At 50.4% G+C, this 60,948-nt stretch overlaps 1 protein-coding gene and 2 non-coding genes across 3 annotated transcripts; 2 read left to right on the top strand and 1 right to left on the bottom strand.

Moving 5' to 3' along the window:
• The first annotated feature begins 20,088 nt into the window (after positions 1–20,088).
• Positions 20,089–47,712, top strand: LOC129501355 (D-3-phosphoglycerate dehydrogenase-like). The gene is made up of 12 exons (XM_055312425.1): positions 20,089–20,426; positions 25,135–25,286; positions 27,029–27,094; positions 30,877–30,931; positions 31,032–31,130; positions 38,993–39,125; positions 39,592–39,740; positions 41,209–41,361; positions 44,212–44,344; positions 45,271–45,401; positions 46,281–46,518; positions 47,411–47,712. The coding sequence occupies exons 1-12, from the start codon at positions 20,289–20,291 to the stop codon at positions 47,563–47,565; spliced, it is 1,602 nt and encodes a 533-aa protein (XP_055168400.1). The 5' UTR covers positions 20,089–20,288; the 3' UTR covers positions 47,566–47,712.
• Positions 47,713–51,861: 4,149 nt separating this feature from the next.
• LOC129501581 (U1 spliceosomal RNA) lies at positions 51,862–52,025 on the top strand. The gene has a single exon (XR_008662770.1). It is a non-coding gene; the product is annotated as a U1 spliceosomal RNA (small nuclear RNA).
• A 4,495-nt stretch (positions 52,026–56,520) lies between these two features.
• On the bottom strand, positions 56,521–56,684 carry LOC129501579 (U1 spliceosomal RNA). Its single transcript, XR_008662768.1, has one exon. It is a non-coding gene; the product is annotated as a U1 spliceosomal RNA (small nuclear RNA).
• Between the last annotated feature and the right edge of the window lie 4,264 nt (positions 56,685–60,948).

Below are 60,948 nucleotides of genomic sequence, written 5' to 3' on the forward strand. Positions count from 1 at the left end.
GGACGGGGCTCTCCTGTCCTGGGGACACTCGCCCCGGCCTCAGCCCGGCTCCTCGCGGGGCCCCTCCCCCTCGGAGGCCTTTTGTTTCTTTATTTCTTTTTCTATCCTACCTTGATAGAAGCGCGAACTCTTCTCACTGTATCATTCCAGCTGTTCTCTCTTTAAATCTCAGGCCGAATTTGTAGATTTTCAGGATGATTTGAAGGTTATCTAGGTAATTTGGTGGGGACAGGTGCCTTGGGGACCCTACTCTTCCGCTGTCTTGCCCCTCCTACCTCCAAAAGGAGATTTGAATAAATAAAAACATGTTATCATTTGGTTAGGGAGATTCCTCATGGTAAAGATTCCAGTTTCCCCACGTAGATGCCATAAATTTAATGTGACCCCAATAAAAAAATGTCACCAGGATTTTGTTAATAGACAATCTGATTCTAAAATTATAAGGACAGCCCGGGTGGCTCAGCGGTTTAGCGCCACCTTCAGCCCAGGGCATGATCCTGGAGACCCGGGATCGAGTCCCACGTTGGGCTCCCTGTATGGAGCCTGCTTCTCCCTCTGCCTGTCTCTGACAACACACCCACCTCGTGTCTCTCATGAATAAATAAATAAAATCTTTTTTTAAAAAAATTATATGAAAAAAAATATAAACCTAGCCTGGAAAACCCTGAAATCAAGGATCCTTAATAATTAAAACAGTGTGGGATTGATAAATTAACAGATTAATGCTTTAAAAAAAAAAGTCCAGGGATCCCTGGGTGCCACAGCGGTTTGGCGCCTGCCTTTGGCCCAGGGCGCGATCCTGGAGCCCCGGATCGAATCCCACGTCGGGCTCCCGGTGCATGGAGCCTGCTTCTCCCTATGCCTGTGTCTCTGCCTCTCTCTCTCTCTGTGTGTGTGACTATCATAAATAAATAAAAATTAAAAAAAAGTCCAGAAAAACACCCAAATACACAAGGGTATTTAGAATTTGATAAAGTTGCCGTCTCCAATTATTGTAAAAAAAGATCAAATATTGGGACGCCTGGGGCGTGGGGCATGATCCCAGAGTTCCGGGATCCAGTCCCACATTGGGATCCCTGCATGGAGCCTGCTTCTCCCTCTGCCTGTGTCTCTGCCTCTCTCTCTCTCTCTCTCTCTCTCTCTCTGTCTCCCATGAATAAATAAATAAAATCTTTTAAAAAAAGATGAAATATCCCATAAATTTTGTTGGGACAAATCAGTAGCCATAGGGAAAAAATGCACAGTATTCTAGTACCTGAAGAAAATATGGGAGAATTCCTTAATGATATTAAAGTCTAGAAGGTATTGCTGACTAGGATTCAAAATGCAGAAGCCATTTAGAGAGGTTAATAAATCCAATCTGATTAAAAACAAAAAGCTCCAGGGGTGCGTGGGTGGCTCAGTAGGTTGAGCATCTGACTCTTGGTTTCAGCACAGGTCGTGAACTCGGGGTTATGAGATTGAGACCCACTTTGGTCCCTGCACTCAGAGCAGTCTGCTTGAGATTCTCTCACTCCTTCTGCCCCTCCCCATGCTCTCTCACTCTCTCTCAAAATAAATAAATAAATCTTTACAAAAAAAAAACCTCTGCATGAAAAATTCATAAAGAAAATCAAAGACAAAAACCAATATACTGAAAATATTTTGTATCATAGTTAATCTCTGTAAAATATTATGAACACTGTAATAGGAAAAAAGAATATAGATACAAATAGAGAAACCATTGAAAGAGGAAAACCAAAGGACTCATAGGTGAGAATATGTTCATCCACACTGAGAAGCCAGTATGGTCACATGCTATGTTTCAGCAATATCGATCAAAACCAGAAATGCACATAATTCTCTAATCCAGCAATTTCTTTTCTGAAAATTTATCTACACATATACACATGGAAGAAACCCAAATTTTCTATTACTAGGACATTGGTTCAATATACTAAACTAAAAAGGAATTCTGCTGGGTGAAAAAGATTAAGAAAGTTCTATAAGTTGATATGGAAGCATCACGAGTTAAGCACAAAAAAAATTAAGTGCAAGAGTAAGAAATAGGAGTGGGGTAAATAGGGATCCCTGGGTGGCACAGCGGTTTGGCGCCTGCCTTTGGCCCAGGGCGCGATCCTGGAGACCCGGGATCGAATCCCACATCGGGCTCCCGGTGCATGGAGCCTGCTTCTCCCTCTGCCTGTGTCTCTGCCTCTCTCTCTCTCTCTGTGACTATCATAAATAAATTTTAAAAAAAGGAGTGGGGTAAATAAAAATATCTTTGTATTTGGTTTCTATATGTATATATAAAGAAATCCTGCAACGATGAGTAACTGAACTAATAATATACAATAGGTTAATTAATTGAATTTGAATTTGAAAAACTTATAAAGAAAAGAAATTCTAAAAGACACATAAAAAGAAAACTCTAGAAGATACAGAAGAAACTAAAATAAAATAAAGTGGAAGTTCCTTGTTGGTGGGAGGGGAGAACTAGGTATGGGGAAGGAGAACAGAAACAGACTTTTCACCTTATGCTTTTGCTGCATGTATATTTGTGTGTGTGTCTATATATAAAATCTGGGCCTGTGCATATATTACCTAACTACAAACTAAATTGAAAACAGGATGGTAGAAAACAAAACCACTGTGTAATCCTACTTTCACAGAACATCTGGTAATTAGGGACTGCTAGAAAAATGAACACTGAGGCCTCTCCTCCCATCAGCATGGGACCAGCAGTAATAGACCGACCTACCAAGTGAGATCGAGCTCAACCTCAGCCTGAAGCAAAGCAGTAGAGATAGGCAGAACAGCGAGCCGCTGCCCTGGAACTGCAGGTGCCCCCAGGTTGCAAAGCTTCGGAGTACTGAAATAAAAAAATGTTTAAATCTCTTCTATCCTAAAAACTGGATTATAACTTAAGAAAATGCCCTAGATGGAGACGGGTAGGGCTGACTGCATACCTCGAGTGCCTGGTGGACAGGAGCACTTGAAATGGTTCACGAGGTCGACACAGGTGCCTCCGTTCTGGCATGGCTGGTTCTGACACTCATCTACTTCATACTCGCAATTGACGCCCTGATATCCTGGGACACACTGATAGGAGCAAGCAAAAAGGAAGAAACACTGGACCATTGCTAGAAACAGACCACCAGAGCAAATGAGGTCTGGAAGGTTGCCATGTACCTTTGCCCACTCCCTGCCCCCACCCAGCTCTTGGATGCTTGGAGCACCCAGCTCTGGCACCTCTTCCATGCTTCTCTGGCACAGTCACACGCTCCACCAATCATCCTGCGCAGGGCCAACTTGCAGCTTACTGTCATTTACATCTTCCGGCTGAAAAGCCACTTTATAGTGAAGGCAAGGACTCAGTATTCTGAGGGATATTTCAGGGTTGACCCCTGTGCAAAACTTTCATCGCTCCTCAATGCAGGTTTTCCCATCTTTAAAATATGCATTCCTTGGTGTGTGATGAGGACCCTGTGACAGTCCAATCAAAGTGTGGACAGTAGTCAACACACTGCATTTATTGATCTCTAGATTCAGGAAACCACACATACGTAGGAGAAACTGGTTGAGAAAGGGATGGGGGCGGAGTGTTAGTTAACGTGGTAGCTATAGGGTTTTGAGGGATTTCAGGGCTGGTCAGGGAAAAAGACCTTGACCATGAAGTGGCTTTATTGGGCAATGCTTTGACAAGTTTGCATGTGAGGCCATCCCTTGCAGCATGAGATTGTCCAGAGTGGAGAGGAGGGGAAGGAGAGGAGCGCAAGTGAATTCCAAGGAAAGGGAGTAACAGAGAGGGGACTAACATGGTTGGTGATGTCACTCAGCAGCCAGGCCAGTCTCTGGGTCAGAGACCTTTGAAGGGCAGCACTGGCTTGGGGTCCTTAAGTCCTGCAGCTTACCTACGGTTTGCAGATACTGGGTGCAGTTTTGCAGGGTATGCAACGCAAAAAAGGCTCTAAATGGCTAAAAATTGGCTTCTAGGGCTATTTTTAAAACAACTGGATCTGTGAAAATTTGAGTTTGGCACCGATGGTGTTTGAACTAACAGGTCCCAGCCCGCATGAAGGAATAACTGCGGGCTAATATAAAGAGGCCAACTCTGGCTCATTTATGAGAAGTACGACTTCTCTGTGTTCCTGTGTGGCCTGAATTGGTGTCAAATTCAAGTTTCCAATGTTTTGTTGACATCTTGCTCTGACCATTATCAGCCCGGCCATTAGAGCAATATGTTCCTTAAAAGATACACACTTCCTCAAATATATACACATCATACTTGGTGTGATGCTACATGGAACAGGCTAGACAACTTCAGGACACACTTCAAAGTGGCTTCTCCTATATCAGCTGCTATTCAGGGATGTCCCAGGGGCCACTGAGCTGCTGGCCTGTGAAATGCACTCTGGCAGTGAATGTTGGCTTCAGTGAGATGGTTCTAGACCTCTATAGAAATACCTTACTGGAGCCCTGTGAACTTATTACACAAGGGGACTGAAACGAATGGTGGTGGTAAATAGTGTAATGGTGACGGTAAAGAAAAAAAAAAGGTGACTCATAAAAAGTCACAAGCAGCTAAATCAATACACTAGTGCTCACGACAGTTCTGCCATCTTCGGGAGGTCTCTGACCTCTGGGGGCTTATCTTACCTCACATCTGTGCCCGCCAATGAAGTCCCTGCAGGTGGCCCCATGCTGGCAGGGGTTGGATGAGCACTCATCGAGCTGCTCCTCACAGTAGCTCCCAGTGTTGCCCAGGGGGTACTGGCAGTGATGCGAGGTGCCAGCATTGATGCAGATGCCGGAGTGCTGGCACAGGTGGTCAGTGGACACCCCTAGGAAGCCGAGTACAGAAAGAAACATCACAGAAGAGCACACAGCATGTCAGGTTCAGACCAACTAAGTGTGTTCTCATCTACTTCACAACCCTTAGAACCAGATTTATATTGAAAATAAACCCAGCCCTGGGGCACTTGGGTGACTCAGTCAGTTAAGCGTCCAACTCTTGATTCCAGCTCAGATGGTGATCTCAGGGTTGTCGGATGGAGCCCCCTGTTGGGCTCCACACTGAGTGTGGAGTCTACTTTAAGATTCTTTCTCCCTCTCCTCCTATATCCTCCCCTTCCCTCGCTTTCTCTCTCTAAAATAAATAAATCTTAAAAAATAAATAAATAAATAAGTCCTGAAGGTGAAATATGTCTTAATTTCCTCTTACATGCATTTCTTTTTGGAATCTCTAAGCCTGTGCCTCTGCCCTTTCACCTTCCATCTCAGACCGTTTCTGTAGAGCCTCGCTCACCCACCACTGTCCACTCTTCCCATGGTAACCATACCTGCCCTAAAATGCTGCTAGTTGGCTGATACTTGGGGGAGTGACCCCAGAGTCTGAGGGGGCAGAGCTCACCTCTGTGGAAGGTTGCCACCTCACAGGACACATTGGGCAGGTCACAGTAAGCACCAGCCCATCCTGATGGACACAGGCACCGGGACTCTGCTTTTTCCTGAATGCAAGTACCTTTGTTTTTACATGTAGATTGACTGAGCCTTCCCTCAAGAAAAAACTCATGGAATATTATTTCCCAATGCTTACATGTAGGTCCTTAGGAATACATAGGACCCTGGTTAAGAAGTCCTACTATATGAATGAGGGGTAAGGCAACTGCACAGAGCCTCTAGATCTAATTTAATTTGAAACTAGCCTGTTGACCACTAACTCTCCCAAAGTACATCACACCTTCCAGCAAACCTGAACCAAGATTCCAAGACACACCTTTTATAATGTCCTAAGGACTCATGGCCCAGTACCATACAGAGCTTCCCTGGCCATTACAAGTTATTAAGATCATATCTGACCACTCAGAACTCTTACTTCTAACTTTTGCTTGGGTCCTATCTCCTCCATTTATCTGTATTTCTCTTCCTTCAGATGGATTAGGGTTGGTTTAGGGTCAGAACTAGGGATCTGTTAGTATCAATGATGGGTCCACCACAGGAAGGCTAATACCCCTAATCTGGCCATTCTACCACATTGGGATAGGCTTCAGTAATAGGTAACATGAGGATGTCCTGAGAGTTGTACCAGGAAAGTAACCAGGCAGGTGGGTGGCGCAGCATCTCAAAAAAGCCTGACAGGATATCAGATGACAGCAGTAACCTAACCTGGGAACCGAGGGTAAGGCCAGGACTATAATCTCTAGGATTGAAAGAAGCAAGACAGAAGCTAGCATTCTGAGCTGGGAGTCAAGGCAGGAAATTAGACTCAGGGGAACAACACAGATACCCAGTCACCAGTATTACAGTAGAAAGTGGTGATTTTGAAATAAGCACATACTCCACAAACAAAAGTATGAGTTCCCAGCAGGAGTAGCAGGACGTTGACTTGATTCAAGTCAGTGAACTTTGAGTCTCTCGTTCCTTACATTCTTCCTAGGTATCAGTTGATCTCTAAGTCAGGGATGGAGCTGAATCTGCAAGTGGGCACCAAAAGGATTTACTAGAGGATCTCAGAGGTCTTGAGGGGATAGAGAGCCAGGGAAACACCAAAGGAATGTCACTGGCATGCCCATCCTCAGTAGTATTTTATATAATAATCAGGGTGGGAAGTCAGTACTGAAAATATCCCAATCCAGAAGTATTTATGCTGGGATATTTGTTTGGTTTTATGTATTTTTTGTTTTTCATAAAACAAGTAGAAAGAGAGAGATATTCTAGTCATCAGTGTAAACTTTGGGGGTGTAATCCTTGACTTCAAATCTCAACTCTGCCCCAGGTTAGCTGCAAGACATAGGCATGTGTTAGAATCTCTATAATCCTCATAGGGAGGTTAATATAATCTCTATGGTAGGATAGAAGATAACATTAGTACTCACCTCATAGCATTGTTATGATTAACGAATGAATGTGCTTATAACAATGTCTGGTGCATAATAAATACCGTATATGCTGAAATATATTGAAATTGAAAACAATTATGACTCAGGCCACATCAAAGTGAATCCTGTGTCTCAAATGAAATCTCTTGGACAAGGAGGTGCTCAAGAAATGGTCCACAATGGTGACAGTACTAGGGTGGCATGAGGTGGTAGCCCAGAACTTCAGGGACCTACTGAGATTTGGCCCTAATATATTTAGGTCTTGGTTTCTGGGATATGAAGTATCTGCCTAAGAATGAAGACTAAGAGTGAATACATCAGAGGGGAGAAGCAACTGGGAAAATTTTCAAGGTAATGGAATAAAATGGTTATTTGTCTCACACAGTACAATCACCTTGGACATGTCCAATTTTAAGGAGGTAAAAAAAGAATCATCTGGTTTATCCAAATACTGTTTAAACCCAGTTTATTTGAGTTTTTCGATCTCAAGAACGATGTCCAATTCCTGTTTGTATCCCCTTGTTCAGCAATGTTGGGGAGGGTTCTGCCCCACTTATTCACTAGAGGACCCGGGTGATGGGACTTTACTATTGTCAACACATGGCTTCCAAAGCCTCTCTGATCTTACCAGCAAATGAGTAGGAGACAGAGGTTCATGTGAAGGTATCATAAAGTAGAATTCATAAAATTTTAATGATTCAGCTTGCTGAGTTTTCGGTAATTGTATACCGTTGCATAACCACTGTGACAATCAAAATATAGACATTTCCAACATCCTAGAAAGTTCCTGGTGCCCCTTTATATCTGGTCCCTTCTCTTGACCCTTAGCCCCAGGCAAATTTCTGTCAATAAAGATAAATTGTGCCTGTTCTTCAATTCCACATAAGTGGAATAAAATCTGTATTATTTGGTGGCATGCTTCCTTTGCTCAGCATAATTCATTTTGATGACTGTATTGGCAGTTCACTTCTTTCTATTTCTGAGCAGTGTCTCATTGTATGGATATCCCATGATTTGCTAATCCATTCTTCAGTTGATGGACATTTGAATGAGTTCCACTTTTTACTTATTACAAAGATTACTGCTATGATTTGCATATGTCTTTATGTGTACATATATGTTCATTTCTCTTGTGTAAAATACCCCAGAGTGGGACCATTGGGTCATATAGTAAGTGGATGTTTGTAAGACATTGCTGTAGTGTTTAATAAAATGGAGGTGCTATCTTGAATTCCCACCAGTAATGTTTGAGACTTCAAGTTTTCCACGTCCTTACCAATACTTAGAACTTTTAGTGTTTTTAATTTTAGCCATCCTAGTGGGTAGAATCTTGGTTTTAGTTTCATGGTCCTAACAACTAGTGGTTGAGCATCTTTTCACATGCTTTTTGACTATTTGTATGTTTGTTTGTTTTTGTGTGTGTGTGAGTTATCACTTCCAATCTTCTGCCCATTTAAAAAATCAGGTTGTCTCCTTGCTACTGAGTTGTAGGAGTTCCTTATATATTCTGGATACAAGCATAGAGTGTACTCCTCATTATCAAGTACTTTCCAATATCTTTAGAAAGCTGCTAAATATTCAGACTTGATAGTTGTTTAGGAGGAACGGGGAGGAGGAGGCTCTGTAGCAACTTCTTCTCTCATTACAAGAAGTAGACACTATGAAGGAGATTTAAAGGACCAGGACTGGAATGGGATCTCATTGATTCTGTTTGCATTATTTTGCTGGAATTCAGTCACGCAATAACACCTAACTCCAAGCCTGGAAAATGTGTTCCCTCTGTGTACTTATAGGATGGTGAGTCCTAGAGAAGAACAGGTTGGATGATCCACTAGCAGGACCTGCTGCAGGGGACTGAGTAAGAACATATTGTAGCAAGAACATATTGTAGCAAGAGTTCTAGCCTAGGAGCATGGTAAGATTATTTCTATATCCTTTCCACAATAAATCATCATGTCATACACTAGTAACCTATGGTATACTAAACACTAGGATATAATAACTGAGACTTTTTATTTTTAGTATTAACCAAGTTCCAGACATGTATAAGTTCTATAAATGTTTCTTGATTGGTGAATGGACCTAACTTCCTAGTGTAACCTGAGGAAGACTATCCAGATGTTTCACTGCAACTAATGTATGATGGTGGTATCTAATGATGCCTCCCAACCTTGCCAACCCAAGCAGAAGCAGAGTTGTGAGTAATGAGACTGATTGTCAAGCATTCAAGTTGCCCCTAGAGAAAGAATCACTGGAGAAACAAAGCATTATTAATATCCCCCAAACTTCAACAAGCCAGTTTTTCCACTCTCTGAAATTAATTATTCTTAGATTTCCATTGACCTTCAGGGTGAGATTTTAGTTTACAAGCTGTCCCTTTGGTCTGTGCTATGTATCTATATCAAACTCATGACTATATCTGATCTTTCAAAGTATTTCCTGCCTTGCTACATGTTTTTGCCAGATTTGCTTATAATAGCTATTTAATTTTTCAAATGGATTGGAAATGCTGCCTGTTATCATCTCTCTGAAGTATCTAGACACAAAATAAGTATAATAATAATAACTACTGCCTGATGGCCACTGTTGGAACTCTCTTGTTCCGAAGCTAGCCAAACTGAAATAGTCCAGAGACATTCAGTAACAATAGCCAATAAGAGAAGTAAAAGAACCCGACAATACAAAGGGGATCTAAGATTCCACAATATTTCATACTTGAATGCTGTTAACACATCCACAAGTAGAGTCCCTCTTACATATTCCAGATAATCAACTGTCTATCCCTTCAGTACTTATCTATCTCTTTTTGGATAATATGCACACTCCTTGATTGTAGGGCTATTCCTGACCTGGCCAGTGCCCATCCTCCTGCCTCATTACACATCAAGTCCCCCTCATATCCTACTCTCTGATATTACTGATCAGTTTGCACTTTCCAGAACATGCCATAGTTCCTCACACACTGGTACTCTTATCTATCCTATTCTCTCTGCATCAAGTGAGATAGATATACTTACTAGACTGCTGCTGTGGGCTTTCAATATTCAGCTCAGTGTCCCCGGCATTGGGACTTCCTCAGCCTGGCCCCACAACCCTGCCAGCTGACCTGGTTTCCACTAGTGCATCTGAGACCACATTCACCAGAGCATTTCCCAGACTTTTCTGTGTCACTGATTTACCTGAATGTGTGACCCACTAACTATCAGCGGCTCAAAGCCACAGATTCTTTCTTATATGCATAGTTCCTGGCATATTTTAATTGAGCCATAAATGTAAATAAACAAATACATAAATGAATGAATGAATGAATGAATATTTACCCTAGATGCTTCAACTCTATTTTGTTTGACTTGTAGTTGAGGTGAGTCTTATAAGTTAATACAAATAGGCAAAGCACAAAGAGACACTGAGGTAAAGTAACAAGCAATCAATAAAATGCCTACAAGAAAAACAGTCTCAATGAAAATGGTTTCAGAATAAGAGAATATAATCAATCATCTTTGAACATATTTGCCTTTTTTTTTTTTTTAAATTTTTTTTTTTTTATTTATTTATGATAGTCACACACACAGAGAGAGAGAGGCAGAGACACAAGCAGAGGGAGAAGCAGGCTACATGCACCAGGAGCCTGACGTGGGATTCGATCCCGGGTCTCCAGGATCGGGCCCTGGGCCAAAGGCAGGCGCCAAACCGCTGCGCCACCCAGGGATCCCCATATTTGCCTTTTTTTATCAGGTACGTACTCTTCAAACATACCAAGAAGAGTCGTGCCTCTTTTTTCTCATCATGGAAAAGTAGTAACAAGTAACTTGTTTAGGATGTTTGCTTTTAAACCATGTTCACATTATTTTTTTCAGGACATGTTCACAATGATTCTGATTTCAGATGAAGACAATGAGCTACATAGAGAAGTGACTTATCACAAATCCAGTAGCCACTATATAGACAAACTGAATGTTTATGAACTCTAATTATCAGATTGCTGATTTACATCTTCTCTGCCTATCTAATGTCCTAGAAGTCTCTGTCTGTCTCCTGGAAGAATACAGAAACACAAATACTTATGTGCATATATTATACATCATCTAATAACTTGGTACATAGATGGTTGGACCAAATTTCTAATGAGGATATAATCATGGGCTTGACTCTAGAATTTACCAGTTATCTTTTTTTTTCTCTCTCAGTCTTTTGCCAATTTCTAAGTTAAAAACTCCTCTGAAGGGCAGCCCAGGTGGTTCAGTGGTTTAGCGCCACCTTCTGCCCAGGTGTGATCCTGGAGACCCAGGATCCAGTCCCACATTGGGCTCCCTACATGGAGGCTGCTTCTCCCTCTGCCTGTGTCTCTGCCTCTTTCTCTCTCTCTCTCTCTCTCTCTCTCTCTCTCTGTGTGTGTGTGTGTCTCATGAATAAATAAAATTTTTTTTAAAACTCCTCTGAGACATAAAAGGTTTTTCCATAACCTCCTTTTCCAAATCAATCTCCTTTCTTTTCCAACAGAAAGCGTCTGCTACAGGCAAGCCAAACTCCTCCTTTCCCCATCTTCATCTCCACCAATCTCTAATGCACATTACTGCTTCCATACTTGTGCTTAGGAACCTCCAGAAAGGCCCATTCTACTTCAGTGCTTATCCTGTCCCATCCTATCCTATCCTATCCTATCCTATCCTATCCTATCCTATCCTATCCTATCCAGTTTTAAAGACCCAGTCCACCATTCCATGAAGGTGGCTTCCAGAAAAGCCAGCCCCCAGTGATCTAGCCCACGTCTGAGCAAACCATCAAACATATGGTCCATTCCATTTTCTTGGTACTTAATGATGATAATAACATAATGCTTTATTAGTTTTCATATCTTAACATTTATTACAGCTCATAATGAAGCCTTCAGTAAATGTTTGTCATATGAAAGAATAGTATAATGATTTTATTTAAATTTTCTAATGTCAGACTCTGTTTGAAATATCACTGAGAACTGTTTGAGGACCATCACAGGTCCTGAGCCCAGAGCCTACAATACCTAATGGATCAGCAGCCTGGGCTGCTCAGTGGTTTAGCACTGCCTTCAGCCCAGGGCCTGATCCTGGAGACCAGGGATGAAGTCCCATGTCGGGCTCCCGGCATGGAGCCTGCTTCTCCCTCTGCCTGTGTCTCTGCCTCTCTCTCTCTCTCTCTCTCTCTCTGTGTCTCTCATGAATAAATAAACAAAAATCTTAGAAAAAAATACCTAATGGATGAAGAGGCCTTGCTCCTGATTTAAAAGTGTCCCTCTGATACTAGTGTTTTATTTTTTTTTAAAGATGTTATTTATTTATTAATGAGAGACACAGAGAGAGAGGCGGAGACCCAGGCAGAGGGAGAAACAGGCTCCATGCAGGGAAGCCCAACATGGGACTCGATTCCGGGTCTCCAGGATCACACCCTGGGCTGAAGGTGGCGCTAAACCGCTGAGCCACCCGGGCCGCCCTGATACTAATATTTTGATGGTGGAGTTCCAATCTCATGGAAGATGCAGAACTTCCCCTGCTCTTCTGTAAATTTATTCTTTTTTCCCTATGTCAAATTCCCTACACAGAATGCAAATTTCTTTGGGAACAGAGTGTGTATTTTATTTACTCCTGCATTTCTTCCGATTACCAATCTCACATAACACGTTGTACAGAATTAAGTGTGTAAACAGTGTTTGTCCATTCATAAATGGCATGCTGCTTGCTATGTACAGCTTCATGCAGTGGGTAAATTAACCGTGGTGTCAAAAGACTTGCACCAAGTCCCTGGTCTGCCACTCTCTAATTTTGAGCAAGTTATGTAACATTATTGTATTTACCCACATAATTAGCATTGCCAGGGCTCTCCATGCCTTTGTATAGATCCAGACAGTATCATCTTCCTTCTGCCTGAAGGACTTCCTTTAATATTTCTTACAGTGAAAGTCTGCTGATGATCAATTCTTTCTGTTTTTATATGTCAAAAAAACATGTCTTCATTTCTGAAAACTGTGTTTGCTGGCTAAAGAATTTTTTTCTCTTTTCAGGGTTTAAAGACATTGTTAAGCTTTCTTATTGCTTGCATTGATAAGAAATCTGCCATCATTCACACCTTTGTTCCTCTATATGTAATGTCTGTCTTTTCTTCTGGCTGCTTTTAGGATTTGCCCTTTTTTCAACTTGCCTACATGATCATTTCTGTAATATTTTTTCATGTATCTTGTGCTTGAGATTCATTGAGCCTCTGGATTTGTTGGTTCATAGTTTGCTCCAAGTTTGGAAAAAATTTGGTAATTGTTACTTCAAATGTTTTTCCTCTCCCTCATGCCCTCCCTTGCCAATGTGCAAAAAGGAAGAAGATTCCATTACATGTATATCAGGCCACGTGAATTTTCGAACAACTCACTGAAGCCCTGCTAATTTCTTTTCCCAGTCATACTATTCTATGCATTTCATTTTGGATAGTTTATATCAATGTCTTCAAATTCCCCAATCTTGGGGTGCCTGGGTGGCTTACTTGGTTAAGCTTCAGACTTGATTTTGGCTCAGGTCATGATCTCAGGATTGTGAGATCAAACCCCAGCTAGGGTTCTCCACTCAGCCAGGAGTCAGATTCTTCCTTCTTCCTCTCCCTCTGCCTGTCCCCAGCTTACACAGGTGTGCTCACTTTTTCTTCCTTTCTCTCTCTCTCTAATAAATAAATAAATCTTCAAATTCACCAGTCTATTCTTCTATAAAGCCTAGTCTACTCTTGAGTCCATCCTGTGACTTTCCATCTCACACGTTGTAATTAACATCTTTAGAAAATTGATTTGAGTCTTTTTACATCTTCCATGTCTGTATCTGACCTGGTCACTTTTCCATTAGGTCTTTTGAGTATATGGAATACAGTTCTCAGACTTGTTTTAATGTCCCTGCCTATAATATTTTTCATCTGTGTCAAGTTCTAGGTTGATTTTCATTAATTGATTTTGCCTTCATTATGAGTCATTGGTTTCTGTTTTTTTGCATGCCTGGTAATTTTTTATTGAATTCTATACATTGCAAGTCTTCCTTTTTACACATTGGCAATTACTGTTTTTCTACCCAAATTCTCAAGTTGATCAGGGATGTGGTTAAATTAACTAGGAACAGTTCAATCTTTTTGGGTATGTCTTTTAAGCTTTGTTAGGCTATATCAAAGCAATACTTAGTCTAGAGGTCATGTTTACCTACTATTGAAGCAAGAGCCAGTCTCTTGTGAATTATGAGGGTTTCTGGTCTGGCTGGAGAGAATAGCAGCTGTGTGTGGCCTGTGTGAGCTCTAGAGATTATTCTTTCTAGAGATTATTTCCTGGATTCCAGTAGTTTTTTTACATGCACAAAGTGGTCAGCCTCAGCTTCAATTGCAAAAGACCTTTTCTTCCATATTTCCAGAATTATCAGTTTTAAGCTGGATCCTTCCCACTATTCTCTGTGATGTATCTCCATCTTCTTATCTCAGGGATACCACTGAGCATCACCTAGTTTCCCCATTTTGACCATGGCCTGGAAACTCTCCAGATAGTAAGCAGAGGCAATCATAGGACTTATGTGCTTCTTAGTTCTCAGAGATGACTGTCTTTTGTTCTAACACCCAGTGTCTTGAAAACTAGTGTTTCATATATTTGTCTTTTGTTTTAGTTGTTTCAGGTAGGGGATAAACATGGACCCTATTACTCTATGTTGGCCACAAGCAGAAGTCCTGTGCAGCTTCTTTGAGAGCCTCAATTGCTCACCTTTGAAATGGTGTTGATAATATAAGTTTGTTCTACCTTACTGAGTCATCACTATTTTATGAACTACACAATTCCTACGTAAGATATATGACCTTATTTGGAGAGATGAAATGTGCATACAGGTAACTGTGAGAGAGATAATATTAAGATTGTATCAGTTATTTGCACATTAGTGAGAATGGTAATCCAAGATTTAACTCAAACAGATTCAGAATTGACAGTAGCATTAAAGACAGCAACCCGTTTGCCCCAGGCTTTCTCACTCTGTATAATACAAGAGATTAGGGGTCCTATATAGAAGAGTAAGTCTAGATGAGAATAAATTAATCAAGGAATTATTCCAGATTATCCTAAAATACAACAATAAATGTTTCGATCAGAAGTTAAAGAACTGGACCTGGAGCCTGGGTAGAAAACAATACTGACTCTTCGAAGTCTCGGAGAAAGAGTACCTCTCACCTGGATATGATATATTCATATTCATATATGTCAGAAGGTGACCTTAGAGGAGAAAAGAGTAATTCCAGGTCATGGATGGAAAGTTTGCTATCTGGAAGAGTAATGAAATCGAAGAACCTATTAAAAATAGAGATTAATTTCTGCAGTACAGCCAATGCAAACTGAATAAATGGAAACTTTGAATTTGTAACTCATCTCTCCCATATATATATGTATTCTGAAATCACTTAGGCACTGTGCTGTAGAAGTATGGACCCCTTGGGCTTGATAGATGTTGAGGAAGCCTAACCTTGGAGCCCATGTTTTCAGGGTGTAATGCTAAGGTTTTGTAGAGTGCTACAGACTGAATGTTTATGTCTTCCTAAAATTCCATATATTGAAGCTCTAACCCAAAAGGGATGGTATTTGCAATGGGGCCTTTGAAGAGGGTAATTAGATTTTAAAGAGGTCATGGGGATAGAGCCTCCATATAGGGATTGGTATTCTTACACGGGGATAAAGTTATCAGAGTGCTGTCTTTCTGCCATATGAGGACCAGCAAGGAAGAAGCCATCTGTAAACCAGGAATAGGGCTCTTACCAACAATTCAGCCATAATGACACCACAATCTTGGACTTTTACCTTCTAGAACTGTGAGAAACAAATGTTGTTTCAACTATCTAGTCTGTAGTATTTTGTTGGAGCAGCCTGAGTTGACTAAGGCATATATAGGAAAGTGGCTCTGCCCTCCACAGGTGTCTGATTCATTTTGGTGATGACAGGACACGAAACGGAAGAAACTTTCAGCCAGGTATCTATGTAGAGATATCCATTTTGTCTTCAATGTCACTTCCTGTGTACATGGTAAACATTAAGGGAGTCACCGTGCCAGGATCCTCTCCCCACCCAATTCTGCCCAAGGCCCTAGTGGCATTGAGGGATCAAACTACACCTTCTCTAGGCATTGGTCACAATGCTTGAGTCTTCAAAGGTGTGTCAGAAGACTGTACCTCAAGCCACAGAAGATTCTTTTATTTAGACGTAGTGTCTATGTTCTTACACTACATTAACATTGAGAGGCTGAGTTCCCTGGTTCTTGCCCCTTGCCTCCCTTCTACTACTCTGCCGGCACTCACCATGATGACACCAGAATCTCTGCCAGCGATGCAGCCAAAGGCCCAGGAGGCACTAGAGTGATGGCCAGCAGGCCCTGCTCTCCCATAGCTCACAATCCAGCTCTTGAACTAGCTGGGGGTTGGGCCACACCTTGTCCTTCATTTTCTCTTTCATCTCTGGCCTCAGAAGTCACACTTGTCAATCACATTCAGAGTCACACCCAATTCACTCCACTGCTCAAAACCTACTAACTTGCCCTTTCAGAGTAATAAATCAAGGTCAGTTCAATAGCCTACAAGGCCATATTCCTTCAGGCCCTTCTTACTTCTCTAATTTTATCTCCTGCTGGTCTTCCTTACTGCACATAATGTATGGTACTCAGGCATCCTTTATCAACTAACCATCCAGGAAATAGATGCTTGAGGAGTTGGGAGGAGGAGAGAGATTCCTCAGGTCCTGCCCATCCTGTCTCATTTGAGCCTTGACTAGGACTACCCAAGAATCGTCTTTGTTTGTTTTAAGGTGAAATTCCCTGGATAATAAGAGGCAAAGTAAGGAAGGGTCCATTTAATGTTCCTTCTACCCTCTCTGTCTTCTAAAATTTATTTTTGTTTCACTGCTACTTAATCTCTCTGTCTAGGTGAAATTTTGTTGTTTTCACTTCACATGATTTCCAAGTTTATTAGTTTTCTATTGCAGCGTAACAAGTCATCACAAAATCGGTAGCCTAAAACAATGCACATTTATTCTCTTGGAGTTGCTGAGTTCCAAAGACAGAAATCAGTTTCATAGGCCTAAAGCCAAGGTGTCAGCATCGCTGCTCCTCCCAGAAGCTGTAGGGCTGAACCTGTGTCCTTGTCTTTTCCAGTTTCTAGACACCACCTGTATATCGGGCTTGTGGCTCTTCCTCCACTTTCAAAGCACATCATTCCAATTTCCGATTCCATCACCACATGGCCTTCTCTCTCTCCTCTGACTCCCCCTGCATCCCTCCCTGAGGACGTTTTTGATTATTTCACACCACCCAGACAATCCAGGACCATCTCCCCCCCAAAAACTCTGTAGCATAATCACATCCCCAAAGTCCTTTCTGCCATGTAAGTTAGGTTGTGGGTATTACTGTGTGGACATCTCTGGGGAGTCATAATTCTGCTTATCAGACCAAGATTTATATTTCTCAGTAAATACCAATATCTTGGGCAATTTCTTAGGCAACATAGAATCCTGATTTCTGCCTGTGATCGATAATTATAAAATTTGAAGGGCACCTTGAAGAGGCCACTTTTAGGCAACAGGTTTGAGCAATGGAAACCTGAGCAAGGCAGAAGAACCCACAGCAACCACAAGATGAACGCAAATGGGCTCATTAAGCAACCCACCTCAAAACGGCCATAGACCCTAACTGACCTTTTACAATCAGGCAGAATTCCTAAGATTACTCAAAAAAAAAAAAAGTTTTTGGGAGGAATTCCATATGTCCCCATACTCCCTCTATCTGCCCTATAACTGTGTCCCCTCACTATTAACTGGTTGCAGTCTCTCCTTTGCTATCCTGTCCATTGCTTCCTTATGGTATAATCAATAAGCTTCTATCACTTTTATTTTGCTTTGGTGAATTCTTTCAACACTGGCACTGCCAGTCCCCACCCAACTGAGATGTCCCACATTTGATGAACCCCCCTATCTGATCAGAGTACCCCACAGGGCTGGCTGCTCAGTTGGCAAAGAATGTGATTCTTCATTTCGGAGTCATGAGTTCAAGCCTCATACTGGGGTAGAGTTTTCTTAAAAAAAAAAAAGCTATAACATGAAAGCCTGTTGCACTGTTCCTTAATTTTACATTTTAACAATTTTTTAATTTGAGAGACAGAGAGAGAGCAAGCATGGAGGGGAGCAGAGATAGAGGGAGAGAGAATCTTAAGCAGATTCCACATTGACTGCAGAGGCCCACACAGGCTGGATCTCACAACCCTGAGATCATGACCTAAGCCAAAACTCAAGAATCAGAGACTTAACCAACTTTGCCACCCAGGTGCCTCTATATTATTGTTTCTTTTTTTTTTTTAATTTTATTTATTCATAGAGACAGAGAGAGAGAGAGAGAGGCAGAGACACAGGGAGAGGAAGAAGCAGGCACCACACAGAGAGCCTGACGTGGGACTCGATCCCGGGTCTCCAAGATCACGCCCCAGGCTGCAGGCGGCGCTAAAGCGCTGCGCCACCGGGGCAACCCTGTATTTTTGTTTCTAAGTTGAGTATACTATTTTAGAGAAAGGAAGACTTTTGATTTTATTTTGAAAAATGCAAGGACAACACAATTAGAAGTTTGACTAGAGACTAAAGGAAATGCTTTAATCATATCTTTACAACCTATTGTCATCTAACTTTTGGCAAGTCATTACACTTCTCTAAATTGTAAAGGTGGGCTAAATATTGTCTCAGATTTACCATAAAACACAAATAATAGTGGCACCTATATCATAGAATTGTGACGATTTCCTGAGTTACACTTTAAATTAATCAATAAATACTTATATTATCATTATGACTATTTTACACTTTGTTACCATTCCTAATCCGTGTAAATATGGGCTTCTAGCAAGAGGTTCATGGGATCACAGGAGGCACATGAGTAGGCTGTAAATGGTGTACAAATTCCCAAAACTGTATGAACAATTAGAAGGTGAGTGGAAAGAAGTTTTGAGACATTGTAGTTAAAAGTAAGGAGTCGAAGGCAAAAGAAACGAAAGCAAAAATGAACTATTGGGACTTCATCAATATAAGAAGCTTTTGCACAGTAAAGGATACAGTCAACAAAACTAAAAGACACCCTACAGAATGGGAGAAGATATTTGCAAATGACGTATCAGATAAAGGGCTAGCATCCAAGATCTATAAAGAACTTATTAAACTCAACAGCAAAGAAACAAACAATCCAAACATGAAATGGACAAAATACATGAAGAGAAATCTCACAGAGGAAGACATAGACATGGCCAACAAGCACATAAGAAAATGCTCTGCATCACTTGCCATCAGGGAAATACAAATCAAAACCACAATGAGATACCACCTCACACCAGTGAGATTGGGGAAAATTAACAAGGCAGGAAACAACAAATGTTGGAGAGCACGATCCTGGAGACTCGGGATCTAATCCCACGTCAGGCTCCTGGTGCATGGAGCCTGCTTCTCCCTCTGCCTATGTCTCTGCCTCTCTGTGTGTGTGTGACTATCATAAATAAATAAAAATTTAAAAAAAAGAAGATGTGGTTTATGTATACAATGTAATATTCCTCAGCCATTAGAAACGACAAATACCCACCGTTTGCTTCGACGTGGATGGAACTGGAGGGTATTATGCTGAGTGAAGTAAGTCAATCGGAGAAGGACAAACAGTGTATGTTCTCATTCATTTGGGGAATATAAATAATAGTGAAGGGAATATAAGGGAAGGGAGAGGAAATGTGTGGGAAATATAAGAAAGGGAGACAGAACATAGAGACTCCTAACTCTGGGAAACGAACTGGGGGGGTGGAAGGGGGGTAGGGCAGGGGGTGGGGGTGACTGGGTGACGGGCACTGAGGGGGACACTTGACGGGATGAGCACTGGGTGTTATTCTGTATGTTGGCAAATTGAACACCAATAAAAAATAAATTTATAAAAAAAAAAGAAAAGATTCTGCATGGCATTAAAAAAAAAAGAAGTTCTTGTTGAGGAATTCTTGAAGATGTTCTTATGAAAGAAGGGAACGTGCAGCATTGCTCTCGGGGCGAGAACAGACACTTCTTTTGAGATATGGATCGGCCAGTCCGCGCACCTTGGGCTTCTATACGCTCCCCAGGTGTAGGGAGGGCTTTGGCTGAGACTGAGAACTTCTTCGCTGGAGAATAATGAAGTGGGCGGGGAACCGAAGGCTCCGGCGGGAGGACGAGGCGGAGTCACCGAGAGTTTGAGTATTTTGGTCCAATCAGAAGGACGCTGGAGGCGGTAGGAGCAGAAAGGGGAGAGAGGAGCGGAGCGGGAGGCCGGGACCCTGCCGGGTTACAGCTGCCCGCCTACCTGAGCCGCGGCTTCTCCCTTCGGTGCTTCTGCCCCGCCAGGGCCTACTCCGAGGCTGACTCCAGCGATGGCCTTCGCAAATCTGCGGAAAGTGCTCATCAGTGACAGCCTGGACCCTTGCTGCCGGCAGATCCTGCAAGATGGAGGGCTGCAGGTGGTGGAGAAGCAGAACCTGAGCAAAGAGGAGCTGATAGCCGAGCTGCAGGTAAGGCGAGCGGGAGGGAGACGAGAGCCCCCGAGCTCGGCGGCATCCCCTGCAGAAACCGGCCGGCCGGCCGCGGCGGGGCCAGCGCGCCCCACCCCCACGCCCCGGCCCCGGCCCCGGCCCCAGGCAGTCCCGGGCCTCCCGCGTTTGGGGGCCGCGGCGGCGGAGGGAGGAACGCAGGGCGGCGAGCGGCGGGATGCAAACTTTGCGCGCCGTTTCCAACCGCGAGTTTCAAGCCGGCTCCCGTGCGGCGAGCACCGCGAAGTGCAGGCGGCTCCACCGCGCCCGCGGGCTGCACGCGGGATGCCCGCGCGGCTCCCCAGCGCCTTGGCGGCAGCGGCCCCGGCAGCGCTGCGCCGCCTCTCAGCCCCGCGGGGCAAGGGGAGCGGTGAGGCTTCCGCGCAGGGAGCCCGGGGACCCGCCATCCTCCGGACTACGTCTCCACTGCTCGGCCTGCGGCTCCCCCGTTCCTCGGGGGGCGCTGGCGGGGCCCCAGCCTGTCTCGTGGCAGCTGGAGAGGCTGCAGCGCCCGCGAGGCGACCGGGCCGGGGCTGCAAACCCCGAGCCCGCCTCTCGTCTGATGCAAGACTGCGGCGAGTTCTCCCCGCCCCCGGGCCTCCGGGGAGCTCTCGGAGGGAAGGGGGCGGGCGGGGGGCGCCCCAGGTCCTGGGACCGCCCATGCGGCCGCCGCCACCCCCACTGGGATCCCGGCTTACTTACCTCTTGCCGGCCCGCCTCCGCGTGGGCCTCGACCGCGGTCAGGAATGACCAGCTGGGTTAGAACCCGATCCCAAAAGCCCCCGGGAAGTTTCTGTGTCTTAGCAAACCTCTCTCGGGCCAGCTCGTTGTGCTGCAGAGTTGGCGCAATCTACTTCGGATCTGTCCCTACTTTGTTTGTAAGGGTCCTGCGAGGCTGGTGCCTCGTGCAGCCTTAGGACATTTCTTGCGTGACCTCTTCGCTCTGGCTCCTGCACCCAGCACCCCACCTTCCGGCTCCCACGACCCCCCGCGGCCCCAGCGCACATGCACCTGTTCCATTTTCTCCCTGGAGGGCCCCTTGAATGGAAAACCACAGAGGCGGCTGCAGTTGCTTTAGCTGTGCTGGAACCACACGGTGCTGGAAACCCACCGCGTTCCCTTGTCTGCCCTGGCACCTGCTGCTGTGTTTCTCCGTGAGGCTACCCTCCTACCACCGCCACCGCACCCACGCCCGGTGTTGTATCTGGTTACTTGGAGAGTAAGCCCTGTACTGTCCTGTACTCGGAGAAGCGGCTGACCCGGCCCTGCCTTCAAGAGGCTTGTGGACCAGTCAGGGAGCCTGGCCAGCGCTCCAGGGTTGACCAGATGACACAGTACACAGACAAAGCCCCAAGTGAGACCCCCAGCAGCCTAGCCTCCCCCTTCTCCGCCGCTGCAAAAGTGGAACAACACGGGTGCTTAGCCTGAATGGGGTGGGGGACAGGGGCTTGGGGTCTGATCCTGGAACACGGTAGGACTGGATGGGAGGCAGGCACCTCACACTTGTCACCTCCTCTTTTGTACGGGTGCTATCAGTGGCTTGGCTCAGGGCAATGGCCAGAAGGCAGTGCAGTGGCTTCTAGACCAGCTTCTGACCCTCCCTCCGCCAGAGCAACAGGGTGGGATGAGTGGCCTCACTTGGGGCTTTGCAGCTTTCTTGTGGAAATTAGAAATCCTCATTTCTAGGATTTCAAGAGAGGGATGGGGGGGGGGTGTAAAGGCAGAATTGAGAGGAACTGGAGGCCTCTCCTCTAGTGGAGGGGTTCCGGGAAGTTGGGAAGTTGGCTGGGTGGATTGCTGGGATCTGGAGCGGCAATTTGGAGGATATATTAAAGGCACTGATATCTCCTGGCAGGAGAGGAGGGTGTTTGTTGTCTACTGGCTGGCGGCCTCGTTGGACAGTTTGGGAACCCCCAGCCTTCCTGTCTGTCTTTGTAAAATGTTCACGTCAGAATACCAGTTACTCAACCTGGAGAGGCCTCGTGTCCACACTATGTCTTCTTATTCTGGGTGGGGAGGTGTCTGAGTTGGTGGCCCCTGCCCTCTCCCATTAAGTCTTTCATATTGACAGAAGTTGGAGCTCATTGCCTGCCCAGGCCCGGCCTCTCTTCCCAGTCCTTGGTATTCTGGGCAGGCACAGTTTGCTCTCACTGACTCCATGGTCAGGAAGTACAGTTACCCCTGAGAATGGTGCTTTTCAGACTCCACGCAAGTCACAGTACAGTATTGGGGAGCAAAGTGGGTTTAATGGGTCATGATTAGCATTTTAAAAACCAGAATAAGAAATACCAGGAAGCAAAGCAGATAGTTACACAATCAGTAGTGTGTCGGGAAATTGGTTTCAATTATATGGGCAGTTGTGCTGTCTGTGTAGTTTGTGAGTATAAAATCACAACTTACACGTATGTTTCGTTTTTTCTAAAAAAAAAAAAAGATTTTATTTCTTTATTCATGAGAGACACAGGGAGAGGCAGAGACATAGGCAGAGGGAGAAGACATAGGCAGAACTCCATCCGAGGATCCTGTGATCATGACCTGAGTGAAAGGCAGACACTCAACCACTGAGTCTCCCAGGTGTCCCCATATATTTCTTCCCATAAGTCTTATTCAAAAAAGTTCAGAAAACCCTGGCTTAGAATAGTAAAGCTTCATGTTCAGAACTCACAAACTCTTAGACCGGGAACTCCTCTTCCGTCAGCAGATCTGACATCTTAAATAAACCTAATACGCAGGAAACTTTAAATCTTACCATGTATCCGTGGTTTTTAAACTTTGACCACGACCGACGAGAAGAAATTCATTATACATCATAACTCAGTATATACATACTTATGTGTACAATACACAGTAAAGTTTCATGAAAAAATATTCTTGCTATATGTGATACGTACATTTTTCTTTGTTTTATTGAATAGCAAAAAAAATAGCCAATAAGCCACATGCTAATAATGCACTTAACTTACTGAGCACATTTATTATTTTTGGCTCAGAATTTTAAAAAGGATAAAGAATGGGAAACTTTTCCATGCAAGAGTCCATCTTTTGAAAGTAAGTTCCGGTGCACCTGGGTGGCTCATTCAATTGAGGGTCTGACTCTTGATTTTAGGTCAGGTCCTGATCTCAGGGTTCTGGGACTGAGGGCCCAGTCAGCCTCTGTGCTCAGCAGGGAGTCAGCTTGAGGATTCTCTCTCCCTATGCCTTTCCTCCCACTTGAGTGCACTCTCTCTCTCTCTCTCTCTCTCAAAAATAAATAAATCAATATTTGAAAAAAGTTAGCAAGTTCTCATCCTTTTGCACTAGGATTTAATTTGCAAAAGTTAAATAGACATTTCCTAAATCAGGTTCTCACATATTGTGCCAACCGACAGCTCCCTGCATTCTCTAGCTGAGCAGCAATGACCTGGAGAATTGGACTTTCCTTATGATTTATGTCAGAGGCACCAGCCATGCTAGAATTACCCTCAAGGCCAAGCCTGTCCTCCTTGGGAAAGGAGGCATGTTTGAACTTGAGAAACGTGAATGGCTTTCCACTGCTGAGTTAGCATAGTTTGCTTAGAACAGCCATAAATCCAGCAGAACAGTGGCCTTTTTCCAGCTGTAAGGCAGCTGCAGAGAGCAGTAGACAGCAGAATGGGGGCAGTTTTGAGATTTGCCAAAATGGACTGCAGAGCCCTGGAGAAAAGAAAGTTGTAGTCACAGCACACTGCACTGTGGAAGGGGGAGGATTTGCAAAGGCCTCCAGTTTGCGTAACAGAGAGTAGAGGAACAGGCATCTTGGAGTGGAGTCTTGGAAGGATGACCTTTGACCGGAGTAGGGGATGGTACCCAGGAGTGCAGGGGTCTTGAGGGGTCACAGAGATAGGCCGCCAGTAGAGTCGCCATCAATAGGTGCTGCTTGAATATCTCGATCGGTGATGCAATTGAATGAAGTGGGGGTAGTGGAGGGTGTTAAGCGACCTTGAAGGCTGGTGGGCCCTGGCCATGTAGGATGTGGGACCAGGGTCTGTCGAAGGGGAGTCTCCAAAGGCAGATGCCCTACCTGGGTCAGGTGAGCTCTGAATGAACATCTGTACTGGTCTGACTGGAGACTCTTCAGACTTCCTGGCTTCAAAGAAAGCTGGTCTGAGGGACACCACCCTTGTGGGAAAAGTGTGGAGAGACTACAGGGTAACAATCCTGAGGGAGATCCCTCCATGGCGAAGGCTGTGCCTGTGGAAGTCTGGTAGTGCCGTTTCTGTGCTTGTCCTGGGGCCTGCAAGCACGAGGTGGGTGGACTGCTGGAGAGCATGCAGCCACCGCTGTGGGAGGCAGATTCCTAAGGTTTGGGGAGGGTGCTGGTGGCCTTGGAGAAAGCACTTGAGGAGGCCAGATTCTTGGGGCCCAGTGGAGGAGGTGATGGCCTCTGAGGAGGGCCAGAGAGCATGTCTGTCGCTCTCTCTATCACTTCTCACTTCCTCCTCACACACTCAAGGCAGCCAAACCTCAGAATCCTAGCTCATGGGGGATGCAGCTTGGATTTGACCCCAGGCCTGCCTGATGGCAGACCCTTTAGGATGCATATGCTGTCTGCTTCTTTTCTCTGCACGCATACGTCCGAAGTCGGCCAGCATGCAGGAACTCCCACCCTGGCAGAATGGGTGCAAGGCGGTCTTGAAGACCGGCTGTGGACCTAGAGTGTCTTCTGCCCCAGGACTGTGAAGGCCTCATCATCCGCTCGGCCACCAAAGTGACTGCTGACGTCATCAACGCAGCAAAGAAGCTCCAGGTGGTGGGCAGGGCTGGCACAGGCGTGGACAATGTGGACCTGGAGGCTGCAACCAGGAAGGGCATTCTGGTCATGAAGTAAGTCGCGAAGCCCCCGGGGGTGGGTGTAGAGGCTCACCACGAGTGGGGAGGGGGACACTTGGGTTAGTGAAGACCGGGTCAGAGTAAGAAGGGCTCCCACGAGGATGCCTGGTCCAGGCAGAGTCCAGACAGTCGGGTCTTGCTCACAGCGTCCTGGTTCCCCAGGATTTGGAGGAGGAGGCGGTCCTTGTGATCTCAAATCACTGGACAAACCCACCCCACAGACATCTGCGCTGCAGCCTGGTTGGGGAATTAGAAGAATGTTTGTTAGTGAATCCACCTGCATCCCCTGTTCCAGGGATACCCCTCCCCCTCCGCTGCTGTGTCTGGAGCAGGGTTTTCCTTAGCTCTGCTTTGCTTTCTGCCCTGTGCAGATGCACAGCCTTTGCTAGTTGAGCGGCTCTACATCCTTTCCTTTCCTCATTGCCCTCGTCCTTCAGCAGCCAGGGTCGCAGTTTCTCTTTCACACTCCAGGGCCAAGAAGGGAAGGGTGAGGGCTGTTTTTGCAGAAACTCAGAACAGAGGTTGTGACTGCATGCCAGGGCTGGGCCACACATTCCTGGCTCCCGGCTGGCCCTTAGATGATGCGGCCAGGTCATTGTTGCCCACTTCTTCGTCCTCAAGCCTTCTCCCTTCTCTCAGGAAATTCAGTGTCCCCCAAAATTTCCCCTCCTTTCTCTCCTCTTATAGAGCATGGGTGAACTGACTGTTCATCTGACTGAGGTCAACATCCAACCGAAGAAATGTTAAATGGTAACCCGTCCTACATTCTTCCCCTGGACACAGAGGCAGAGCCCTCAGCCCTGCACCCCTTCCTACATCCTAGTACAGCCTGTTCGCAGGGTTAGGCAAGAAGCTCGGTAGAAAGACAAACTCTGAGAATCCTTTACTCTTGACTTTTTTGGGGGGGATAAGATCTCTTGCCTTTTCCTCCTTGTAACTTTCATTTCCAGAAATGAAAAGATCCGAAAAAGGAAAAAAAAGGTAAACGTGTGTTAATAAACAGTTCAAAAACAAAAAAAAAAAAAAAAAAGGAGTGAGAGAGCTTTTGAAAAAACAAAAATTGATTCATGGGTTTCAGCTCTATTCTCCTTTCTGTGAAATGGGCAGAGTCAGCATGGGCCTAGTCAACATGGCCCTGTGCATTAAGGTGTGAGGAAGCGTTCTCACTTTGGAACTTGTTGAGAGATAGGAGAAGTCAAACAGGTGAAGATAAAAATCCTAGCTTTGTCACTGATAGAGGCTGGGCTGGGCAACTAGGTGAAGGTGTGTAGGCAGTGGGCTGACGTGAGTTTGATGGGCTTGCTCACACATCTTCTGCACAGCCTCAGTAAGATCAATGGCATAGAGTAGCGGGAATCTGTGGTTTCGGTGGGCAGGTGGATCCTGAAACGAGGGAAGAGAAATGCTGAGCCACCCACATATCTCCCCATCGAATGAGACTCTTCTCTGCCTTGGGAGAAGGGAGTTTGGGTAGGAGGCCAAGTGTGTTTCTCTAACTGAAGTCCCTCCATGTGAAACATGCAGCCAGGGCAAGGGGGTTTCCCTCCCCTGGGTTTAGGGCAGGTGTCCATCGGAGAGCCCAGGTTGGAGGCCTGCGGGTTGGGGGTTGGACTTAAGAGCAGGTGAGCAGAGGGGGCAGGAGCCTGAGCACACTTCACTCACGGCCTTCTCTTGGGACAGGAGTGGGAAGATGGGCTCTGGACGCACTGACATCCCCTCTCCTCTTCCATCTTTAGCACCCCCAATGGGAACAGCCTGAGTGCTGCAGAGCTCACCTGCGGGATGATCATGTGCCTGGCCAGGTAAGTCCATCTTCTCAGCAGAGCCAGCCTCTTCTGTGTCCATGATTACGACTCCCCAAATAACGTGCCCTGAAGAAGGGTAGAAACGCTTCAGCCTGACACTGTGCAGACAGTCGAGAATTTTCGAGGCCACCCATCTTTATGGGACATTCAATACACTGGTCCTGGCACACAAAGGTCAGACAGCTTCTCACAAATGAGTGGGCGGGGGGGGGGGGTGCTGTGTTCGGCATGGCTGCTCCTTACCTGGGAGCAGGCTCACCGAGAAAATGATTATGTGCCTCCTTCCTCTCCTCCTTGGTCATTTCCTGTGTCCACGCCATCCTCTGGCTTCTTGCACCTCCAAGCCTCACAGATATGGTTTCTGCTCCCTGGAATATCCTTCTCCATCATCATTTCTTTTCCGAGTCTTTCCAGTACTTTATTACAGTCGTTATTAAAAATACAACTTCACACAGGTTATAAAATAGAGGGAACACGTAACATTTTTATTTAGTTCAGAACATTATTGAGTGAATTAATGCCAAAATGTAGCAACCTCCATGCCTCAGAGACTTCTCATACCCCAGAGGTTCCCAGACTTTGCTGCACATTGATAACATCTTGGATCTTGAAACAATCCTAATGCCTGACTTGCACCCCAGAAATTCTGATTTCGTTGGTATGGGATGAAATTTGGCATAGGGATTTTTTAACAAATTTTTTATTTTAGGAGTTTTAGATATAAAGAAAAGTCATAAAGATAGAAGGTCCCACATATGTCATACCCAGTCTTCCGTATTATTCACATCATAAGGTGTATGGTGCATTGGTCACAATCAATGAACCAGTGTTGAAATATCAATACATAACTTTCAGCTGAAGTCTTCCCCATCATCTTTATCCAGGTAACTCTTGTTCTTCAAGATTAAGCTCGAGTATTAGTTCATCAAGGAAGCTCTCTCTGGATTCCCCCACTGGGCTGTGTCCCTCACTGACTGTTCTGACCCCGGGCTTACCTCTGTCACTAACCTTTCAGATCTTTATTGTGATAGGATGGAGTAAGAACTGCTCTGGGATCCCTGTGCCAACCTGTGGATTCTTAACACAAGGGAACTCAAGTGGGGAAGTGTCTTGCTCTTCCAGCAGGAACTCTGGGGGTGTGGGGCTCTTGAGTAGAGGGCACAGCCTAAGAACCACCGGATGTAGCACAGAATGTACATGAGTCTTACTGTATTGGGTAGAAAATGATGGCATTGAGCACTGCTGTCGAGTAGGCAATTCAGGCACCTGTGTGGCCAGTGGGGAGGGCGAGGGGCCGGTGGACAGGGCAGGGAGTTCACTAGGTCCCTTCACACAGCCTGGGATGCTTAAACCAGGGGACCCAGGCAGCCAGGGCTCTTTCTCTCTCTACTCAGGCCTGAAGCTTCTGGGGCCAAGAAATTACTGTTTTCCCCTCTGGAGACCTGTTCTCCCTCCTGCTGGGACGGGGTCTGGAGGAGCTGACCTTTGTTCTGATGCTCCCCAAGATTTCTACCTGAGCTCTTAAGTCCTCACTGCTACTCACTAGCCAATGAAGAGAGGAGAGGAGACTGGAGAAAGCAAAGAGCATGGGCAGCGTGCACAGCAGAAGGGACCCAGCCAGGACGGGGTCCGGGAGCTGGCTGTCTGGATCTCCCACAACATCTGGGCTGGACGTATTTCTCCCAGAGAAGCCCGATGCCCTGGTTTCACTTGTGCTATTAAATTCAGTGCTGGTTTTGGTTTTGTTTTTGAGTTAGGGACTGATCTGTCAGCTTTCTATCTATTTAATTCTCTCATTGGTTTTCTGGAGGTGGAAGGAAAGGCTTGGGAGCCAGAAATAATTTTTCTCCTATTGCAGGACCAGCTTTGTTTAAGAGAGTAGATAAAGTGGAATGATTTCAAGACAGCGGCCCATTTCCAACCTCTTACCCAATGACCTCTCTCATCAAAGATGCATCAAAACTAAGAAACAAGCACCCTATTGAGGAGGAATGGAGTCTCCCACACCTTCTGGTGTGTCTGCTCAGACTGCTTTTCCAGCAGGGCAGCAACAGCAGAGTGGGAGTTCTGGACAGAAGGTTGAGAGCATTGAGCAATGTGGGTGAGAGGGGGCCTGCATGGGCCTCACAGTGGGGGACTTTGAACTCACAGCAGGGGCTCCTGAGGTCTAGGAGCAGAAAAATGACACAGAAAGAAAGAGGAGAATGCAACCTGCTTTGAAGTCATCTCTCCCACCTTACCTTCTCTTTCTCTAAGTCAGGATGGCTACCATTCAGTTCTTGGGATGCCCCTCCCCCACATCATGGTCCTCCCCAAACTGGCCCGGTGGGGACCCCAAAGTGCTAAAGCCTGGAGAGGATCCCTGAGCGGCCTGCTATCCCATGCCCCACAGTGCCACATGCATCTCTCTTAGATGGCACCGTGGGGCCAGGAGGGCCGAGAGCAGGACGTGAGCCAGACCTGAGAGGAGCCGGGTGGGCTCTGTCTCACTTGGTCAGGGGCAGGTGAGCGGGCTAGCCTCGCTGAGAAGGGGGCACTTCCTCAAGGCAAGTCATTGTCCTTGCGACATTCCTGAAACGAGGACCCTCTACTGAGGATGATGGGCCAGAGCAGCCCATCATCCGGTGATGGAGCTTCTTCCCCAGGAGGCTTGTTACTGAGGCTTTGGGAGTTTGCCCACGAGATCACAGCAGCACAGATCCCCCGTCAGCTGGACTCGCAGATGGAAGCATGTCCTGGCGATGTGTAGACATGAGAGAATGCTTTTTTATAAGAACTCAGCGATGGAGCTACAGGGACATTATGTTGGAGTCTCTCCCTCTTACGCACGCCCGGACACACACACACACACACACACACACACACACCCCACTCTGAGTTTTGTGGCCTACAGGAAAACTGCATTTAAATACAGAGGAGGCTCCCTGCTGGGAATGTTCTTTGAGTCCATTCAACTACTTCCGATGGGGTGATGTCCTGCAAGATGTTGAGTCCCCAGTTGTCTCCACGCAGTTGTTGTGAGCGTTACATGCGCTAAAGCATCTCCAAGCATGTCTCATGGAGTGTCTAAAATAGAGCATGGACTCCTTAAACATTTTAAACATTGTTTCCCGTCTCCCAGATTCTCTTCCAGAGAAGCCTGGGTGACCACATCCCATGTGACGTAATCTTGTCCTCTCACCTCTGACTCTGCCCTAACTGCCTCCGTCCCTTCCAGAAACACATGGAGACTCAGACCCCCCACCCCCGTGTTAACCAATCAGAGGAGAGAGGCTGGGTTGGGGGTGGTTTGGAGAAGAGGTGGTATGGACTATAGCATTCCCTCCCCCCATTCCAGTGCAGCCTGAGACTGCTGGGGTTTCAGGAACTCTCGAGGAAGGGGAAATACCCAGCTGTCTGCTGATACGGTGCAAAGTGTAGGTTGCAGGCTTGGATGAAAGAGGAAAATGAAAATCCTTGAACTTCTGGAGCACTGGATGTTCTCAGAGCCCCTCAGTACCCCCATTTTGTTATCCCTGTGAACCGTGGAGGATTGGTGCTTGCTTTCTACATGCTTGTCACTCAGCAGTTGACTGACTCTCAGACTCCCAGCTGGGAACAGAAATCCTGGGGCTCCCACATCAGGTGTGCCTGACAGGCTTTCCTCTGCTCTGCTCCGGGTCTCTGTACCCAGGCCTGAGCCTGGTTCGCCCTGGGAATGACTGACTGACAGAGAGGGTGGCTGTGCAGACCTCACATCACCTCCCATGTGGGCCCACTGAACCTGTCTGTCCTTGCAGGCACATCCCCCAGGCGACAGCTTCCATGAAGGACGGCAAGTGGGAAAGGAAGAAGGTGAGCGGCCAGTCCTGCCTCGTCCCGCCCAGCTCGGCGCCCGAGGCCTCACTCCTGGGGCTTACTCTGGCCGCTTTGCCTCTTGCTTGTTTGGTTGCAGTTCATGGGAACAGAGCTAAATGGGAAGATCCTGGGAATTCTTGGCCTGGGCAGAATTGGGAGAGAGGTGGCCACTCGAATGCAGTCCTTTGGGATGAAGGTAAGAGGCTGCTGAGGCCCTTTGGTGTGGGGCTCCCTGCAGCAGTTTTGACAGAGGCAGGTTTGCTTGAGAAAAGGTAAAGGCTTTTTTCTAGGAGGGGCTGACCCTCCTTCAGAGCCTCTAAGGAAGTAGGCGGTGTAGCCGGGGAGGCAGGATGTTGGCCTGCCATTCTGGACACCTGAACTCAGAGTCCGGGCATCCTTGGTGGAGGTCCCTCAGCTATGGGGCAGTAATTGCCTTGAGTCCCAGCGGAACAGAGGAGCTCGTATCCTGTGCTGCTTCTCCTCTGCTGCCGCAAGGGCTCTTTGCTTTGCTGCGTCTGTTGCCTGTGATACTTCAGACAAACAGGAGCACATCTGTAGCCTTATAGCAGAGCCGGTATCCATCCACCTTCTGGCTCCACTCCACAGTCAGAAGAGATGGCAAGATGATTGTGCAAATGCCGTGACACGATGTTAATCCCGTGGTGGCTGGAGCACCTCACGCATTTCTCAGAAATTCTCCCTGACCCCTGTTTCCCTCCAGGACCCTGCTTTACCCTGTTCTGGGGACTCAGTGGTTCTTCTGGTCAAGGGAAGGCTGTCATCGAGAGCAGTGCCACACCCTGAGGCCAAGCCAGGAGACCTCGCAGAGCGGTGGCCCCAGAGCCATGGGAGGGGACCTGTAGGGGCGGGTGACAGGGTGGCTAGGTGTGCTAGCAGACATCTCCTTGTTCACTCCTCGTGCCCTCTCTGCCGTGGGGGGGATGATATATTCAAACTGCCGCCAGGAAGGCTTTCGTTAAACGTAAAAAAAAAAAAAAGCAGTTTTGACAATCAGATCATTTCTAGAAAACTTTACATGGAGCTGCTCTGGCATTTCCCTTCTCTTTCCTTCCTCCCTTTCTCTTTGTCCCCCCAGCTTCATAGAGTTAAAGGGAACCCTACGGATTAACCCTTAATTTTTATATTGATGTCAGGAGTTTGTGAATTTTTGCTGAGGCCTCCAGCATTGGAAGGTAAACAGGAGGGCATCCCATTACACCACGCGGAACATCTTCCTCTCCCTCCTGTCCTTATTCCCCCACACACTTATTTACATCAGCCAGACATCTTTCCTAAGCCTCCGCACGTTGCTCTAGATCCCGGAGAGGGGGCTGTGGCCCAGCAGGATCCACTGATCATGAGAACAAACCAAAGCCAGTCCCTTCTGTGCAGGGCTGGCCAGGTGCCCCGTGCTGCAAGGAGAGCTTTCTCTTCCTCTTCTGTGAGGGATTAAAGTAAAGGCTTAGCTCACCTGGAATTCTGATCCTCTAAAATCAGGGGCCGGGGGTTAAGTAAAACTCGGAGTGCCATACTCAGACAGGGGAGCGCCTCATTGATGAGACAGAGACTTGGGGACAGGCTGTTTGGCCCAGCTGCTCTTCTGTTAAGTTCCCTCCCCTTCCCCACAGCGCCACAGCTCACTGGACTCTGCTTGCTCAGGAGCCTTCATTATCAAGGACTTGAGACTTTGGGGGAGTGACTTACCCAGACAAAAAGCCCCACCTCGTTTGCTGAGTAAGGGACCTGATCAGTAAGCTTCTGTGCTCAGCTACTCAGCTGCTGCCAGGCTGCTCCCGAGAGGCTTGGAGGGATATGGATTCTGAGCATCTCAGTGGAAGTGGCTGACACCCCTCAGACATGTGTTTGATCAGAAATGTCTAGAACCTGTTCATGAATGTCCTTCTGTGTGTCCAGGCATACCTCACACGACACGCCCGAATTCCCAGCGTGACTTTGAGGGTTTGCATGCTTTTGTATGTGGCAGCATGGCACTGCTCCCCTCGGGGGTTCTTCTGTCGGGATATCTCTGGCCGGTCCCTGTAGGCTATCCTGCTTCTGGGACATGATCTTTATAAACCGCTGAAACACACCTTGAAACGGTCACCCGCCCCCTGGCCTTGCCAGCAGCCCCGGTCATTTTGCAGTGGCCCAAGTGGCCTTTGTTCATGCTCAGGGCTCACTTTGCGCTTCCTAACTGATATCTCTGTCCAGATGAATTTTGCCTCGGGGCAGACAGATTATGGACCTGCATCATCCAAAGCTCCTCAGTTGGTGTTTGAACAGTTGGGGAAGCAAGATTTTCGAAAGCGCAAGGAGGGAAGATTCTAAAACAGGCTGTGAAAAAAGTTTATCAGCATCCAGTCAGGAAACCATGATCAGTGTTCACTAAGCACAAGTTGTTTTAAATTGGCCTTGTTCTCTCTTTAGAAACCAATATTAAACCGATCGTCATGGACATCCTTAGGGGTCTTATACCTGAATGATTAAAAATTGTATTTTAGTCATGTAATAGGTGAAGGGATTTTCACAAAAATTGAAATATAGATCCTCATCTCCTTGTTTACCACCCCAATCCTGGTCTGCTCCCAGTTACCTGTGACGTAACATCAGTTTGCTGTGTATCATCTCGGACTTTTTTCTGTGCATTTATGTGGAACACATAGAGTTCTTTCCCATTGTGTGTGTGCGTGGGGGGGGGGTCTATGCCTATAGAAAATACAATACTGTACATGGTGGTAAAACGTAGATCTTGGAATAAATAAATTTACCCTATTTGTAAACTCTTCCATGGGCTTCTGTTGTGTGGACGAATTGCTTTTATTTGGCTTCTTCCTCCAGGACAGATGTTTAGATTGTTTGGAAATGTGGACTTAGTGAGACATTGGTGAGATCTTCCCTGACACCCTTGGGGTTAAGATGGAGACTGTAATCTTGGTGCGAAGGCTTAGTAACGGGTTGAAGGAAAGCTCCGTCTCAGTCTGAAGGGAGATGGTACAGGATGATGCAGGGCTATGCCTTATCCATCCTTCTCATCAGCGGTCTGGGTGACAGGAAGCAGGGGGAGGTGATTAATTCTTAAGACTGTGGAATCATATCCTAAATGATGTGAGAAGGCTAGCAAGGTTGGGCATCCTAATAAGAAGTTGAGCTAAGATACCTACCAGGACCCTCTATATGGGCCCCCAAAGCAACCAAATACATTTGGATGTAGAGGTGTTGTTAAAATGCTTTTCTAGGGGAGGGGACCTTGGGTTGACAGAAAAGCAGTGTGATTCACAGTGGCATGGCTAATAGAAAAGGTAATGTGACTTTGGTAGCATTAAAAGAAGTATGACTTCCAGCACAGGGACGGTGACATTCCTTATGGTCTGTACTTCCTAAGGAAGGATTGAAGGCACTGGGGTCACAGCCCCGTCATGACTTGGGAGGCCATCAACTAGCTCTTCTATAGAAGAGTCATGCTCTCCAAGGAGGACCAGTAGGTACAAGCCATAGGGGACAGAGCTCCAGCCAGAGCTGGCCCCAAATGGAATGAGAGAGTTAGTCTCCCACTACTGCAGATACTCCACATGAGACTGGTTAAGCACTTGGCCGGTATGTGAGGACGAGGTGTGAGCATGGGCAGAGAGGTAGAAGCAGATGGCCTTTAAAGCTGTGATATCTCTGAGCACCCATTGCCCACGGGCTACGAGTTTCTTTATCTGCGGAATGGTCTTTAGCAGGCAGTTTTTTTGTGTGATCGTAGGAAATAGAGTAAAATTATTAAGGACTGTGGTTTGTTACAGTAACTCGTGGGCACGCTGTTATTAAAGACAGAGTGGGACCAGAAGGCATAGGGCACCCTGAGTAGTTCTGGTTGGGTGGCTCGGGCAGTGCTGCAAAGCACGTGAAGATGATTTTGATCACCCCTTCCTTCCCTGGTCCTGGGATGTCCCCTGGGCTATAATCTGTCCCCTAGGCTGTTAGTCACGAATTAGGCTGGGTAACTAATATCCAACCCTTCCAGAACATCGTGATTTAAGAGTTGACCCCTTTGTGTCACAGGAGCAATCAACAGAGTCCCTCTTGTGCTCAGACGTTGGGTAGGGACTGCCCCCTTTCCTTTCCCGTCCTTTCTTTGTCACTATCTGCTCACTCAGGGAAGCGGGGATCCTAGACCTTAGCTCTGCTAGGGAGCTCAGCCACCTGGCTTCCCACAGCACCTGGCGGGGGCGGTGTGTGTTGGGGAGAGAAAGCCCACCTAGGCCCCCATCCCAACCAGACAGGCCTGGAGAGGAATCTTCACGTGCCACCTGAGCTACCTGACTTGCTCTGAGCCACATGGCACAGATGTGGGTGTCAGAATCATTCTGGCCATCTGCAGCCTGCTGGTTGTGTGAGTCATCTGAGTCTGATGCTCCGTGGTGTTCTTTCTGCCTGAAGCTTTTTCTCAACCCATTTGCTGAACATGTTATGTTGTACACTCTGGAGGCACAGCTCATTCAAGTCATGCCAGCATGCCCGCTAGAGTGTTAGCAGGCCAAGCCAGCCAAGAGCTGAGCCTTGCACTCTCTTACCAAGGTTTCCTGTGAGGAACAGGCCAGGATCTCCTAACAGTTTCTTGGTGGCCGTGTTGTGATGACTCTGAAGTTATCCCAGAGGATGGACATTGAACCTGAGGCACCAGATGTCACCAATTCTCTCAGGCCCAGCTAATGTTTACTGAGGTCTACTGTGTCAGAGACTGTGCTTGCAGTGACCCCTGCAGGGTCAATATTCTTATTCCAGGTTTACAGACAAGGAAACTGAGGCCCAGGAAGGTTATATGATATGTTTGAGATAATAGGACTGGTAAATGGTGGAGTCCAGCTTGAGCTCCAGGTCTCCTGACTTCCAGTCTAGTACGCTTTGTCTTGCATCACCACCACTGTCGTCATGCCTGATGCAGGTGAGTTAGACGGTCTCTGCTCTGTCACTGTGCTCGACCTTCCTCGGGATGAAATCTCCTCAGGATGCTCCTAGCTCAGTCTGGTAACTGGAATTCCTACTGCGCTAGAGTACTGATTTCTTTACATTCTTCCCAGAGCCCCAAGTTCTGGGAAGCTACCTTAGGGACATGGGGATGGGACCCTAGAGAGAGAGTAAGTGGTAGGGCTCTGGGCCTTCACCTCTGCAGCTCTGATCGTTTTCTATAGTGGGTTTCTGAGTAAGATGTCACTGTGTGAAGGAAGAGAGTTCTCATCTTCAGCCAGAAGAATTAGCTGTGAGGCAGTAGGAGATGTGATGATGAGGCTCCTTTATTGGAACCCCTCCACCGTGAAAGCCTCCTTGCTCTCAGGCATCCACTGTTAAGCCAGAGGCCCAGGGGAGGTGTAGTCATCCTCACAAGGCTGCCTTCTATGACACCAGCTAGGACGTGGCTCTGTAGCGCCACTTGAAAAGCTGGGGTTCCCCTGCTCCCCAGCGTTAGGAGCCTGTCCTGAGGCCGGGATTCAGGTGGAGAACCCCTTGGTGGGTCTCCCTCAGGCTCCTCCGTAGGGTAGTCTTCAGAGGGTACATACCTGGAAGTGCTGCAACTTGTGAGTATCGGGACATCTGACCCTTTCTAGGGTGCGTTAGGACCCTACTCAGACATTGTTCCCCTGGGCCCAACGATATACTCTTTCGACTCCCCGCAACGTGGTCTCCTGGTGTAAGAATCCCAGCTCCTAGCCGTGTTCAGCTGCCATCTGCCCTGGGTCTCCCGAGTGAAAACTGAAAACCGTTTTCTCAGCCGAATTCTGCCCTGCAGTTGTCTGCAGCCGAACAAGAGAAAGGCAGCTGAGTCAGACCCTGCTGACCGCTGTGGAGGATGCGGCTCCCCTCCTTCCCCGTCCGCTCCCCACCAGCTGCAGGCACCCAGCACAGGGGCACCAGGCCCGGCTCCGCCCCCGGGACCCTTCCTCCCAGCGCTCCATGCTGCTTCTGGACTCCCGAGGGCCCCAAGCCCCAGAGTGGCGGGAGCTCGCCTCCATCGGGGTCAGCTTTGTGGCCTCTGCTGGTGGTCCCCGTCCTCCCCCGCTCACGTGAACCAAGTACATCTGGATTATAGATGAACAGGGCCCTTGTTCCAGGCAGCCCCTGAGCTGGCAGACAAAGAGCACTTGTAAGGGATCCTCTCTCCTCCCCTGGATGCTGCTTGTTCCCCCGGAAACGAGTAGGTTACAGCTGAGGGGGAATGACCACTGGGGCTGGTGGTTGTGAGCTTTCAATCCTACAGCCTCTCCCCCAAAAACTCCCCCTTGGCTTTGCTTCTTCCACAGGCTGATGATGAAAAATGTGATCTGAAACTTGTTCCTCATTCATGACCATGTCAGTCTCTTCTCTGCAAGGGCGGAATTTGTTACATAGGAATCCTCTTTGCCAGTATTTTCGAGATGACGTTTCTGTTTCCCACAAGGAAATTCCTGATGAGCAGGGGAAGCATTACAAAGCACAGGAAAGCATAAAGGAGAACAAAAATGAGTTCCCCCACACAGAGATGATGGCGGTTTCAAGTATTAGGCCTTCTGTTCTGTTTGTTACCTTTTGTTCAGTGCCAGGCCACCTCTGAACATTCTAGGGTTCGCCCCTAACATTTCAGGGTTAAGAGAACTGTCCTTTCAAGGAATATTGAATTACTGAGTGTTGGAGCAGGCGATGACTTTGAAATCATCCACCCAGCTCCTTCACTCAGTACTGAGGACCCAGGTCCAGGTCTCCTGGGTCAGCGTCCGTCCCTTGGCTCCTGCAGCTGCGTCCTGCCTTCTTGAGGACACGGATGCCTTTGAGATTGTTAAGGCTCCTACGCCTCTTTCCCCCAGTGGGTGCTGCGGCCCCGGCCAAGCCGAAGGAGGGAGCCGCGGCGGGCCTCCCGGGGTGACCAGACAGAAAGTGGATTATGTCTCTGCTGTGTCAAGAGGTGGCTGCGTCCTGGTGGTTGTGGATTCTTCGAATCCCAGCTGCTGGTGCTGGCTTGATCACCTTTAGAGGCTTGCCCTTGCTGAGGAGATGTGTGACTGGTGCCCGAGACTGTTCTGATACAGGACATGTTTCCATCGACTCTACCCGGTTGCTCAGGTGGGGCTGTGAGCCCCCTGACCTCACCCCACCTAGAAGGGTGGGCACCAGGGGTGCAGGCTTCCAAATCCAGACATTCTTCTTATCCACACTCGACCATCTGCCAACCATGCGACCTTGGTTGAATCATTTCACCTCTCTGCCTTCGTTTCCTCGTTGGTAAATCGGGGCAGGCAGGGATCTGCCCTGAGGAAGGTTCTTTCTGGGACCTGTGCCTTCTATGGTGCCTTGGTGCCTCCTTTTTTTCTCCTCCTGATCCTCGCTCCCTATTCTCCGTCACTCCTGCCCTGTTGAAAGGATCCGTCCTCAGTCATTGAGGCCTCTGTGTGGTGAGTCACCAGGTTATGCCTTCCGAGACTAGATGCATTTGGAGCCTTCTTAAAGGCACTTCAGGATGGGACCAAACCTTGCCCGCTGGCGGGTCAGCACTCCTCCCCAGCGACCGGTCTTGGTCTCCTTGCCTGCCCTGCTCTGCACCGCTGCCCCAACCTACTTCTTTCTCAGTCTGTGCACGAGTCAGGGCCCCTGCCTGTTCTCTGGCCCTGAGGGTCCTCGGCTGTGGCCAACCTGTCCTCTCTCGCCTGGTTATACCCTGCTAGTGTAGTGTGTCTCTGCTCCCCACGTAGCTGTCCTGCCTCTCCTGGGTTCCCTGTTTGCTAAGGGTTCTGAGCTCCCCCTTATCCAACCTCACACACGCACATGTACACACACGCACACACACGCTGCTCTTGCATCTGTTCATGTTTAAGAGCTTGGAGGTAAACAAACTCCCTTCACACTCTGGGCCAACCCCTCCTAAATAGAGAGCGCCACTTTGTTCAGCTCCAAAGTAGAACAGTATCAACCCTTGCTGTATTACCGTATTTGGACAGACTTAGCAGTAGTACTTGGTAAAAGCCCGATAAATGGCCTCCATCATAATAATACCAGCACTAATGAGGAACAGTGACATTTGCTCGTCTCTCTCTCGTTTCTGACCAGACTGTAGGGTATGACCCCATCATTGCACCAGAGGTCTCGGCCTCCTTTGGTGTCCAGCAGCTGCCCCTGGAGGAGATCTGGCCTCTCTGCGACTTTATCACTGTGCACACACCTCTGCTGCCCTCCACCACAGGTATGTGCGGCCCTGCCTGTGGGTCGGCCACGGAAGCCACAGACCAGAGAAGGGTGGGCCCTCAGCCTGGCCTCCGCAGGCATGCGGACTAGGGCCCTCGAGCATGGAGTGATGCTCTGCTAGCTGATCCTGCATCACACGGAGGAGGGATGAGCTAGCTGGAAATGCATGGCTCGACACGTACGACCCGTGACCCCATGGTGTTTGCTGGGGCCGCTGCTGGCCTTTCTGGTTCCGGGACTTACTCCAAACACTACGATCTCAGGGACTCTAGGATGTTTCTAGACTGAGTTTGGTCTAAATCCACAACAGGGCCTTTGCCCCCGAGCCTGTGAGAAGGGAGAGGTGAGACCAGAGAGGCTGTCGGCGTGTGGGGAAGGAGCTGGTATGAGGCAGGGAGGGCTGCTGGCACTGGTGCTGGGGTCCCGGGCAGCGGTGCCACAGGAAAGCCCTTCCCTCCTTGCAGGCCTGCTGAACGACAGCACCTTTGCCCAGTGCAAGAAGGGGGTGCGCGTGGTGAACTGCGCTCGGGGAGGGATCGTGGACGAGGGGGCCCTGCTCCGGGCCCTGCGGTCTGGCCAGTGTGCTGGTGCCGCGCTGGACGTGTTTACAGAGGTGAGTGCCTGGTGGAGGAGAGGAGCGGTGAACACAGGGGCCCAGGACCGGGAAAGCCCAGTGTGCACGAAGAAGGTCTTTGCCTTAAGGAGGCCTCCACGGCACTCAGGAGGAATTATGCTGCCAAGAATAACACCTTTGTGGTTTGGGGAGCCCTCCGGAGTGCGGTGCACAGGCCGCCGTGTGGTCTTTGCAAAACTCAGATTTTAAATAGGACCCAGGTCCTGGTCCCAGGCTCCCTGGGCTGGTGTCCTGTTGATGACTGCAGGGAGGACCGTGCAGCATATCCGTTCTGAGGCTGAGGGTTTGCGGCAGAGAGAGAGCATTTGGGGCGGGGTTTAAGGTCTCTTAATTATTGACCCAGGTCTCTGATGAAATGAATCCCGTTGCCAAAGACATTCTGCCCAGTGTCTGTTGGCTTTCCTTTCCTTCGTGTCTTCTGGGGAGGGAGGGCAGCCTGAGGCGAAAGGACAGAAGGGGTCCCCTGTGCCCTGGGGGGCTGCTCTCCCCAGTCTCTCTGTCGGACCCAGAGACCCCGTCGTTGCTCGCCCGAGACACCCCCCCACCTTACACCAGAGGAATGATGGACAGTGCATTTCCACTGGACTCCAGCATCACAGATCCAGGGCAAAGAGCAGGGATTTTGGCTTAGGCACTGGAGGGTTGCTGGTTATCTGCGGTGGGGCCCTGGCACGTCCCCGGCCCTCTCTGAGCACTGTGTTGCCCTCACTGTGTATTCCCTGTCCTGAGCACACAGGGTTTATACTCCTGGTCATATTTCACAACTAGCTGGTAAGCTTCTGGAAGGCAGACGTGCGCCTGGCCCTCTTGGTACTGACATTCCCTGATCAGCACCTTCCCCTGCCTGTCTCTGGCCTTCTCGTGGCACCTGTTACCAAGTGCACAGCACTCACAGGCCCAGGTGGCCAGACAAGAGGCCTGAGTGACATTCCCAGGGGCAATACATTGTGCTCAGTGAGCAGAGGGGGTGGGCAGAGGTGCCCAGGTGGACCACCTGTCGTGGTGAGAGCCAGGATGGGACAGCTGTGCAGAGGGCCTGGAAGTGCTGCAAGGATTCAGGAGCGAGGGGGAGCTCGAGGGAAAAACCGGTAACAAACAGTAGCTTCACTGGCTGAGAACCTCCTGTATTACTGGGGTGCAGTCTGCACGACAGTGTTTTGTTCTGGGTAGTATTCACCCATTTTATAGATGGAGAAACCGAGGCTCAGAGAGGTGGAGATTTCTCCAAAGGCACATAGGTCTAAGCGGGGGAGCCGAGATGTGCATCCTGTCCTTAGCCCTGTCCACTCTGCTGTAGAGAGGTGTTGACGAGGAACCCGGCTGTTGAAACCAGAGACAGAAGGCGTAGAACCTTCTAGCAGAACCAGAGTAGAAGGCATCCTCGGCCCCACGCCTCTCCTCCAGCCTCCCTGGGCAGCCGACCGAGAGGTTGTCTCTCTCTGGGCAGGAGCCGCCACGGGACCGAGCCTTGGTGGACCATGAGCGCGTCATCAGCTGCCCCCACCTGGGCGCCAGCACCAAGGAGGCCCAGAGCCGCTGCGGGGAAGAGATCGCCATCCAGTTTGTGGACATGGTGAAGGGGAAATCTCTGGCAGGCGTCGTAAGTATGGCCAAGTGGGCCTGGGGCCGGGAGGTCGGAGGGAGGAGCCGAGGCCCGGGAGGGCGGGTGGTGTCCGGATTGGGGCATGGTGACAGCTCTGGTGAGCAGTGGTGTGTTGACCAGATTCAGCCCTGGGGGCAGAGGATAAGGCCTCCTCTGGAGCCAGGCTTCTGGGTGGGGCGGCAGGAGCCCCCCTGTCCCTAGCTTTACTAGTTGCAGCCTGGTTGCAGGGAGGCAGGCGGCTCGGCCCTGCCGTATTGTAGCCTTGGTGCAGAGATTGTGGCTCTTCCCAGGGTCCGGGCTCCAGAGAAAGGCTCCTTTGTTCTCCACATGCTTTGAGAATGAAGGAGCGTGGCCTGGGCGATGCTGGACGCCGTGGGGATGGCGGGTGGGGGCTGGGGCTGGTCCTTGACCTTCCTGGCTGACCCTCGGCGTGGGGATTTTCATTGCGGAGGACAGAGCAGTAGCAGGAAAGACACAGGGTGCTTTGTCCAGCCTGCCAGGCCTGGTGTGATAGCCCAGCTCTCCGGGCCACCCTGCCTGCTACGCCCCGAGAGAGTAGGGGAGCCAGCTACTCCCCTGAAGGACCCACAGGACGGTGCTCAAACACAACACGTGGCCCGTCCACCTGTGCCTCTCCCTTCTCTATTGTGCATCTCGTGGCTCCTCAGTGTGGGGGACACTTTCTCACTCCCTCTGCACATCTCTCTTCTGAGCAGCTCTCCCCAGGTGACGTGCTGGGACTGAGGCCATTGCCAGCCAGGCAAGGCTGGACCTGTCCCTCTGCAGCCCTTTGCCGGGCAGGCCTCTGCCCTCACTGTTGCAGCCCTCAGGGGTTACCATGGAGTCCGTAGGTGGAGGTGGCAGTCCAGGCCTTTTCATGAAGGGGGCTCCTTACCACCGGCTCCATCAAATGGAAGCATAGACTGTTCCCATCTTATACCAGAAGTAAACTCTCTTGGTCAAAGGCCTTCAACTGGGGCAGATTTAAGTCTCCACCCAAAGTGACTGGTTGTCCTCCAGTAGGCTTTTAGAAAGAAAGACAGTTGTGTCACATGGGAAGTCCCTCCCTAATTCTTCTCTGCATCTTCTCCCGGTTTGGTTGCAACGTTAGACACAGACTCACATTAGGGTCTGGTTGGTGCTCAATGGCGCCTGCCTCTTAGAGCCCTCCTGTTGGTTCTCTAGACCTGCCGTGAGCATCCCCGAGTCCACAGGCGCTGCCCACAGGTGCTGCCCGGAGGACACTTGCCTCCAGCGGCTGCAGGCTCAGCCCAGCCCACTGGCCCATGGCCCTTCATCTCTGCTGCCGGCACTGGCCTTCCTTCGTCCCGCCTCCTGGTTCACGCTGGTCCTTTCTGTATCCTGTTGGAGAGGAGCAGAGGAGCCCTACCACAGGAGCCCCCAAGCCAGGCTGCCTGCCTCCTTGGCCATTTCCAACACCAGCAGCCTGTTTGATTTATATCACCCCCCAGGTTTCGAATTAAATCCTTCTTAGATTCCTTGGTCAGTTTGACTCACAAAAGTGCCCAATGCTTCATTCAGAGCCAGACCATCTTGAACCACAAACTGGAATTGAAATTGTGACCCGGGACAAGCTGGCTTTGTTATCAAGCCCCTGTTGGGACGGTCCCGCCGTCCAGACCCTACCCTAGACTTACAGCTTTAGGAGGAAATGTGGCTTTTGTCTCCTTTAGCTGCCTGCCAGGCCTCCTGGTTGACTCCACATGGGCCAAGGTTTGAAGAGTGATAGGATCATTAAGAGTATGTGAATCCAGGGGATTCCTGGGTGGCTCAGTAAGGTTTAGCGCCTGCCTTTGGCCCAGGGCGTGATCCTCGAGCCCCGGGATCGAGTCTCGTGTCGGGCTCCCAGCATGGAGCATGCTTCTCCCTCCTCCTGTGTCTCTGCTTCTCTCTCTGTGTGTCTATTATAAATCAATCATTCAATCAATCAATCTTAAAAAAAAAAAAAAGAGTATGTGAATCCAGTGACACCTGGGTGGCTCAGTGGTTGAGCTTCAGCCTTTAGCTCAGGGTGTAATCCGGTCCGGGATTGAGTCCCACATCAGGCTGCCTGCGAGGAGCCTGTTTCTCCCACTGTCCGTGTCTTTGCCTGTATCTGTGTCTCTCATGAATGAATAATTAATTAATTAAAAATATGTGAAACCAGCTTTGCAAATTGTGATATTTGGTCAAAGTGATTAATGACAGTGTAAACACTCACTTTCTTCTTTTCCTAAACTTTTATTTATTTATTTGACAGAGAGAGAGAACCAGTGCTGAGGAAGTGCAGAGGGCGGGAGAGAGAGAGAAGCAGACTCCCGGCTGAGTAGGAAGCTGATGTAGGGCTCAATCCCCAGGACTCAGAGATCATGACAGTCCCTTAACCGCCTGAGCCACCCAGGCGCCCCCACTTTCTTTTTTAATTGAGGTGTAAAGTAAAAGGGAAGGTGTCTTGGAGCGACCTACCCCTCTAGGTCCCAGTGATCCGTGACTCCCCACACATGTTAAGTCAAAGACCACCTTCCTATTGTGGTGTCCAGACCCATCATCTCAGGAAAAACCGGTCTCCTGTGTAAGGGGTGAGGTGGGCACAGTTTGTGGGGGTAGGGTGCAGAGAAATGCCTCTTTCTCCCTTCTGGCAATTTTGTGCTCTTTTCTGGCTCTACAGCTCTCCCAAGCTGAAGGCAGAAGTCTTGTGGTGGCTAATGGAAGTTGTCTCCACGCTCCCCACCCCAGGCACCCGAAACCAGGACAGCCCTGTGCCTTCTGCTCCCCACTGTGGAGCTGTGCTCAGGAGCCCTGCCCTGCCTCGTGCCGACCTCAGCTCTGCTTCCCCGTTTTGTGCAGGTGAATGCCCAGGCCCTTACCAGTGCCTTCTCTCCACACACCAAGCCTTGGATTGGTCTCGCAGAAGCTCTGGGGACGCTGATGCAAGCCTGGGCTGGATCCCCCAAAGGGACCATCCAGGTGGTAACACAGGGTGAGTTGGGGACACTGCAGAGGGAGGGAAGAGGGTTGTGTCTGTAGCAGGTCCCAGACAGCGAGGGGCTGGGAAAGGACTGGACATAGCTCTTGTGACGCCAAGTCCCCGTTCTGTCTGCATAGGGCTCACTCACTACCCAATGGGGACAGAGGGGACGGTCCAGAAAATACTAAGAAATATGTGTGATTTTCACAAGTCACGATTGTACAGTATTCTTAAGATGCACGTGTTCTGCATGCAAGAGAAACCTCCATGAGAGACAGTTTCATGGGAGAGCAGTAGGATTGGGGGAGGGAGTCCCAGCTTAAGCGACAGGATCTTGATTCTGGGTTTGACCCTGTGGCTTGCCTGCTGTGAGATTTCCCTTGTCTGAACCTGGGTTCTTCACGTATAAAGTGAGAGTCGGGGCAGGTGTGCCAGATAGGGTGGTGGGACAGGGTGTGCCCCGTGACACGGTAAGGTGGGTCCTGAGGCGAGCTGACGGTCCCTGGAGCATTGCTCAGCTGGGGGTGGGAGCAAAGAGAGTGGCCTCGGTCTCCCTTTGCGACTATGCAGGCTCCGGCCACTTTCCCAGCGGGCCCAGCGTAGGCAGATGTAGTGAGAGACTGCGCAGGGCTCTAGTTCCTACACCCTGCAGAGGCTGGTCCCCCTCATGGCCCGTTGAGCATCTGCTCACGTGGGAAGAGCTTGGGGGTGGTTAGACCTGGGCACTGCTAGAAATAGGGGAGGTCAGAGCTGCGGGATCCCCAGAGGAAGCAAGGCAGGGAACTGGGTGCCTTCCAGAGGGAAGCGGAACTTCGCCCGCAGGCTGGGGCTTGGGCCCGGGGCAGTGAGGAGTCCCTGACCCAAAGCTGGGTGTCAGTGCCCGCCGGCTCCTGTGCTGCTCAACAAACAGCACCTTATTGTAGGTTCTCTGTCCCCAGGAACATCCCTGAAGAACGCTGGCAACTGCCTAAGCCCTGCAGTCATTGTCGGCCTCCTAAAGGACACTTCCAGTCCGGCGGATGTGAACTTGGTGAACGCCAAGCTGCTGGTGCAGGAGGCCGGGCTCAGTGTGCGTGGCCCCGGAACCCGCTCCTTTCCTGTCCGCCCGCCCCCCTCTCCCCCCTTTGCAGAGCCTGCTCGCCCCCTGCTCCTGGAGTGGGAGCCCCGGGGCAGGTCCCGCTGTTGACACCGTGCACCCGTGACGGGCAGCCCGAAGCCCTCCGTCCGTGAAGCGGGAGTGCCGCCTTGCTCCGAGCGTTGCTACGAGTGAACTAATACTCCTGCAGGTGCTCTGTGCAGGCGTGCCCCGTGCACGGCCGGCGGCCGCGGCGCCCCCATTGCACAGCTGAGGAACACGAGGAGCCGGGCTGGACCGGCGCCAGCTGGGGGTCGCCCAGCACGCTCGCCTTCTGGCTCCATCCCGGGCTCCTTTGGCCACGGCACCCAGTTTCTAGATCAGCTTGCCAGCTCTGGAAGCTCCGGCATAGCTGCTTAGCGCCTGCAGCCGCCGCGCCTCCCCTGTGGTGCCTTCCCCGCCGCTTCCCTTGTTAGATCACAGTCTGCGTGTCAGCCGGTGGCAGCTGGCAGGGTCAGTGGGCAGCGGAGCTCCCGTGACTCCCCTCCTCTGCTCCCCGCTGCACTGGGCCACTGATCTGCCCGGGAAGCGGTGAGCCGGAGCGGCCGGGCTGCCCCCTTCCTCCTCCTTCCAGCTCGCAGCCTTCACCTGGACCCGCAGGTCTCTCCTGCCCTCCCTTGAGGGAGGGCGTTGGCTGTCCCGGGGGCGAAGGCTCAGGGGCCCCAGGCAGAGCCCTGGGCCCTCTCCTCCGGCCTCAGTGGCTGAGCGTGTCCTCCAGGCTGGCGCTGCGCAAAGCGGCTGTTCGGTGGACACGGAGGGGAGATGCCACGCAGCTGGGAGGCATAACTGTGCGTCCTCGCCTTCTCCCTGCAGGTAACCACCTCCCACCGCCCCGCTGTGCCCGGGGAACAGGGCTCTGGGGAATGCCTGTTGACCGTGGCCCTGGCAGGTGCCCCCTACCAGGCGGCGGGCTGGGTGCAGGGCACCACACCTGTGCTGCACACGCTCAACGGAGCTGTCTTCAGACCGGAAGTGCCTCTGCGCAGGGGCCTGCCCCTGCTCCTGTTCCGGGCTCAGCCGTCTCATCCTGAGATGCTGCCCACCATGATTGGTGAGGAGGGGTCTCGTAGGGCTTGCCGTGTCCTTGAGGCTGTGTGTGTGTGTGTGTGTGTGTGTGTGTGGCGGGGGGGGGCCTCTCCAGGGATTGGGCCTCATGGACCTTTGCTTCCTTCAGTCCCACCCCATCCCTCAGCACATTTCTGTAGCATACAGAAGATCTGTCCTGCCCGTTTCCAGAACATTTGGGAAATGGATACAGAGTTCAGAGGGCAAGCGCCGTCTCTCCTGTGTCAGAGCCCCGCGGCAGAGTTAGAGCCCCAGAGTCCCTATTACCCACCTGCTCACCATGCTCAGCTCACAGTGTGCACCTGCCTGCAGGGCTGTGCCTCAGAACTCCGAGCCTTTGCGTGCAGGTTTCTTTCTTCTGACCGCAGGCCCTGGGGGCCAGCCTGACTGCAACAAAGCATGTTGGCGGGTGCTCCAGCAGCTGGGGGCATCTTGAACCTGCCTCAGGACCCTGGCACCGGCCCACTGGGAGTTTTGGAGCACTTCCGGGCTTGGCGGTTGTGTCCACAGACCTCGAAAGGCCTAATTTCACCATCCTTGCCAACTGACCAAAGGAACTTTCCCGTTTTTCTCCTTTGCTCTTGGTCTAGATAAATCTGATCCCGGCATGGCAGGAGATTGCTCTAGCAATTTGTGGCTGGCTCATTCCTTCCCTACGTTGCACGATGGTCAGGGGATTCCTAAAGGGTCTCTGAGTAGTGAGGGAAGCTGGGCAGATGCCCTGTTCTTCCATCTCTCAGCTCTTTGTTTCTGACCCCATCACCCTCCACTGCAACTTTGATCACAGAGGCCCACGGCTTCCCACCCGATTCCCAGCCTCTTTTTCTCCTTCCCCCCCTGCCTTGTGCCAATCAGCGGTTTTCCCGTCTACTTCCCAGGCCTCCTGGCAGAGGCAGGCGTGCAGCTACTGTCCTACCAGACCTCGGTGGTGTCAGATGGGGAGACCTGGCACGTCATGGGCATCTCCTCCCTGCTGCCCAGCCTGGAAGCATGGAAGCAACATGTGACTGAGGCTTTCCAGTTCCTCTTCTAAGCTCTGGGGGGCTTTTCTGAAGAAACCTGGCCACTGGGATCCAGAGAGAGGAGGCCCACAATCCTCAGGCTGACACTGCTTACTCTGCAGACCTTGGCTGACCCCTACAGTGGAGTGATAAGCAGCCAATAAAGAGCCTGCGCCCAATCTCCCTGTGTGTCTCTGTTATTACCCTGAGGAGCCACCAGAGGGGAGCCGTGGGCCGAGTTGTGGGCAGCAGGGAGGGTAGGTGGTGTGGAGGGAGGGGGCAGTGGGCAAAGTGCCTGCCTGGCTGTGTGCTCAGAAGAGGGATCCCTCTCCTGTCTGTCTCTCAGATTAGTCAGAGGCATTTTTACAGGAAGTCAACTCGGTATGTCAGATCCCTTCCATCTGGTATATACACGCACATTAATAAACATGCCAGCCAACACGCACAGCACTACGTGCCAGGGACCGGGGTGGGTGATTTGCCCAAGAGGAGGGCTAAAACCCAGACCTTTGGCACAGCGGTCCCCATTCGGTGGGAGGGACGGCACACAGAGGCCGCTGGGTGTGGTGGGGTGTGTGTGAATTCGGTTGAGTCCAGAGGTGGTATCTGATGTTTGGAAGGATTCCTGAGGGAGAGGAAGTGCGTTCAGGGGTCAAGCATGGGAACAGTTGCCTATTTCCCAAAGCCAGCTCAGTACGGGTGGGACAGTATATTCCTCGACTCCTCGACTCTTCGTAGGATGATTTTCCTGAAACGTGACAGAATCGCACTCCCTGAGCCTAAGGGCCTCACCTGTTAAGGAAACGGTTTCCCCCCACTAGTAGGGGGTGATCCCTCCCTAGCTTGGGCCTCCCGAATGGCACCTGTTTTTGAGACTCCCGTCTGGACTGAGAAGGCTGGCCTGGGGCAGCTGATGGAGACTGGCGGCTGTGAACCGCCACTGTGGCCTCTGTGCTGTGACTGAGCAAAGGGTCCGTGGAAGCCCCGCGCGGGGGGGGAGGGGGGGGGGCTGCAGCGCGTCTGCAGTGCCTCGGAGAACAGGTGTGTTCCGACCTGGCTGCAGCAGACCCGGAAGGGGGAGGCCTTCAAGGAATGTTTACTTCTCCTGAGCCTGTGTTTCCTCCTCAGTAAGAAGGATGGGGTGCCTCAGAGCCCCAGGGAGGGTTAAAGGGACGAAGACGGGGTTCGTGGCAAGTGCCCGAGGCACCTGGTGAACACGAGTGTCTCCATCCGTCTGCGCGTGGGCAGCAGGTCCTCCTTCCGCCTGTCATTGAACCCCTGGCGCTGAGAAGGACTCCCCTGAGGCCGCTCGCCGATCCCGGGAAAACAGGAGGGACTGATAAACATTGGGTGAAACTTTGAGCTCAGTATTCAGTGTCTCGGCCTCTTTCCCCAAAACTCCCCGGACACGCCACTACTTCGGAGGTAGGCAGGGCACGTTCTGGGAGCTCAAGTTCTTTGAGCGTCGCCCAAGAGCCTCCTAGCCCGGGTGGCATGTGACGGCTGGGACGACTTCCTGGCACCCCCTGTCCCGGGGCTGTCCACGTAACCCCCAGGTCAAAAGCGTCAAGATTTTACAATCCAGCTGGCGCCCCACAGAGGTGCTGTTTCCTCGGTATTGCTCTTGGTTTGTGGCATCTCCTCTGCACCCCGCTTCCAGCGCAGCGTCATTCCGTGCGCCCGGCTCAGCAGTGGCAGCGGGGGCCCGGCCATTCCTCACAGCCCTTGTTTCCCCCCAGGTGATGCGGCCTTGCTGGGCCCGGGTGTCACGCGGCCTAGCGCCCTGTCCAGTGACTCCTTCATCCTCTTTCCTGCTCCTAGTCAGCCAGGGCAATCTTCGGCCTACACAGGGAAAGTCTTTACCTGCCAGCTTACCTGGGCAAACAAAGAAATGGCCGGAGCCGACCTAGGGTGACCGTGGGACAGGGCAACTGAAAATCTTTCCCTTCCATGTGGACCTTACATAGAGGGGAGCGCGAGGGCTCGAGACCAAAGGTGGTGGAGGAGACGTGGGGGTGGGGCCAGGAGCCGCTCTCTGTGCAGTGGGGGCAGCGAGCCCCGAGCCCGGCATCCTGAGCGCCTGCAGTTGGACCAGGGCTGATAATGAGCCTCTGTGCAGGGGTCCCGGCGGCGTCCCTTCAACTGGCCGGCAACCTGATACCCCGTTGTTGAATCTCTTCACCATCACTCCCGCGTTGTGGCCAAATGACTCCTGAGTGGAGGCCGGCCCGGCCCCAGCACTGGGTGATATGGAAGGTCCTGGTTGCTAAGGCTGATGGAGGCAGTTTCAGCACCAAGACCCCACAGTGAACTCCGTGTGGATAGGACACAGGCCCAGAGACTTAGCTCAAGACCTCCGGTGAGTAGGGGCTTTTTCCCGTGACGACAGACGCCACTCCAGAGATCTTAGGAAAGGCATGCGTTGTCCTACCAGGAAGGCCAACCAGACTAAGGGCCTCCAGAGAGCTTGGGGGGGAGGAGCAGGCTGCAGGGGCCAGCAGGGGGGCGCCACAGCTGGTGTAACAGGAGGAGTGCAGCAGGCACCTGGAGGGGCCTGGGGAAGTCAGCCCCGGCTGTCCCAGCTGCTCCAATCGGGATTTCACTCAGATTTTCTGGGGCCTGTGCTGACAGGAGCAGCCCTGGGCAAACAGTGACATGGGCTGGCTCAGCGTCTCCTTCCCATGTGCCCAGCGCCCCCTATTATTCCAAACAGCCCCCTCCCAGCCAGCCCTGTTCCCCACCGATGAAGTCCATCTTCTCTCCTGCTGCAGGGCAGCTGAGGAAGCTTTTTAAAAGACCTGGTGTCCTCTGTACCCCTCCCCAGCTCAATCTCCACCTCCCCAAACCCTGGCTATTTGGTTCGAGGGTCCTGGAAAAAAGTGGTGCCCTAATCCAAGGGAGACAAATCAATCTCTGGCAGAAGCATTCCCTGTGAGGTAACTAAAGTCTCTTTTTTGGCTGGAGGAGTCAGAAAGCATGTTGTATTAACCTCGGCCCTGTGTTTATTTGCCCAGATAACACTGGCAAATTCTGAGCAAGGAGCTACGGCTGCCCTTGAGGTCATTTCTGGCCCGATCTGCATGATGGCATCTTTACATCAGTGAAGGAAGCTGGGTGCAGAGGCTGTGTGTCCCCACATTTCCCCTGTTCCTAGGAGAATGGAATTGCATTAAGGCAGGTGTGTGTGAGGTGAGTGCTCAACAGTTTTACAGCTGTGGGGGTCGGTGGGGCTCCAGAGAGTGGGGCCCTCAGAGCCAGGAGGTCCAGGAGGCTTTTTTTTTTTTAAAAAAAGATTTTATTTATTTATTCATGACAGACACACACAGAGAGAGAGAGAGGCAGAGACACAGGCAGAGGGAGAAGCAGGCTCCATGCACCGGGAGCCCGACATGGGATTCGATCCCGGGTCTCCAGGATCAGGCCCTGGGCTGAAGGCGGCGCTAAACCGCTGAGCCCCCCGGGCTGCCCTTGAAGCTTTCTTATAACGAAAAAGGGCAAATCCTTGTTTTCCCTTATTAAAATGACAAAGATTTCAAAAAAAAAGTTTGATAATATGTATTGTAGGAATGTACTTTAGTACATCTTGAAGAACAATTTGGCACATTCTTTTTTTTAAGATTTTTATTTACTTGAGAGAGAGAGAGAGAGAGGAGAGAGGGAGAGAGAGAGAATGTGTCTGCGGCGGCGCTTCCCTGGCTGGGGGAAAGTCCTTCCTCACGGTCCTCTCAGGCTGCGCAGGCTTGTCTGTGCTGAGGGCTGGGTGCGTGCGTGCGTGTGCGCGTGCGCGTGCGCGTGCGCGTGCGCGTGCGCGTGCGCGTGCGCGTGCGCGTGCGCGTGCGCGTGCGGAGGGGTCCTGAGGCCGAGCTGAGGGAGAAGTCGGAGGAACGGTAACAAAATCAGGCTGGAGGGAAGGAAACGGGGGAGACTGGGAAGGTGAGGAAGAAAGCCACGGCAGGGAGGGGGCGGAGGGGAGGAGCTGGGGGAGGAGCAGCTGGAGCAGGAGCAGGAGCAGGAGCGGCAGCGGGAGCCTCTGCTGCGATCCCAGGAGGGACCCAGGCGGGGGGCGAGGCCGTGACGTCACGAGGGGCGTGTCGGATGCAAACGAGGCCCCGGCGGGCTGCGGCCCCCGGCGCTGGACTCCCCCCGGGCGGTGGCGGCGGCGGCGGCGGCGGCAGCGCCCTCGCTCGCGCTGTGTTCCGCAGAGTTGTGCGGGGGCTGAGGATGCTCGGGCCGGAGTGGGTGCGGAGGGTTTTGGGGTGTCGGCCGGGTGAGCGTGTGTGTAAGGTGGAAGGCGCGCGGGGCTGCTGCGGGGCGGGGCGGCGCGGGGCATACTTACCTGGCGGCGGAGACACCATGATCCTGCAGGTGGTTCTCCCGGGGCGAGGCTCGGCCACTGCACGCGGGCCGCGCTGACCCCTGCGGCTTCCCCCAACGCGGGAAACTCGGCTGCGCAATTTGTGGGCGTGGGGGCCTGCGCTCGCGCTCGCGCTCGCCCCCGGCGGCGGGGTCTAAGGGAAGACCGAGGTCCTCTGCTCTCCTCTGCTGTCGTTTTTCTGTGGCGACAGGTTGCCGGTGGCGAAGATGTTCTTGCTCTGAGGCCTCGCCAGGTGGTGAGCTGTGCTTGTTCCTTATCTATGGAAAGTCTCGGCTGCTCCTACCTGCGAGCCTGGAGGCGGAGCTCGGCTTTCCCCGCTTCCCCTGGGCTCCTTCCTAGAGCGGGGAGCGCAGCGCCCCAGAGCTCTCCGCACCTCTGCCTGCGTCTCCCTACGGGGCTTGCAGTCCCGCTGTCTGGCAAAGGTGCTTCAGACCCCGCAGCTTTGCAGGACACACGTCTGCGTCTGAGTCTGTTTCTCTTTCTCCTCCCCGCTTCCTCCTGGCCCCCTGCGGGACCTCACCCAAGCTCCAGGCTCTACCCCTCATGAGGATAGGCCCTTCCTGCCCTACCCGCAGAGCCTTCCTCCGGAGGGCCCTTGGGGGAATGGAGACGGTCGAGCTCGGCAGCTTTACGTTTGTAAGATTGTTTAGTCTCCGCTCACCTGATGGAGACGGGCCAGCCAGGCGCCCCGTTAGGGCTCTTAAAGACGCACCTGTGTCCATTCGCAAAGAATTCACTGGGTTGACACCACAGAAATTTCACAAACAGCAGGTTAACCCTTAAGCAAGGCGCGTTTCGCCCTCTCCACCCTCTGGGTCTGAAGCAAAAACTGCCCTTACAGCTGTGTGAGCCTTGCTTCCTAAATCCAAGCTTTAAGGGTTTTAAGCGGTTTCTGGCTTTATGCGTTCACAGGAGCTGGGGCTCTTTACTCTGCAAGGTGTCTCTCTCTATTCAGGGTCGACATAGAGGTTTTCCAAATTTGAAGTTAACATAGGAGCCACACCAAAAAGGACTTACAGGGACTTGTTCACTCTCTTGCCTGAAAAAACAAAACAAAACAGGACAGAAGCACACAAGATGCACGAAATGCAGATTTATTTCCAAAATACCGGGTCAGGCAAAGAGGACAGTACTCCTGGAGATACGGAGACACAGGTGACCTGAGCCCTACAGCTGCTCCAAGGTACTGCCTCCAGATCTTATCCAAGCCAGCAGGGGTGGCGTTGGAAGAGGAGCCCTGTGGACATCTTGGAGTTTAGGACTCTGAGCCGAGAGACCCCAGGACAGCATCCGGGGAGGATAGAACTGCGGAAAGGAACCATGGAAGAGCTGTGGAGGGGCCTGCGTGGCGTGCAACAGGGTCCTCCCTGAGACACGACGACAGCACCTCTGAGGATAATCATAGGACCAGGGCCTGGCACTCTTGCAGGATACGACCCCCTTTCAGGATCAATCCTCTGAAAACAACCCAAAGCTGACACATATGTGAGAACCACCAGAGCGGGACTAGAAAGTGTTTGTTTGTTACAAGTGCATTCATTCCTTTGGTTCAAAATATTCAGCAGATATATGGAAAATGTGAAAAAAGATCCGATCTCACGTTAAGAGATGAGAACCACAAAGTCTGAAAGGAATTGTATAGCAAGGGCTGAATGCGATTCGAGAAGGCAGAAGGAAAATGCTTGATAGCAATCCTATGGGAATCTGCGGGCCGCGGTATTGCCATCTTAACCGCATACACCTTGCTTCCTTCCCATCCGGGAATGCAGCATGTCTTTCCACTTCTTTAGGTCTTGAATCTCTTGCGGCAACGTTGTGTCATTTTCAGTGTACAGATTTTGTTCTCCTTGAATCAGTTATTCCTAGATACTTTATTCTGGTGGACGCTATTGTAAATGGAATGGTTTTCGTAATTTCCTTTTCTGATTGTTCATTGCTAGTGTGTAGAAACACTAGCAATGTGGTCTGTCCTGTATCCTGACACTCTGTAGAATTAGGTTATGGAGTTGGGCCATGTCAGTATTTGGTATTTTTTTCTCACTATAGGAGCATGTCATCTCTGCAAATACAGATACCAACGGACCCTTGAAAATCCTGGAGGTTAGGGGTACAGATGCCCACAATTAAAATCTGTGTATTACTTTGACTCCACAAAGACTTATCTGCTCATTGCCTACTGAAGCCTTACATGTAAAAAAAAAAAAAAAGTTGATTAACTTATATTTTGCATGTTGTTTATTCATTTGATTCAGTGATAGTAAATGTCATTGAGAAAATCCTAAGAGAAAATACATTTACAGTACTATACTGTATTTATTCAAAAAAATTATATGTAGAAGTGGACGTATGTTCACTTCAAATTGAACCCACGTTGTTCACATCAATTCTAACTCATGTTGTTCCACAATCAAGTATACTTTCATTGCTGCCTCTTCAAATGTTTCCCCTCACCTTTAGGTTTTTAAAATCGATTTCTAGTTGATACAAATGTAACATCAATTTCACATCTACAACACAGTGACTGGAGAACTCCATAAATTGTGTTATGGTCTCTAGAGGTGTAGCTACCCTCTGCCACCATGCAGTTATTAACTATACCACCAAGTAGATAATATGAGATCTACCCTCTTAACTATTTTTAAAAATCTTCACTCGAAGATGTTTTGACAGAGTGTAGAATTCTTTGCCCTACCTCTCTCCTCACCACCACCACAGGCCACCTTAGGAGGTTCTCTGTTTTAGGTCATCTCAGCCCCTCAGTCCTGGAGCAGGATGCTCAGCCTTGGCCAGGGAAATACAGATCAGCGGGAGCCCTTCTTCTTTGCGAGCCCAGCTCCAATTTGAAGGACACGGGGCCCCTTCTAGGTCCCTGCGGGGATGGCTCATCCCCAAGTAGTTGCCCCAAGAGAGGTGGCCAGAAAGGGGTAGAGTCCCCCAAAACCCATCCCAAACTCCCCTAGTTAGAGGAGAAGGTTAATGGTGCCACAGGCACTCTTCTGTCTGCTGATGGGAAGGGGAAATGGGGTGGGAGCCTCAAGCTAGTGCAGGAGGAAGCCTCAAAGGTTAACCTAAAGGTTGATGGGTAGAGCCTACCCAGGGACCAAGCCTACTTAAGATCCATCCAGATCCTGCCAACTGCTTTCGTGTGTCCTGCAGCCCTCACTTCCTCCCAGAATCTCCAGAGAGCTGGTCCCCCCCATCTTTGCTTGCTGCCCCCTGGTCTCCTTGTGCCACCTGGAGATTTCCTCCCTAAGTCATCTGCCACCTTGTGGAGTCCAGAGGAACTGCCAGCGGCCGAGGTGGAAGGCACTGGCAGTGATCCTGGACTCCAGCTGTGCCATCAGAGGAAGAGGAACCATGAGAGACTCCTAACTCTGGGAAACAAGGGGTTGTGGAAAGGGAGGTGGGTGGGGGGATGGGGTAACTGGGTGACGGGCACTAAGGAGGGCACTTGATGGGATGAGCACTGGGTGTTATACTAAATGTTGGTAAATTGGAAATGCAGCTAAGACCAGGAACCATTTTACACCAGCTAGTGAGATTATGTTCAAAAGACACCACCGAGTGTTGCTGAGGATGTGGAGCCTGGGAGCCTCCTCTATTGCTGAGAACATAACGTACAAGAGCCACGTTGGAAACCACTTTGAGGGTTCCTTAAAAGTTAAGCAAAAGCTTCCCATAGGATCCAGCAATCCCACGGCTAGAAACCTAGCTGAGAGGAGTAAAAACATACTTCCACTCAAGAGTCCTACAGAAATGTCCAGGGCAGCATTCCTGACATTAGGAAAAAACCTGGCAAACAGCACAAAGGTCTGTCAAGTGGAGAATGGCCAAAGTGTGGCCTAGGAGTCACATGGAATTCTAATAAGCAATAAGAAAAAGCAGAGAAATCTGACTAAGCTCCAGCACGGAATAACCTCAAAGCATGCTAAGTTCAGAAGCCAGTCACCAAGGACTGCGTACTGTCTTACGCGGTTAACATAAAATATCCAGCCAAGAACAATGTGTAGAGACACAAAGCAGCCCAAGTGGCTGGGGGCTGGAGGGGGCAGCGGGGAGGGTCTTGAGAGCCGCTGAAGGGAACGTGGGTGAGTGAAAAAAGCATCTGAACAACAGGTGGTACTGAACAAGTGTTGACGATATGTAAATTTTATCTAAAAGTGTGTGTGTGGGGGGGATCCTTTGCGAGTGGACAGACGTGCCTCTAAACGCCGGTCAAGGGGCAGCCCGGGGGGTGGGTCAGCGGTTTAGCGCCGCCTTCAGCCCAGGGCGTGACCCGGGAGACCCGTGATCGAGTCCCACTTCGGGGTCCCTGCATGGAGCTTCCTTCCTCCACCTGTGTGTCTGCCTCCATTCTCTGCTGACCACTCACGAACAAAATATTAAAAAAAAAAAAAAAAAAAAAAAAGGAAACCAGAGCTTAACTAAACCACCGGAGAAGCAGATATGGGTTTGCGTGTACCCAGGGGCCACCCGTGCGAGAACCCAAGAAGAACACAACAAACGAGTCCGGAGCCCCTATCAGGTTCTTTGCTCAGCAGCCGCTTCCCACTCATGAAAAATCAAAAATCCCGTGACAAAAGTAGCGTCATCTTCCCTTAGACCCCGCCGCCGGGGGCGAGCGCGAGCGCAGGCCCCCACGCCCACAAATTGCGCAGCCGAGTTTCCCGCGTTGGGGGAAGCCGCAGAGGTCAGCGCGGCCCGCGTGCAGTGGCCGAGCCTCGCCCCGGGAGAACCACCTGCAGGATCATGGTGTCTCCGCCGCCAGGTAAGTATGCCCCGCGCCGCCCCGCCCCGCAGCAGCCCCGCGCGCCTTCCACCTTACACACACGCTCACCCGGCCGACACCCCAAAACCCTCCGCACCCACTCCGGCCCGAGCATCCTCAGCCCCCGCACAACTCTGCGGAACACAGCGCGAGCGAGGGCGCTGCCGCCGCCGCCGCCGCCGCCACCGCCCGGGGGGAGTCCAGCGCCGGGGGCCGCAGCCCGCCGGGGCCTCGTTTGCATCCGACACGCCCCTCGTGACGTCACGGCCTCGCCCCCCCGCCTGGGTCCCTCCTGGGATCGCAGCAGAGGCTCCCGCTGCCGCTCCTGCTCCTGCTCCTGCTCCAGCTGCTCCTCCCCCAGCTCCTCCCCTCCGCCCCCTCCCTGCCGTGGCTTTCTTCCTCACCTTCCCAGTCTCCCCCGTTTCCTTCCCTCCAGCCTGATTTTGTTACCGTTCCTCCGACTTCTCCCTCAGCTCGGCCTCAGGACCCCTCCGCACACGCACGCGCACGCGCACGCGCACACGCACACGCACGCACGCACCCAGCCCTCAGCACAGACAAGCCTGCGCAGCCTGAGAGGACCGTGAGGAAGGACTTTCCCCCAGCCAGGGAAGCGCCGCCGCAGACACATTCTCTCTCTCTCCCTCTCTCCTCTCTCTCCCTCTCTCCCTCTCCCTCTCCCTCCCTCTGTCCAGAACCTGGTGTGGAGGAGACAGACTGCGATGCCTGCACCTGAGGACCTCAGCCTCCGGCCAGCTGCCCACCCACCCCCACCGCTCCCGGCAGGGACACCCCCGGGGTGGGGCCAACGTCAGGAACCTCCGGGCCCTCGGGCTGACGGACACCTGCCCCCCAGGTCCCCCAGGCTGAAAACACCCAGGTGCCTGCCGGTTCCCCAGGCGGGATCCGGGGAGGGAGTGCGCCCCCTCGTGGCCGCCCGGGGAGGCGCACAAGGGTCCCCCTGCTTGAGAGGCAAGGGCAGGGCCGAGGGCACCAGCCCTTCTGCTCCCTGGGACCAGACTCACAGTTCAGAGCAGGGGGGAGTGGGGTCCCAGGCGCGCCTTCTGCCGCCGCCTTCCCTCCCTCCCTCCCTCCCTCCCTCCCTCCCTCCACCGCTGGGCGCGTCCCCTTGGATGCGACTTCTGCGATCAAATCAGCCTTCCAGGGAAAAAGCCAGGTCTGGGAAACGGGGCAAAGCCGCGCCTCCGAAGAGACTAGTACTTGGGCAATCTTATGGTCATCCGTGGAGCGCCCGAGGGGCCTGATCTGCCTTGTTCCGATTGCGCCTTGAGGTGTGTTTTACTTTTACCGAATTGTTGAAGTCACGAAGGATTGGGGGGTAGGGGGCGTCCACTAGTCACCTGAGTGAATAGGGTGGTGGTGGGCACGATAATGCCCCCTGCCTAGGAGGTCCCCACGCTGATGCCGGGAACCTGGGAACGTGGTGCTCCATCACACAGCGCGAGGGCCCCTGCAGAGGTGCTGATGGTGGTAAGCACCCTGAGATGGGGAGATGACCCTGCCTGGAATGACAGGGGCCCTTCAACAGGAACAGGCCAAATAGGAGGTCGGGGGATGCTGTGTGAGGAGGACTCTGCCTGCTGTTGCTGGGGCCGAGGATGGGGGCGGGGGGCTCTCAAAGCTGCAGCAGGCAAAGGGACACACTGTCTGGAAACCTAAAAAAGAGAGACCGCCAGGTATTTTACCAGCAAAACTGGGATCCGTGGGAATCTTAAGGGAAAGGCAATCTGGGACAAACAAGTTGTGGCCTGATCTCAGGCAAGTCCTGAGAACAAATTGGAGGGAAGCTCTTCTTTCTGGATGAAAGGGCTCAGTCTGGAAGGCTGTTCTAAAAGTCACAGGGGTGAACTGTGAATTGGAAGTGGGCTGACACCTCCCTGGGGAAACAAGGCTGGCGTTTCTTACTGTGGCTGGGTCAGTAGAGGGCTAACCATGTGAAATGTCAAGCCCGTCTAAGGTCAGATCCGTCTGTTCCCCTTGGGGCTGCAGTGCCCTAGGAGCTCAGGGGGGTGCAGGAGCTCCCCCCCCCCCCATCAAAACCTCGGGACTGCATCTTAGTAAGGTTTCAGTTTCACTGTCTCCCAGAGCCTCCAGGAGGGAAGATGACCATGTTGACATCTTGAATTCAGTCCAGTTGATCTGTGTTGGGACTTTGCACCCTCAGATCTATAAGATAAAAATTGTGTGTTGTTTTAAGCTGCTGTGTTTATGCCGACTCGGTAACACATCAACAGAGAACCAATGAAAGCGTCTGGCTCATTGACTTCAAGGGTAATGAGATCTTCGGAATGTGGTGATGAATTCTGTACAAATTCTGCAGGTGGACTGAGGTCAACAGGTCAGTGCTAGTTTGAAGTGTTTACCCGTTAACTTTAGGTACCAGCTGATGTGACATGGGCAAGGAGCAAAAGTTCAAGAAAGAATTGATGAAGCTTTTTCAGTGCAAAAAGCTGGTTTTATTAAAGCTCTGGGCCGGACCCGAGGGTAGGTCCCTTGCCCTCGGATTGTGAGGAGTCATTGATTCTATACTTTCTCGAGGGAGGGGTGGGGAGGCCAGTTTAGAGATAAAGGATGTTTCCCTAGGGATTTTTAGGTGTTAAAGGAGACTTCCCCAATCCTGGAGGTCGGGCTGTTATTTAGCTAGGGTTGCCTTTTGCTTCTAGCAAAGCATTGCTATTAAGGCATTTGGGAGTTCCTAGAGGAAGATTCTGCACTGCCTCTCTCAGGTATGTATCAATGGGCTGTGGATTCTAAGGTAATTTCATCTTATCTACATTTCTTTTGCCTTTGTTTTCCTCATCCCCTGCCATCTTTTTTCTTGCCATTCTTTCCTGTGAGATTCCCAGTCTGTTCCCTGCCCCAGGCTCAGCAAGGTTCTTATGTGACTTTTGCAGAGTGGGAACCATTGGTGATCACACAAAGATTTTTTTAATTTTTAAGAATGGGCTCTGTTACTTTCACAGGGAGGGGTAGGACATAACTTACAAAGAGGGAAATATGGGCAGCCCCGGTGGTGCAGCGGTTTAGCGCCGCCTGCAGCCCAGGGCGTGATCCTGGAGACCCTCCCTGCATGGTGCCTGCTTCTCCCTCTGCCTGTGTCTCTGCCTCTCTCTCTAGCTGTGTCTCTATGAATATGAATAAATAAATAAAATATTAAAAAAAAACAAAGAGGGAGATATTAGAGAATCATCCTCTCATACGTAAATGTTTGTTGCAACAAGTTCTCTTACGGCACGGAACTACTTTTCAACATCTCCCAAAGGGTGACATGCAAGAATGGGCTTTAGGGCTTTTCCCCACACTGATCTGTGACTGGATCCTGAGCAGAGCTGAGATTTTTATGACATCATAAGTCATTGCTTTCCTAAATGGTATGGACATCAAATGAATTTTCCAGAAGCAATATCTGAGTTCTCCATGGATTACTAATCACAGCATCCATGAGCGCCAGCCCTGGCAGCACAGGGATGTAGGAGGACCTGCTGGGACGCTCAGATAACCACAGGGCAACGTGAGCTCCCACTTGGTGTCTCTGTCTTTCAAGTTAGTGACTGTCATCCTGTGGAGGCCGAGAAAATTAAGGCCATTCCACTTTAAGTTCAGTGTTAGCACAAGTACAGCCATCCCAGGCTCCTGTGAATAAGAGCTGAAGTTTACATTATTCAGTTACAGAAAGAAAACAGCTTACAGCTTAACGCCCTAGAAAGCCCCATATCAGAATGTAAACAGAACTTGAGAAATTCCTCCCCCCCACCCCTTCCGGAGGTCCCCTAGACCAGCCTATAAACCTAAGCTGAAACCTCAGGGCGTGATCCTGGAGTCCTGGGATAGAGTCCCACATCGGGCTCCCTGCATGGAGCCTGCTTCTCCCCCTGCTTGTGTCTCTGCCTCTCTCTCTCTGTGTGTCTCCCATGAAAAAATGAATAAAATCTTAAAAAAAAAAAAAAATAAGCTGAAACCCAGCTCGGGGTCCAAGTCCCTGCTCCGCTGTGTCGGGTATACTTGGATTCAAGCTGGAGCTTATAAATAAACTCTTGTGTGTTTGCATTGGTGTCAGTTCCTTGGTGGTTTCTCGGATACGTAATCTTGGGCACAACATTTGGGGGCTCCTCTGGGATCCAAGAGTACTCCAGGACCCCATCCGGAGGGTTTCACGCGTGGTGAGTGCACTCAACTTTTTCCACCTTTTGTGCCCATATTCTCTGAGAGCTCTAAATTGTAGTTTTACCTGTAGGAATTCCAATCTGTATT

This window comes from Nyctereutes procyonoides, unplaced genomic scaffold, assembly GCF_905146905.1.
Source record: "Nyctereutes procyonoides isolate TBG_1078 unplaced genomic scaffold, NYPRO_anot_genome, whole genome shotgun sequence".
NCBI lineage: Eukaryota > Metazoa > Chordata > Mammalia > Carnivora > Canidae > Nyctereutes > Nyctereutes procyonoides.

Excerpts from the sequence above, each read along its gene's own strand:
- LOC129501355 (XM_055312425.1), top strand. The coding sequence starts at position 20,289 with ATGGCCTTCGCAAATCTGCGGAAAGTGCTCATCAGTGACAGCCTGGAC. Across the intron at positions 31,131-38,992 it reads TGCAGTCCTTTGGGATGAAG|ACTGTAGGGTATGACCCCAT; the intron begins GTAAGAGGCTGC and ends GTTTCTGACCAG. Across the intron at positions 45,402-46,280 it reads TGCAGGAGGCCGGGCTCAGT|GTAACCACCTCCCACCGCCC; the intron begins GTGCGTGGCCCC and ends TTCTCCCTGCAG.